At 36.8% G+C, this 69,452-nt stretch overlaps 2 long non-coding RNA genes across 2 annotated transcripts; both read right to left on the bottom strand.

The window, feature by feature from the left end:
* Positions 1-31,958: 31,958 nt before the first annotated feature.
* On the bottom strand, positions 31,959-44,857 carry LOC118701370 (uncharacterized). The gene is made up of 3 exons (XR_004982498.1): positions 44,758-44,857; positions 40,767-40,851; positions 31,959-32,006 (listed from the first exon to the last, which is right to left on the bottom strand). It is a non-coding gene; the product is annotated as an uncharacterized LOC118701370 (long non-coding RNA).
* Positions 44,858-53,967: 9,110 nt separating this feature from the next.
* On the bottom strand, positions 53,968-60,849 carry LOC118701372 (uncharacterized). The gene is made up of 3 exons (XR_004982499.1): positions 60,699-60,849; positions 54,726-54,838; positions 53,968-54,006 (listed from the first exon to the last, which is right to left on the bottom strand). It is a non-coding gene; the product is annotated as an uncharacterized LOC118701372 (long non-coding RNA).
* Positions 60,850-69,452: the final 8,603 nt, after the last annotated feature.

Raw genomic sequence — 69,452 nt, 5'->3', positions numbered from 1 at the left:
GGGCGGAGCCTGTGCTGTAGTGGGCGGGGCCTGTTTTGTCACAGTGGGCGGGGCCTGTCTTGCTGTGGGCGGAGCCTTTGCTGTCACAGTCTATTGGTCCTGTGCTGCTGTGGGCGGAGCTTTGGCTCTGATGGGCAGGGCTTTGTCCCTGTTGGGCGGGGCTTTCTCTCTGGTGGGCGTGGCCTGCACTGCTGTGGGCGGAGCTTGAGCTGCTTCCAGCAGAGTTTTGCCTCTTTTGGGCGGAACTTTGACTTTGGTGGGCGGAGCTTTGTCCCTGGTGGGCGGAGCTTTCTCTCTGGTGGGCGTGGCCTGCGCGGCGGTGGGCGGGGCGTCCCAGGGTGACGGTGGCGGTGACGCCGGTGTCCCCGTACCGGATGTCGGTGGCGCCGTAGCCGCTCTCGAGGCCCTCGTAGAAGCAGAAGGGGACGCGCTCGGCCGAGGTCGTTTCCTGGAACCACGGAACATTCCGGAAAAATGGTCATTTTTTTAATCCAAAAAATGGTCATTTTTTTAGCCCAAAAATGTCATTTTTATCCCAAAAAAGGTCATTTTTTTAATCCCAAAAATGGTCACTTTTTGATCCCAAAAATGTAATTTTTTTATCCCAAAAATGTAATTTTTTTACCCCCAAAATGGTCATTTTTTGATCCCAAAAATGACATTTTTTTATCCCAAAAATGTCATTTTTTATCCCAAAAAAGGTCATTTTTGATCCGAAAAATGGTCATTTTTTGATCCCAAAAATGCCATTTTTTAATCCCAAAAATGTCATTTTTTTATCCCAAAAATGTCATTTTTTATCCCAAAAATGGTCATTTATTTAGCCCAGGCTGCAGGCCTTTTTTTACATTCCCCAGGTATCCAATGCATGCGTTAATTAGCTGCAGGCCGCTAATTAGCTGCAGGCCGTTAATTACGTTCCCCCACCCAGTGACCATTCCCAGGTATCCAATGCACGCATTAATTAGCTGCAGGCCGTTAATTACGTTCCAGCGGCAGCCGCGGCTCTGTTAATTAGCTGCAGGCCCTTAATTGCGTCCCCAGGTATCCAATGCACGCGTTAATTAACTGCGGCTGTGTTAATTAGCTGCAGGCTGTTAATTACATTCCCCCACCCCACCCAGTGACCATTCCCAGGTACCCAATGCACTCATTAATTAGCTTCAGGCCGTTCATTACATCCCCAGGTACCCAATGCACTCATTAATTAGCTGCCGGCCGTTCATTACATTCCCAGGCACCCAGAGCACTCATTAATTAGCTGCAGGGCGTTCATTACATTCCGAGGTACCCAATGCACTCATTAATTAGCTGCAGGCCGTTCATTACATTCCCCCACCCAGTGACCATTCCCAGGTACCCAATCACGCATTAATTAGCTGCAGGCCGTTAATTACGTCCCCAGGTACCCAATGCACTCATTAATTAGCTGCAGGCCGTTCATTAGGTTCCCCAGGCAATCAGCGGCTCTGTTAATTAGCTGCAGGCCGTTCATTCCGTCCCCAGGCACCCAATGCACTCATTAATTAGCTGCAGGCCGTTCATTACGTCCCCAGGCACCCAATGCACTCATTAATTAGCTGCAGGCCGTTCATTACATTCCCAGGCACCCAATCACTCATTAATTAGCTGCAGGCCGTTAATTACATTCCCAGGCACCCAATGCACTCATTAATTAGCTGCAGGCCGTTCATTACGTTCCCCAGGCAATCAGCGGCTCTGTTAATTAGCTGCAGGCCGTTCATTACATTCCCAGGCACCCAATCACTCATTAATTAGCTGCAGGCGGTTCATTACATTCCCAGGCACCCAATCACTCATTAATTAGCTGCAGGCCGTTCGTTACATTCCCAGGTACCCAATGCACTCATTAATTAGCTGCAGGCCGTTCATTACATTCCCAGGTACCCAATCACTCATTAATTAGCGGCAGGCCGTTCATTCCGTTCCCCAGGCAATCAGCGTCTCTGTTAATTAGCTGCAGGCCGTTCATTCCGTCCCCAGGCGCCCAGAGCACGCATTAATTAGCTGCAGGCCGTTCATTATGTTCCCCAGGCAATCAGCGGCTCTGTTAATTACCTGCAGGCCGTTCATTACATTCCCAGGCACCCAATGCACTCATTAATTAGCTGCAGGCCGTTCATTACGTCCCCAGGCAATCAGTGGCTCTGTTAATTAGCTGCAGGCCGTTCATTCCGTCCCCAGGCGCCCAGAGCACTCATTAATTGGCTGCAGGCCGTTCATTCCGTCCCCGGGTGCCCAGAGCACGCGTTCATTAGCGGCGGGCGTTAATTACGTTCCAGTGGCAGCCCCGGGCCCGGCAGCGCTCGGCGCTGGCCCCGTCCCAGGGGTGGCAGTCCAGGCGCTCGCTCTCGCGCGTCCCCAGGCTCCAGCGCACGGCGTGCGACCGGCCCAGCTGCAGCCGCAGCCCCCGCGCCTCCGCCACCTGCGGGGACGCCGCTAATTAGCAACGGTGTTGATTGGAGCCAGCTCGTTAGGCTGATGATTCGATAATCGGTTGTGGTTTTGGTGTTTGTTGTTTTTGTTGTCGTCTGAATTGTATCTATATCGATATCTATAACTATAACTATGTCTATATCTATATCATTATCTATGTCTATATCTATATCATTATCTATATCTATGTCTATATCTATATCTAATCTCTATCATTATCTATATCTCTATATATTTATATCTAGCTCTATCTATAACTATATCTATACCTACATCTATATCTATAGTCTATTATCTATATCTATATCTATATCTATATCTGTATCATTATCTATGTCTATATCTATATCTAATCTCTATCTGTATCATTATCTATATCTCTATATATTTATATCTCTAGCTCTATCTATAACTATATCTATACCTACATCTATATCTATATCTATATCTATATCAATATCATGATCTATATGTCTATATCTATATCTAATCTATATCTCTACCTCTATCTCTATCATTATCTATATCTATATCTCTATATATTTATATCTCTAGCTCTATCTATAACTATATCTATACCTACATCTATATCTATAGTCTATTATCTCTATCTCTATCATTATCTATATCTATATCTATATCTACATCTACATTTATATCTATATCTATATCTATATCTATATCTATATCTATATCTATATCTATATCTATAATCTTCATCTATAACAATATCTATATCTATATCTATACCAATATCTAAACCAATATCTATACCTATAAATCTATATCTATATCCATATCTATAATCTACATTTATATCTATATCTACATCTATATCTGTATCTGTATCTGTATCTCTATCTCTATCTATTTATCTTTATATCTATATCTATATCTATACTTATATCTATAAATATATACCTATATCTATATCTATAACAATATCTATATCTATACCTATATCTATATCTACATCTATATCTATATCTATACTTATATCTATAAATATATATCTATATCTCTCTATCTATAATTATACCTATATCTATACTTATATCTATATATTTACCCATAACTATATCTCTATATCTATATCTATATCTATATCTATATCTATATATCTATATCTATATCTATAGATATATCTATATAACTATACCTATATCTAAAATCTATATCTATACTTATATCTATATCTATAAATATATATCTATATCTATATATCTCTATCTATAATTATACCTATATCTATAATTATACCTATATCTATACCCATAACTATATCCATATCTATAATCTATAATTATATCTATATCTACACCTATATCTGTATCTGTATCTCTATCTCTATTTATATATCTATTATCTGTATCTATATATTTATATCTCTATCTATATCTATATATCTATATATCTATATCTATAATCTATATAACTATATCTATATCTATAATCTATAATCTATATCTATATATCTCTATCTCTATCCATATCTCTATCCATATCTCTAGTCTAAAATTATGTCTTATATCTGTATCTATACCTATATCCATATCTATATCTATAATCTATAATCTTTATCTATAACAATATCTATATCTATAAATATATCTATAAATCTATATCTATATCCATATCTATAATCTATAATCTTTATCTATAACAATATCTATACCTATAAATATATCTATAAATCTATATCTATATCCATATCTATAATCTATAATTAGAACTATATCTACACCTATATCTATAAATATATATCTATATCTATATCTATAGTCTATAATTATATCTATATCTATAGTTATATCTATATCCATATCTATAATCTATAATCTTTATTTATAACAATATCTATATCTATATCTATATATCTATACTGATATCTGTATCTCTATCTATATATCTATATATTGTATCTATATATCTACATATCTATATATCTATATCTATTATCTATAGCTACACCTATATCTATATCAATATCTATATCTATATCAATATCTATATCTCTATATTGATATCTATATCTATATATCTAAATATCTATATCTATATATCTATACTGATATCTGTATCTCTATCTCTATATCTATATATCTATATACCTATATCTATATCTATATATCTACATATCTATATAGCTATATCAATATCTATATCAATATCTATATCTATATCAATATCTATATCTCTATATTGATATCTATATCTCTATATCTCTATATCTCTATATCTCTATATCTATATATCTATATATCCATATCTATATTTGTATTAAAAATTCTAGTTTGATTTTCTTTTTATATTGTTTTCATTATCATGCTAATTTTACTTATTTATAATCTTCAATTTCATTTTTATTTTATTAGTTTTGTCATTATTATCATACCGAATTCCCCAATATCCCAAATTCCCCAAATTCCCCATTCCCAAATACCCCAAATTCCCCAATATCCCAAATTCCCCAAATTCCCCAATATCCCAAATTCTCCAAATTCTGAATTCCCCAATATCCAAAATTCCGAATTCCCAAATATCCCAAATTCCCCAAATTCCCCAATATCCAAAATTTCCCAAATTGCTCAAATTCTGCATTCCCAAATATCCCAATTATCCCAAACTCCGCATTCCCCAATATCCCAAATTCCCAAATATCCCAAACTCCACATTCCCCAAATCCCAAATTCCCCAAATTCCTTATTCCCCAATATCCCAAATTCTCCAAATTCCATATTCCCCAAATCCCAAATTCCCCAAATTCCAATTCCTAAAAACCCTATATATCTCGCATTCCCCAAATACCCCATTCCCCAAATTCCCCAAATTCCGAATTCCCCAATATCCTAAATTCCTAAATTCTGAATTCCCAAATATCCCAAATACCCCAGAATCCCAAATTGCCCAAATTCCCCAATATCCCAAATTCTGCATTCCCCAAATATCCCCAATTCCCCAAATCCCAAATTCCCAAAGTCCGCCTTCCCCAATATCCCAAATTCCCCAAATTCCCCATTCCCAAATATCCCAAATACCCCAAATTCCTCTTCCCCCAATATCCCAAATTCCGCATTCCCCTTATTCCAAATTCCCAGATATCCTAAATTCCCTAAATTCCGAATTCCCTAAAATCCCAAATTCCCCGAATTTCCCAAATTCCCAAATTCCCAAATATCCCAAACGCCGCATTCCCCAAAATCCAAAATTGCCCAAATATCCCGAATTCCCCAAATTCTGAATTCCCCACTATCCCAAATTCCCCGAATTCCCCAAATTCCGAATTCCCCAAATTCTGAATTCCAAAAAATTCTGCATTCCCCAATATCCCAAATTCCCCAAATTGCGAATTCCCAAATATCCCAAATTCCCCAATATCCCAAATTCCCAAATTCTGCATTCCCCAATAACCCAAATTCCCCAAGTTCCCAAATATCCCAAATATCCCAAATTCCCCAAATTCCCCAAACTCCCCATTCGAAAATTGCCCAAATTCCCCAATTTCCCCAAATTGTCCAAATTCCCGAATTCCCAAATATCCCAAACTCCAAAATTGCCCAAATATCCCGAATTCCCCAAATTCCGAATTCCCCACTATCCCAAATTCCCCAAATTCCGCATTTCCCAATATCCCAAATTCCCCAAATTCCCCAAATTCTGAATTCCCCAAATTCTGAATTCCAAAAAATTCTGAATTCCCCAATATCCCAAATTGCCCAAAATCTGCATTCCCCAATATCCCAAATTCCCCAATATCCCAAATTCCCAAATTCTGCATTCCCCAATATCCCAAATTCCCCAAGTTCCCAAATATCCCAAATTCCAAATTCCCCAAATTCCCGAATTCCCAAATTCCGCATTCCCCAACATCTCAAATTGCCCAAATTGCCCAAGTTCCGAATTCCCAAATCCCCCAAAATCCCAAATTCCCTGTTTCCCCCCCCAAACCGCGGCCGTTCCCCACCTGGGCGGCGCCGTCCCAGCTCAGGCTGTGATTGGCCGGGGCGGCCACGCCCTCGGAGGTGACGCTGATGCTGATTGGTGCTCGCGGCAGCCCCAGCACCCGCAGCTCCTCGAAGTGCAGCCCGTGCGGGTCCGAGTAATTGTTGTGGGTCACGGAAAGTTCCAGAACGTTCTGGGAAACAGGGGGGAAATGGGGGAAATTGGTCACGGAAAGTTCCAGAACGTTCTGGGATACAGGGGGGAAATGGAGGAGTTTGGTCACGGAAAGTTCCAGAACGTTCTGGGATGAGAAATGGGGGAAATTGGTCATGGAAAGTTCCAGAACGTTCTGGGATATGGGGGGAAATGGGGGAAATTGGTCACGGAAAGTTCCAGAACGTTCTGGGATGGGGAAATGGAGGAGTTTGGTCACGGAAAGTTCCAGAACGTTCTGGGATACAGGGGGAAATGGAGGAGTTTGGTCACGGAAAGTTCCAGAACGTTCTGGGATGGATGAGGGGGAAATGGAGGAGTTTGGTCACGGAAAGTTCCAGAACGTTTTGGGATTCGGGGTCGGAAATGGAGGAGTTTGGTCACGGAAAGTTCCAGAACGTTCTGGGATTGGGGGGAAATGGAGGAGTTTGGTCACGGAAAGTTCCAGAACGTTCTGGGATGGGGGAGGGGAAATGGAGGAGTTTGGTCATGGAAAGTTCCAGAACGTTCTGGGATGGGATGGAGGAAATTGGTCACGGAAAGTTCCAGAACGTTCTGGGATTGGGCGTGGGAAATGGAGGAGTTTGGTCACGGAAAGTTCCAGAAGGTTCTGGGATATGGATGAGGGGAAATGGAGGAGTTTGGTCACGGAAAGTTCCAGAACGTTCTGGGATGGATGAGGGGGAAATGGAGGAGTTTGGTCCCGGAAAGTTCCAGAACATTCTGGGATGGATGGGAGGGGGGAAATGGAGGAGTTTGGTCACGGAAAGTTCCAGAACGTTCTGGGATGGGATGGAGGAAATTGGTCCCGGAAAGTTCCAGAACGTTCTGGGATACAGGGGGGAAATGGAGGAGTTTGGTCACAGAAAGTTCCAGAACGTTCTGGGATGGGGGGGGGGGGGGGGGAATGGAGGAGTTTGGTCACATAAAGTTCCGGAACATTCTGGGATGGATGGGAGGGGGGAAATGGAGGAGTTTGGTCATGGAAAGTTCCAGAACGTTCTGGGATGGGGGGGGGAAATGGAGGAGTTTGGTCACGGAAAGTTCCAGAACGTTCTGGGATTGGGGGGGAAATGGAGGAGTTTGGTCACGGAAAGTTCCAGAACATTCTGGGATTGGGGGGAAATGGGGGAAATTGGTCACGGAAAGTTCCAGAACGTTCTGGGATCGGGGGGAAATGGAGGAGTTTGGTCACGGAAAGTTCCAGAACATTCTGGGATGGGATGGAGGAAATTGGTCCCGGAAAGTTCCAGAATGTTCTGGGATGGATGAGGGGGAAATGGAGGAGTTTGGTCATGGAAAGTTCCAGAAGGTTCTGGGATATGTGGGGGGAATGGAGGAGTTTGGTCACGGAAAGTTCTGGGATATGGGGGGGGAAATGGGGGAAATTGGTCACGGAAAGTTCCAGAACGTTCTGGGATGGGAGGGGGGAAATGGAGGAGTTTGGTCAGGGAAAGTTCCAGAACGTTCTGGGATTGGGGGCAAAATGGGGGAAATTGGCCATGGAAAGTTCCAGAACGTTCTGGGATACAGGGGGGAAATGGAGGAGTTTGGTCACGGAAAGTTCCAGAACCTTCTGGGATGGGGGAGGGGGGAAATGGAAGAGTTTGGTCACGGAAAGTTCCAGAACGTTCTGGGATGGAATGGGGGAAATGGAGGAGTTTGGTCACGGAAAGTTCCAGAACATTCTGGGATGGGATGGAGGAAATTGGTCCCGGAAAGTTCCAGAATGTTCTGGGATGGATGAGGGGGAAATGGAGGAGTTTGGTCATGGAAAGTTCCAGAAGGTTCTGGGATATGTGGGGGGAATGGAGGAGTTTGGTCACGGAAAGTTCCAGAACGTTCTGGGATCGGGGGGAAATGGAGGAGTTTGATCACGGAAAGTTCCAGAACGTTCTGGGATGGGGGAATGGAGGAGTTTGGTCACGGAAAGTTCCAGAACGTTCTGGGATCAGGGGGCAAAATGGGGGAAATTGGTCACGGAAAGTTCCAGAAGGTTCTGGGATCAGGGGGCAAAATGGGGGAAATTGGTCACGGAAAGTTCCAGAACGTTCTGGGATCAGGGGGGAAATGGAGGAGTTTGGTCATGGAAAGTTCCAGAACGTTCTGGGATCAGGGGGGAAATGGAGGAGTTTGGTCATGGAAAGTTCCAGAACATTCTGGGATCAGGGGGGAAATGGAGGAGTTTGGTCATGGAAAGTTCCAGAACGTTCTGGGATCAGGGGGGAAATGGAGGAGTTTGGTCACGGAAAGTTCCAGAACGTTCTGGGATTGGGATGGGGGACAATGGAGGAAATTGGTCATGGAAAGTATAATATATAATATAATATAATATAATATAATATAATATAATATAATATAATATAATGTAATATAATATAATATAATATAATATAATTCCTCTTATATTATATCCTCTAATATTGTTATAATATATCCTATTATATAATATCCTTTTATATGCTATTATATTTATATCTATATTAATTGATTTATTAATAGTTATAATTAAATTTTTATATTTATGCATATATTTGTATATTTACATATTTACAAATTTACGTATTTATATTTTTACTTATATTTATAGGTATATGATATTATATGATATTATATTACGTTATATTACATTATATTACATTACATTACATTATATTATATTATATTATATTATATTATATTATATTATATTATATTATATTATGAATAATACATATGTTATAATAATATTATTTATATAATAATTAAATTTTATCACATTTTATACTGAAATAATCCTTTAATAATGCAACTTATTAATGGATTTCTTTGAATAGTTCAGCAATTCCAATTTAATTCTGTAATTAATTGAAAATGTTGATGACTAAAACCAGGAATTCCAATTGAAGGAATTGAAAGTTTGTGACTCACGTTGGAAAATCGGAATTCGTAGAAAATGTAGGAATTGCTGTCTGAAATGGGAGAAAAATCAAAATAATTAGGAAAATAATAAAAATAATTAACATGCTGCAATAATAATAATAATAATAATGGTGATAATAATAATAATATTAATACAGCATTAATAATAATAAAGCTTATGATAATTGTCAATAATAATTATTACCAATAGTAACAATTAATAATAATAGTAATCATAATGATAATTATTATGATGATGATAATTATAATGATAATAATAATATTTCATTAATAGTAATAGTAATTATAATGATGGTAATGATAACGACAATAAAATAATAATAATAGCTATAGCAATAATAATGCAATAACAGTAATGATAATGATGATTATAAAATTCATTAATAATAATAGTAATTATATTGATGATTAGGATGATGATAATTATATTAATTCATTAATAGTTATCGTAATTAGAATGATGATAATTATATTATTATCATTATATAATATAATAATATATTATATTATATAATGATAATTATATTATTATAATTAATTATAAAAATAATAATGCTACAATAATTATGATAGTGATTATAATGATAATAATGATAGTAATAATTCATTAATAATAGTAATTATATTGATATTGATAATCATTATTTGGATAATAATAATACTAATATAGCTATAATAATAAAAGTAATATTAATTCTAATAGTTCATTAATCATAATAGTAATTATACTGATAATGATAATGATAATGATAATGATAATGATAATGATAATAATAATAATAATAATAATGCATTACTAATAATAATAATGCTGATAATGATGGTGGTAATGATGATAATAGTGATAATAATTCATTAATATTTATCGTAATTTTAATTATGCTAATCATGATGACAATGATAATAGTGATAATAATAATTCCTTAATAATAATAGTAATTATAATTATAATAATGACAATATTGGTAATAATAATAATTTAGTAATATTACAGTAATTATGATGATAGCAATAAAATATTAATAATAAAGCAATAATAGTAATTATAATGATGATGATTATAACTATGATAATAATAAAGCATCAAGAATAATAGCAATAATAATAGTAATAGTAGTAATAATAATGCAGCAAGAATTAATAAGTAAATAATAATAATAATAATAATAATAATAATAATAATAATAATAATAATAATAATAATAATAATAATAATAAATATTTTAATAATAATTAAGATTTTTCCGCCTCACCCATGGATTCTTAATAATAATAATAATAATAATAATAATAATAATAATAATAATAATAATAATAATAATAATGGATAATAATAATAATAATAAATAATGGATAATAATTAGAAAATAATGGATGATGATAATAATAATAATAATAATAATGAATATTTTAATAATAATTAAGATTTTGCTGCCTCACCCGTGGATTCTTAATAATAATAATAATAATAATAATAATAATAATAATAATAATAATAATAATAATAATAATAAATGGATAATAATTAGAAAATAATGGATGATGATGATGATGATAATAATAATAATGAATATTTTAATAAAAATTAAGATTTTGCTGCCTCACCCGTGGATTCTCAATAATAATAATAATAACAATAATAACAATAATAACAATAACAATAACAATAACAATAACAATAACAATAACAATAATAATAATAATCATAATCATAATCATAATCATAATCATAAATGGATAATAATTAGAAAATAATGGATGATGATGATGATGATGATGATAATAATAATAATGAATATTTTAATAATAATTAAGATTTTGCTGCCTCAACCATGGATTCTTAATAATAATAATAATAATAATAATAATCATAAATGGATAATAATTAGAAAATAATGGATGATGATGATAATAATAATGAATATTTTAATAATAATTAAGATTTTGCCGCCTCACCCGTGGATTCTCAATAATAATAATAATAATAATAATAATAATAATAATAATAATGAATATTTTAATAATAATTAAGATTTTTCCGCCTCACCCATGGAGTCTTAATAATAATAATAATAATAATAATAATAATAATAATAATAATAATAATAAAGAAGATTTTGCCGCCTCACCCGTGGATTCTCCATAATAATAATAATAATAATAATAATAATAATAATAATAATAATGAAGATTTTGCCGCCTCACCCGTGGATTCTCCATAATAATAATAATAATAATAATAATAATAATAATAATAATAATAATAATAATGAAGGTTTTGCCGCCTCACCCGTGGATTCTCAATAATAATAATAATAATAATAATAATAATAATAATAATAATGAAGGTTTTGCCGCCTCACCCGTGGATTCTCCATAATAATAATAATAATAATAATAATAATAATAATAATAATGAAGGTTTTGCCGCCTCACCCGTGGATTCTCCGTCGTCCCAGAACAGCTCCCCCGAGGCCTCCTGGTTCTCGTCCAGCGCCACGATGAGACCCAGGGGGTTCCTGCGGCTGAGAAAACGCAATTACAGCTCGTTAATTACTGATTAATAATCAGGCAATGAAGGAGAAGACAGTGACGATGAAGGAGAAGCCGAGGAAGAAGAAAATGACGATGAAGAAGATGGAACAGGAAGAGGAACAAGAAGAAGATGAAGAAGAAGACGATGAAGATGAAGATGAAGAAGAAGAAGAGGAAGAAGAGGAACTTGAAAATGATCAGGAAGATGAAGAAGATGAAGATGAAGATGACGTGAAGAAGAAGAAGAAGAAGACAATGAAGTTGAAGATGAAGATGACAAGATGAAGAGGAAGACCATGAAGATGAAGATGAAGAAGACAATGAAGAAGAAGAAGACAATGAAGAAGAGGAACTTGAAGGTGATCAGGAAGATGAAGAAGACGACGATGAAGATGAGGAAGACAATGATGAAGATGAAGACGACAAGAAGAAGAAAATGAAGAGGGGCAAGAAGATGAAGAAGAAGAAGATGATGAAGATGAAGAGAAAGACACTGAAGATGAAGGAGAAGAAGAAGAAAAACAAGATGATGAAGAAGAAGACGATGAAGATGAAGGTGAGGAACAGAAAGACAATGAAGATGAAGATGACAATGAAGATGAGGGAGAAGAAGAAGAAGAAGAAGATGATGAAGATGACAAGAAGAAAATGAAGACAGAGAACAAGAAGATGAAGAAGACAAAGAAGATGAAGAACAAGACAACAATAAAGATGAAGAAGGAGAAGCCGATGAAGGAGAAGCCAATGAAGATGAAGAAGCCGATGAAGATGAAGGAGGAGAAGAAGAAGAAGAAGACAACAATGAAGATGAAGATGAAGCCAATGAAGATGAAGATGAAGATGAAGAAGCCGATGAAGATGAAGAAGCTGATGAAGATGAAGCCAATGAAGGAGCCAACGGTGCAGCCACCACCCCACCATCCTCACCCTCACGAGCCTTCCTCCCCTCAGGCGTTACCTGGCGGCCGTGCACTGCACGGGGAAGACGTGGCCACCACCCCACCATCCTCATCCTCCCGAGATGATGATGAAGAAGATGGCAAGAAGCAGACAGAGAACAAGAGGAGGAACAAGAAGATGAAGACAAAGAAGCCGATGAAGAAGAACAAGACAACAATGAAGATGAAGAAGGAGAAGCCGATGAAGATGAAGGAGGAGAAGAAGAAGACAATGATGAAGATGAAGCTAATGAAGATGAAGAAGACGACAATGAAGATGAAGCCAATGAAGATGAAGAAGCCAATGAAGATGAAGCCAATGGCGATGAAGCCAATGAAGATGAAGATGAAGAAGCCAATGAAGATGATGAAGCCAATGAAGATGATGAAGCCAATGACGATGAAGCCAATGAAGGAGCCGACGGCGCAGCCCCCACCCCACCATCCTCACCCTCGCGAGCCTTCCTCCCCTCAGGCGTTACCTGGCGGCCGTGGTGGCGGCCATGCACTGCACGGGGAAGACGTGGCCACCACCCCACCATCCTCATCCTCCCGAGATGATGATGAAGAAGATGGCAAGAAGCAGACAGAGAACAAGAAGAGGAACAAGAAGATGAAGAAGACAAAGAAGCCGATGAAGAAGAAGAAGAAGACAACAATGAAGATGAAGAAGAAGCCAATGAAGGAGAAGCCGATGAAGATGAAGAAGCCAATGAAGATGAAGGAGGAGAAGATGAAGAAGACAACAATGAAGATGAAGATGAAGAAGCCAATGAAGATGAAGCCAATGAAGATGAAGGAGGAGAAGAAGAAGCCAATGAAGATGAAGACAATGAAGATGAAGAAGAAGCCGATGAAGATGAAGAAGCCAATGACGATGAAGCCGATGAAGGAGCCGACGGCGCAGCCACCACCCCACCATCCTCATCCTCCCGAGATGATGATGAAGATGACAAGATGAAGACAGAGAACAAGAAGAGGAACAAGAAGATGAAGAAGACAAAGAAGATGAAGAAGAAGAAGACAACAATAAAGATGAAGAAGGAGAAGCCGATGAAGATGAAGAAGAAGCCAATGAAGATGAAGAAGCCAATGAAGATGAAGAAGAAGCCAATGAAGATGAAGAAGCCAATGACGATGAAGCCAATGAAGGAGCCGACGGCGCAGCCCCCACCCCACCATCCTCATCCTCGCGAGCCTTCCTCCCCTTAAGGCGTTACCTGGCGGCCGTGGTGGTGGCCGGGCGCTGCACAGGGAAGATGTGGCCCCCACCCCACCATCCTCACCCTCCCGAGCCTTCCTCCCCTCAGGCGTTACCTGGCGGCCGTGGTGGTGGCCGGGCGCTGCACAGGGAAGATGTGGCCCCCACCCCACCATCCTCACCCTCGCGAGCCTTCCTCCCCTTAAGGCGTTACCTGGCGGCCGTGGTGGTGGCCGGGCGCTGCACAGGGAAGATGTGGCCCCCGCGCAGGTGCAGCCCCAGGCGGTCCCCGGGCAGGTACAGGTGAGTCCACTGGCCACGGCGCCACAGGCGGGAACCCTGCGCGATGGGAGGAGGAGGAGGAGGAGGAGGAAGAGGAGGAAGATGAAGAGGAGGAACAGGAGGAACAGGAGGAGGAAGAGGGAAAAGAGAAAAAGAAGGAAGAGGAGGAGAAAAATGAGAAAAAGGAGGGACAAGAGGAAGACAAGGAGCAGGAAGGGGATGAGGAGGAAGAGGAGGAGGAGGAAGAGCAAAACGAGAAAAATAAGGAACAGGAGGAACAGGAGGAGGAGGAAGAAGATGAAGAAGAGGAAGAGGAGGGAAAGGAGGAAGAGGGGGAGGAAAAGGAGGAAGAAAAAGAGGAGGAAGAGGAGGAGGAGAAGCAGGAACAGGAGGAAGAGGGGGAGGAGGAGGAGGAAGGAACAGGAGGAAGAGGGGGAGGAGGAGACAAAGAAGGAACAAGAGGAAGAAGAAAAAGAGGAGGAAAAGAAGGAGGAGGAGGAAGAAGATGAAGAGGAGGAAGAGCAAAATGAGAAAAAATGAGGAAAAGAAGGAACAAGAGGAGGAAGAGGAGGAAGAGGAGGAGGAAGAATAGGAAGAAGAGGAAGAGGAGAATAAGAGAAAGAAGGAAGAGGAGGATGAAGTGGAGGAAAAGGAGGATGAAGAGGGAAATGAGAAAAAGAAGAAACAGGAGGAGGAGGAAGATGAAGATGAAGAGGAGGAGGAGGAAGAAGAACAGGAGGAGGAAGAGGGAAAAGAGAAAAAGAAGGAAGAGGAGGAGGAAGAGGAGGAAAAAAAATGAGAAAAAGGAGGGACAAGAGGAAGAAGAGGAGGAAGAGGAGGAACAAGAGGAAGAGGAGGAGCAGGAAGAGGACGAGGAAGAACAGGAGGAAGAGGAGGAAGAACAGGAGGAAGAGGAGGAAGAACAGGAGGAAGAGGAGGAAGACCGAAATGAGAAAAATAAGGAACAGGAGGAGGAAGAGGAGGGAAAGCAGGAAGAGGAGGAAGAAGAAAAAGAGGAAAAGAAGGAGGAGGAGGAAGAAGATGAAGAGGAGGAAGAGCAAAATGAGAAAAAATGAGAAAAAGGAGGAAGAGGAGGAGGAAGAGGAGGAGGAAAACAAGGAGGGGGAGGAAGAGGAGAATAAGAGAAAGAAGGAAGAGGAGGAGGAAGAGGATGAAGAGGAGGAGGAAGAAGATGAAGAGGATGAAGAGGAGGAGGAAGAGGGAAATGAGAAGAAGAAGGAACAGGAGGAGGAAGAAGAGAAGGATGAGGAGGAGGAGGAAGAGGAAAATGAAGAGGAACACGAGGAAGAAGAGGAGGAGGAGGATGAAGAAGATGAAGAGGAGGAGGAAGAGGAAGAGAAGGGCGGAACGAGGAGGAAGCAGAGGAGGAAGAGGAAGAGGATGGGGAGGAGGAGGAAGAGGAAGACGGGGAGGAGGAAGAGGAGGAAGAGGAAATGCAACAGGTAAAGAAGATGGTGAAGAAAGAGGAAGAGGAAGAGGAAGAGGAAGAGGAGGAGGAAGAGGAAGAGGAGGACGAAGAGGAAGAGAAAGAGGAAGAGGAAGAGGAAGAGGAAGAGGAAGAGGAAGAGGAGGAAGAAGAGCAACGTTACTCATTATGCACTGGACAACAACGCCCATGAACGAGCCGCTGATTAATTAAGCCCCGACGAATTAACGAAGGAATGAATTCCTAATGAGCCCCTCACCGAGTGCCACTCGTACCAGACGGCGTCGGGGATGTAGGCCCGGACCAGCTCCACGCCCTGCGGGCGACACGGAACGTTCCGGAATGAACCGGCCCCGCCCGGAGGAAGAGGAGGGAGGGGAGGAAGGGGAGGAAGAGGAGGAAGGGGAGGAAGGGGAGGAAGGGGAGGAAGGGGAGGAAGGGGAGGGGAGACAACGAAAGAAAAAGAAAAGAAGAGGAAGAAAAAGAAGAAGAGGAAGAGGAAGACAAAAATGATGAAGATGAGGAAGAAGATGAAGACAAAAATGATGAAGATGAAGAAGACGAAGACAAAAATGATGAGGATGAGGAAGAGGAAGACGATGAAGATGAAAAGAAGAAGAAGAGGAGGAGGAAGACAAAGAGGATGATGATGATGAAGAAGAAGATGAAGAAGACCAAGAAGAGAAAGACGATGAAGATGAAGAAGACAAGAAGACAACGAGGAAGAGGAAGATGAGGACAAAGATAAAAAAAGATGAAGAAGATGAAGAAGATGAAGATGAAGAACAAGAGGAAGGGGAGGAAGGTGAGGAAGGTGAAGGAGACAATGAAAGGAAAAGAAAAGAAGAGGAAGAAAAAGAAGAAGAGGAAGAGGAAGACAAAAATGATGAAGATGAAGAAGACGAAGACAAAAATGATGAAGATGAAGAAGATGAAAAGAAGAAGAAGAGGAGGAAGACAAAGAGGATGATGATGATGAAGAAGAAGAAGACCAAGAAGAGAAAGACGATGAAGATGAAGATGACAAGAAGACAAAGAGGAAGAGGAAGATGAGGACAAAGATTAAAAAAGATGAAGAAGATGAAGAAGATGAAGATGAAGAACAAGAGGAAGGTGAGGAAGGTGAGGAAGGTGAAGGAGACAATGAAAGGAAAAGAAGAGGAAGAAAAAGAAGAAGAGGAAGACGAAGACAAAAATGATGAAGATGAAGGAGAGGAAGATGAAGACAAAAACGATGAAGATGAAGAAGACGAAGACAAAAATGATGAAGATGAAGAAGAGGAAGACGATGAAGATGAAAAGAAGAAGAAGAGGAGGAGGAAGACAAAGAGGATGATGAAGAAGAAGAAGAAGACCAAGAAGAGAAGGACGATGAAGATGAAGATGACAAGAAGACAAAGAGGAAGAGGAAGATGAGGACAAAGATAAAAAAAGATGAAGAAGATGAAGATGAAGAACAAGAGGAAGGGGAGGAAGGTGAAGGAGACAATGAAAGAAAAAGAAAATAAGAGGAAGAAAAAGAAGAAGAGGAAGAGGAAGACAAAAATGATGAAGATGAAGAAGAGGAAGAGGAAGACAAAAATGATGAAGATGAAGGAGAGGAAGAGGAAGACAAAAATGATGAAGATGAAGGAGAGGAAGAGGAAGACAAAAATGATGAAGATGAAGGAGAGGAAGAGGAAGACAAAAACGAGGAAGATGATGAAGATGAAAAGAAGAAGAAGAGGAGGAAGACAAAGAGGATGATGATGATGAAGAAGAAGATGAAGAAGACCAAGAAGAGAAAGACGATGAAGATGACAAGAAGAAGAAGATGAGGAAGAAGAAGATGAGGAAGATGAAGATGAGGAAGATGAAGATGAGGAAGATGAAGGAGACCATGAAAAAGAGCAAGAGGAAGATGAAGACAAAGATGAAGAAGATGAAGAACAAGAGGGAGGTGAGGAAGGAGAGGAAGATGAAGAAGACAATGAAAGGAAAAGAAAAAGAGGAAGATGAAGACAAAAATGATGAAGATGAAGAAGAGGAAGACGATGAAGATGAAGAAGATGACAAGAAGAAGAGGAGGAAGACAAAGAGGATGATGAAGAAGAAGAAGAAGATGAAGAAGACCAAGAAGAGAAAGATGATGAAGATGACAAGAAGAAGATGAAGAAGATGAGGAAGGTGAGGATGAAGATGAGGATAAGGAAGATGAGGAAGATGAAGATAAGGATGAAGATGAGGATGAGGATGAAGATGAGGATGAAGATGATGAAGATAAGGATGAAGATGAGGAAGATGATGAAGATGATGAGGATGAGGAAGGCTTTTTGGAGGAAGGTGAGGATGAGGATGAGGAAGATGACGAAGGCTTTTTGGAGGCAGGTAAGGATGAAGATGACGAGGATGAGGAAGGTGAGGATGATGAAGATGAGGATGAAGATGAGGATGAAGATGAGGATGATGAAGGCTTTTTGGGGAAAGGTGAGGATGATGAAGGTGAGGATGATGAGGAAGTTGAGGATGAAGGTGAGGATGATGAGGATGAGGAAGGTGAGGATGATGAGGGTGATGAGGATGGTGATGAAGGCTCTCTGGGGCGGGTGAGGATGAGGAAGGTGAGGATGAAGGTGAGGATGATGAGGATGATGAAGGTGAGGATGAAGGTGAGGATGATGAGGGTGATGAGGATGGTGATGAAGGCTCTCTGGGGGGGTCACGCACGGGTTCCAGCACGGGGGTGATGAGCAGCCCCGCCCCCCACAGGAACTGCTGCTCCACGTCCCACGCGGCCTCCTCGGCGAAGAACCTGCGGGGCGGCATTAATTACCCCTAATTACCCCTAATTACCCCTAATTACCCTTAATAATTACCCCTAATTACCCTTAATTGGGGCCATTAATGGGGGGCATTAATTACCCTTAATTGGGGCCATGGGGGGGCCGGTAATTACACTTAATTACCCTTAATTGGGGCCATTAATGGGGGGCAGTAATTACCCTTAATTACCCCTAATTACCCTTAATCACCCTTAACTGGGGCCATTAATGGGGGCCGTTAATTACCCTTAATTACCCTTAATTAACCTTAATTGGGGTCATTAATGGGGGCCGTTAATTACCCTTAATTGGGGTCATTAATGGGGGGCCGTTAATTACCCTTAATTGGGGTCATTAATGGGGGCAGTGCAATTACCCTTAATTGGGGCCATTAATGGGGGGCAGTAATTACCCTTAATTACCCCTAATTACCCTTAATTACCCCTAATTACCCTTAATTACCCATAATTACCCTTAATCACCCTTAACTGGGGCCATTAATGGGGGGCCGTTAATTACCCTTAATTACCCTTGATTAACCTTAACTGGGGCCATTAATGGGGGGCCGTTAATTACCCTTAATTGGGGTCATTAATGGGGGGCAGGGCCTCGGGACTGAGAGCCAAGCCCAGCGTAAGGCCCAGGTCAGGCCTAAGTCAAGGCCCAAGCCGAGATCAAGGTCAAGGTCAAGACCAAGCCAAGGCCCAGGTCAAGACCAAGATCAAGAGCCAAGCCCAGCTTAAGGCCCAAGTCAAGGCCTAAGTCAAGGGCCAAGCCGAGATCAAGGTCAAAGTCAAGACCAAGTCAAGATCAAGACCAAGCCAAGGTCAAGACCAAGTCAAGGTCAAAATCCAAGCCAAGGCCCAAGTCAAGACCAAGATCAAGATTCAAGCCCAGCCTAAGGCCCAAGTCAAGGCCTATGTCAAGGGCCAAGCCGAGATCAAGGTCAAAGTCAAGACCAAGGCAAGGTCAAGACCAAGCCAAGGTCAAAGTCAAGACTAAGTCAAGGTCAAGACCAAGCCAAGGCCCAGGTCAAGACCAAGATCAAGAGCCAAGCCCAGCTTAAGGCCCAGGTCAAGGTCAAAGTCAAGACCAAGCCGAGATCAAGACCAAGCCAAGGTCAAAATCCAAGCCAAGACCAAGACCAAGATTCAAGCCCAGCTTAAGGCCCAAGTCAAGGCCTAAGTCAAGGCCCAAGCCGAGATCAAGACCAAGCCAAGGTCAAAGTCAAGACCAAGTCAAGGTCAAAATCCAAGTCAAGGTCAAAGTCAAGATTCTAAGCCAAGCCTAAGGCCCAAGTCAAGGCCTCAGTCAAGACCAAGCCAAGGTCAAAATCCAAGCCAAGGCCCAGGTCAAGACCAAGATCAAGATTCAAGCCCAGCTTAAGGCCCAAATCACGGCCTAAGTCAAGACTCAAGCCAAGATCAAGGTCAAAGTCAAGGTCAAGACCAAGCCAAGGTCAAAACCCAAGTCAAGACCAAGATCAAGATCCAGGCCAAGCTTAAGGCCCAGGTCCAGATCGTGATCAGATCCAGGTCAGGGTCAAGATCCAAGGCAGGGCTCAAATCAAGGCCAAGGTCCAGAGCCAAGACCAAATCAGGCTCAGGATCCACATCAAGGCCCAGGTCAAGGCCGAGATCGAGGCCCAAGTCAAGGTCAGGACCCAAATCAAGGCCAAGACCAAGACCCAAGCCAAGATCAAGGTCTAAGCTGAGATCAAGATCAAGAGCAAGATCAAGATCAAGTCAAGACCAAGTCAAGGTCTATGTACGGGTCAAGGTCCAGGTCAAGCTTAAGGCCCAAGTCAAGGCCAAGATCGAGGCCCAAGCCAAGATCTGAACTCAAATCAAGGCCAAGGTCAAGACCCAAGCCAAGCTCAAGATCCAAGTCAAGCTCAAGGTCCAGATCAAGCTCAAGACCAAGACCCAGTCAAGATCGAGGTCCAAGCCAAGGTCCAGGTCAAGCTTAAGGTCCAAGGCTCAAGGCCGAGATCAAAATTCAGGTCAAGATCAGGACCCAAATCAAGGCCAAGATCAAGGTCTAAGCCAAGACCAAGATCAAGACCAAGTCAAGACCGAGGTCCAAGCCAAGCTCAAGATCCAAGTCAAGGTCTAAGGGCCAAGGTCCAAGTCAAGACTTAAGTCAAGCCCAAGATCAAGATCAAGACCAAGCCAAGCTCAAGATCCAAGTCAAGGTCTAAGTAAGGGTCAAGGTCCAAGTCAAGATTTAAGTCAAGCCCAAGATCAGGATCCAAGTCAAGATCAGGCCCCAATCAAGGCCAAGGTCAAGACCAAGCCAAGCTCAAGATCCAAGTCAAGCTCAAGGTCCAGATCAAGCTCAAGACCAAGACCCAGTCAAGATCGAGGTCCAAGCCAAGGTCCAGGTCAAGCTTAAGGTCCAAGGCTCAAGGCCGAGATCAAAATTCAGGTCAAGATCAGGACCCAAATCAAGGCCAAGATCAAGGTCTAAGCCAAGACCAAGATCAAGACCAAGTCAAGACCGAGGTCCAAGCCAAGCTCAAGATCCAAGTCAAGGTCTAAGGGCCAAGGTCCAAGTCAAGACTTAAGTCAAGCCCAAGATCAAGATCAAGACCAAGTCCAAGTCAAGCTCTATGTACGGGTCAAGGTCCAAGTCAAGATTTAAGTCAAGCCCAAGATCGAGGCCCGGTCAAGATCAGGCCCCAATCAAGGCCAAGACCAAGACCAAGGCAAGGTCAAGGCCCAAATCCAGGTCAAGGTGAACATTCCCAGCTGTGCCCAGGTGTGCCCAGCTGTGCCCAGGTATGCCCAGGTGTGCCCAGCTGTGCCCCAGGTGTCTCCAGGAGTGCCCAGGTGTCCCCCAGGTGCCCCAGGTGTCCCCAGGTGTGCCCAGGAGTGCCCAGGTGTCCCCAGCTGTGCCCCAGGAGTGCCCAGGTGTCCCCCAGGTATCCCCAGGTGCCCCCAGTTGTGCCCAGGTTAATTCCCACCATTCCCAGCTGTGCCCAGGTGCATTCCCAGTATTCCCAGTTGCCCCCAGGTGTCCCCAGTACCCACTCTATGGGCAGTGCCCGTGCCACGCTGTGCCTGTGCCTGTCCCCAGGTGTCCCCAGGTGTCCCCAAGCTCTCACTCTATGGGCAGTGCCCGTGCCACGCTGTGCCCGTGTCTGTGCCCAGGTGTCCCCAGGTGTCCCCAGGTGCCCCAAGCTCTCACTCTATGGGCAGTGCCTGTGCCACGCTGTGCCCAGGTACATTCCCACCATTCCCAGGTGTGCCCAGGTGTCCCCAGGTGTGCCCATTGTCCCCATTGTCCCCAGGTACCCACTCAAAGGGCAGTGCCTGTGCCACGCTGTGCCCAGGTACATTCCCAGGTGTGCCCAGGTGTCCCCAGGTGTGCCCAGGTGTCCCCATTGCCCCCAGGTGTGCCCAGGTGTGCCCAGGTACCCACTCAAAGGGCAGTGCCCGTGCCACGCCGTGCCCGTGGCTGTGCCCAGGTGTCCCCATTGTCCCCAGGTGTGCCCATTGTCCCCATTGTCCCCAGGTGTCCCCAGGTGTCCCCAGGTACCCACTCAAAGGGCAGTGCCCGTGCCACGCCGTGCCCGTCCCGGTGTGCCCGCTGTGCCAGGCTGTACAGGTGGGGCAGCAGGCGGTACCGGGTGCCCAGGTGTGCCCAGGTGTGCCCATTGTCCCCAGGTGTGCCCAGGTGTGCCCATTGTCCCCAGGTGTCCCCAGGTGTCCCCAGGTACCCCGGTACCCACTCAAAGGGCAGTGCCCGTGCCACGCTGTGCCCGTCCCGGTGTGCCCGCTGGGCCAGGCTGTACAGGTGGGGCAGCAGGCGGTACCGGGTGCCCAGGTGTGCCCATTGTCCCCAGGTGTCCCCACTGTCCCCAGGTGTGCCCATTGTCCCCATTGTCCCCAGGTACCCCAGTACCCACTCAAAGGGCAGTGCCCGCGCCACGCTGTGCCCGTCCCGGTGTGCCCTCTGTGCCAGGCTGTACAGGTGGGGCAGCAGGCGGTACCGGGTGCCCAGGTGCGCCCGCGTCGAGTTCAGCAGCAGCGAACGGGCACCGAACGCAGCCGGGTCCTGAGCCTGGCACCAAGAGCAAATAGTGATTAATGCTAATGAATCGACGTTTAATTTAATTTAATTTAATTTATTTTAATTTAATTTAATTTTATTTTATTTTATTTTATTTTATTTTATTTTATTTTATTTTATTTAATATAATTTAACTTAAATTTTATTTTATTTTATTTCATTTCATTTTATTTTATTATTTTATTTTAATTTTATTTTTTAATTTTATTTTATTGTATTTTATTTTATTATTTTATTTTATTTTATTTTATTTTATTTTATTTTATTTTATTTTATTTTATTTTATTGTATTGTATTGTATTGTATTTTATTTTATTTTATTCAGAATTCAGAATTTTGGAATTTTTTCAATTTTTCGATTTAGAATTTCAGCATTTGATCATTTTAGAATTTTTTTAAATTAAAATTTCAGCATTTTATAATTTCAGAATTTTATAATTTCAGAATTTTAAATTTTTTTTAATTAGAATTTTAGCATTTGATAATTTTATCATTTCAGAATTTTTTCGATTTGGAATTTCAGCATTTGATCATTTTAGAATTACGGAATTTTTTAAATTTAGGATTTCAGAATTTTTTTATTTAGGATTTCAGCATTTTATAATTTTTGAATTTCAGAATTTTCTTATTTAGGATTTCAGCATTTTATAATTTTATAATTTCAGAATTTTTTCAATTTAGGATTTCATCATTTTAGAATTTTAGAATTTCAGAATTTTTTTAAATTAGAATTTTAGCATTTCATAATTTTATCATTTCAGAATTTTTTTTGATGCAGAATTTCAGCATTTGCTCATTTTAGAATTCTTTTAAATTAAAATTTCAGCATTTGATCATTTCAGAATTTCGGAATTTTTTCAATTTAGATTTTCAGCGTTTATCCATTTTAGAATTTCGGAATTTTTTAATTTAGAATTTTAGCATTTCAGAATTTTAGAATTTCAGAATTTTAGCATTTGATCATTTTAGAATTTCAGAATTTTTTAATTTAGAATTTTAGCATTTCATAATTTTAGAATTTCAGATTTTTTTTTGATGCAGAATTTTATCATTTGATCATTTTAGAATTTTTTTTATGCAGAATTTCAGCATTTGCTCATCTTAGAATTCTTTTAAATTAAAATTTCACCATTTTAGAATTTCAGAATTTCGGAATTTTTTTCAATTTAGATTTTCAGCGTTTATCCATTTCAGAATTTCAGATTTTTTTCGATTTAGAATTTTAGCATTTCATAATTTTTGAATTTCAGATTTTTTTATGCAGAATTTCAGCATTTGCTCATTTTAGAATTTTTTTTTTATGTAGAATTTCAGCATTCGATTATTTTAGAATTCTTTCAAATTAAAATTTCAGCATTTTAGAATTTCAGAATTTCGGAATTTTTTCGATTTAGATTTTCAGCGTTTATCCATTTCAGAATTTTGGAATTTTTTCATTTAGAATTTCAGAATTTGATCATTTTAGAATTTCAGCATTTTTTAAAATTAGAATTTCACCATTCGATCATTTTTAAATTTTGGATTTTTTTTGATGCAGAATTTCAGCATTTGATCCTTTTAGAATTTTAGAATTTTTTAATTTAGATTTTTAGCATTTTATAATTTACAATTTTTTATTTAGAATTTCAACATTTGATCATTTTAGAAATTCAGAATTTTAGATTTTAAAATTTCAGAATGTCAAATTTTAGAAATTTTAGAAATTTAAAAATTCCGAATTTTAGAACCATTTTCGATTTGGAATTTCAGCATTCGATCATTTTAGAATTTTTTTTATGTAGAATTTCAGCATTTGCTCATTTTAGAATTGTTTTAAATTAAAATTTCAGCATTTTAGAATTTCAGAATTTCGGAATTTTTTCAATTTGGAATTTCAGCATTTGATCACTTTAGAATTTCAGAATTTTTTAATTTAGAATTTTAGCATTTTAGAATTTTAGAATTTCGGAAATTTTCGATTTAGAATTTTAGCATAATTTTAGAATTTCAGAATTTTGGAATTTTTTCAATTTAGATTTTCAGCATTTTAGAATTTTAGAATTTCGGATTTTTTTCGATTTAGAATTTTAGAATTTCATAATTTTAGAATTTCAGAATTTTAGAATTTCAGAATTTCAGCATTTGATCCTTTTAGAATTTCAGAATTTTTTTAAATTAGAATTTTAGCATTTCATAATTTTATCATTTCAGATTTTTTTTTATGCAGAATTTCAGCATTTGCTCCTTTTAGAATTCTTTTAAATTAAAATTTCTGCATTTTAGAATTTCAGAATTTCGGAATTTTTTCAATTTGGAATTTCAGCATTTGATAATTTTAGAATTTCAGAATTTTTTAATTTAGAATTTCAGCATTTGATCATTTTAGAATTTTTTTTAAATTAAAATTTCAGCATTTGATCATTTCAGAATTTCGGAATTTTTTCAATTTAGATTTTCAGCATTTTAGAATTTCAGAATTTCGGAATTTTTTTCCATTTAGATTTTCAGCGTTTATCCATTTTAGAATTTCGGAATTTTTTCGATTTAGGATTTTATAATTTTATCATTTCAGATTTTTTTTTTTGATGCAGAATTTCAGCATTCGATCATTTTAGAATTCTTTCAAATTAAAATTTCAGCATTTTAGAATTTCAGAATTTCGGAATTTTTTCAATTTAGATTTTCAGCGTTTATCCATTTCAGAATTTCAGAATTTTTTAATTCAGATTTTCAGCATTTATCCATTTCAGAATTTCGGAATTTTTTCCATTCAGATTTTCAGCATTTATCCATTTCAGAATTTTGGAATTTTTTCAATTTAGATTTTCAGCATTTATCCATTTTAGAATTTCGGAATTTTTAAATTTAGATTTTCAGCGTTTATCCATTTCAGAATTTCGGAATTTTTTCCATTCAGATTTTCAGCATTTTAGAATTTCAGAATTTCGGAATTTTTTCAATTTAGATTTTCAGCATTTATCCATTTTAGAATTTCGAAATTTTTTAATTTAGAATTTTAGCATTTTATAATTTCAGAATTTTGGAAATTTTCAATTTAGAATTTCAGCATTTGATCACTTTAGAATTTCAGAATTTTTTAAAATTAGAATTTCACCATTCGATCATTTTTAAATTTTGGAATTTTTTCAATTTGGAATTTCAGCATTTGCTCATTTTAGAATTTTTTTTAATTAAAATTTCAGCATTTTAGAATTTCAGAATTTCGGAATTTTTTCATTTTGGAATTTCAGCATTTGATCACTTTAGAATTTCAGAATTTTTTAATTTAGAATTTTAGCATTTTAGAATTTTAGAATTTCGGAAATTTTCGATTTAGAATTTTAGCATAATTTTAGAATTTCAGAATTTTGGAATTTTTTCAATTTAGATTTTCATCATTTTAGAATTTTAGAATTTCGGATTTTTTTCGATTTAGAATTTTAGAATTTTATAATTTTAGAATTTCAGAATTTTAGAATTTCAGAATTTCAGCATTTGATCCTTTTAGAATTTCAGAATTTTTTTAAATTAGAATTTTAGCATTTCATAATTTTATCATTTCAGATTTTTTTTTATGCAGAATTTCAGCATTTGCTCCTTTTAGAATTCTTTTAAATTAAAATTTCTGCATTTTAGAATTTCAGAATTTCGGAATTTTTTCAATTTGGAATTTCAGCATTTGATAATTTTAGAATTTTGGAATTTTTTAAAATTAGAATTTTAGCATTTCATAATTTTAGAATTTCAGAATTTTTTTAATTTAGAATTTTAGCATTTCATAATTTTATCATCTCAGATTTTTTTTTTCGATGCAGAATTTCAGCATTTGATCATTTTAGAATTCTTTTAAATTAAAATTTCAGCATTTTAGAATTTCAGAATTTCGGAATTTTTTCGATTTAGATTTTCAGCATTTATCCATTTTAGATTTTCAGCATTTTTTAATTTAGATTTTCAGCGTTTATCCATTTTAGAATTTCGGAATTTTTTAATTTAGAATTTTACCATTTATCCATTTCAGAATTTCGGAATTTTTTTCAATTCAGATTTTCATCATTTTAGAATTTCAGAATTTCGGATTTTTTGCTATTTATAATTTTATAACTTTATAATTTGGGGGTTTTCCTGACCGTCCCCGGCTCCTGGTTGTGGTTGCGGGCCAGGGGCAGAAAGGCCCCGAGTTGGTGCCAGCGCCGGCAAAGCTCCTCAGGACCGCGCCCGACGCCGCCGCAGATGGAGCCGCCCGACTGCGAGCAGGAAATCAATGAGAGCCGTTCAATAAATTCCGTTAAAATTGAAATTCAGGTGGGAAAAATTATAATTAATAAAAAAAAAAAAAATTGAAATTGAAATTTAAAAATATCGTTAGAAATGGAGGTGAAATTTGAAATTGAAAATTAAAATTAAATTCAAATTTGTGCCGAGGAGTAATTTGAAATTGAAATTCAAAAGGAAAAATTATATTTAAAAAAAGAAATTAAAAATGGAGTTGAAACGTGAAATTGAAAATTAAAATGAAATTCAAATGGAGAGTTAAAATTCAAATTTGTGCTGAGGAATAATTAGAAATTGAAATTCAAATGAAAAACATTATAATTTAAAAAAAATTAAAATTGAAATTTTAAAATATCGTTAGAAATGGAGGTGAAATTTGAAATTGAAAATTTAAATTCAAATGGAAATTGAGAATTCAAATTTGTGCTGAGGAATAATTTGAGATTGAAATTCAAAAGGAAAAATTATATTTAAAAAAAGATTAAAAATGTCATTAAAAATAGAGGTGAAACTTGAAAATTAAAATGAAATTCAAATGGAGATTGAGAATTCAAATTTGTGCTAGGAATAATTTGAGATTGAATTTCAAAAGGAAAAAATGGAAATAAAAAAATTTAAATTAAAAATATGGTTAGAAATGGAGTTGGAATTTGAAATTGAAAATTTAAATTCAAATGGAAATTGAAAATTCAAATTTGTGCTGAGGAATAATTTGAGACTGAAATTCAAAAGGAAAAATTATATTTAAAAAAAGAAATTTAAAATGTCATTAAAAATAGAGTTGAAATTTGAAATTGAAAATTAAAATGAAATTCAAATGGAGATTAAAAATTCAAATTTGTGCTGAGGAATAATTTGAGATTGAAATTCAAAAGGAAAAAATGGAAATAAAAAAAATTAAATTAAAAATATGGTTAGAAATGGAGGTGAAATTTGAAATTGAAAATTTAAATTCAAATGGAGATTGAAAATTCAAATTTGTGCTGAGGAATAATTAGAAATTGAAATTCAAATGAAAAACATAATAAAAATAAAAAAAATTAAAATTGAAATTTTAAAACATCATTAGAAATGGAGTTGGAATTTGAAATCGAAAATTAAAATGAAATTCAAATGGAGATTGAAAATTCAAATTTGTGCTGAGGAATAATTTGAGATTGAAATTCAAAAGGAAAAAATTATAATAAAAAAAATTAAAATTGAAATTTTAAAATATCGTTAGAAATGGAGGTGAAATTTGAAATTGAGAATTAAAATGAAATTCAAATGGAGATTGAAAATTCAAATTTGTGCTGAGGAATAATTAGAGATTCAAATTCAAAAGGAAAAATTATATTTAAAAAAAAGAAATTTAAAATGTCATTAAAAATAGAGGTGAAACTTGAGAATTAAAATGAAATTCAAATGGAGATTGAAAATTCAAATTTGTGCTGAGGAATAATTAGAAATTGAAATTCAAAAGGAAAAATTATAATTAAAAAAAAATTAAAATTGAAATTTTAAAATATGGTTAGAAATGGAGTTGAAATTTGAAACTGAAATTAACATTAAAAATTCAAATTGATGTCGAGGAATAATTTGAAATTGAAATGTAAAAAAAAAAATTAAATTAAAAAATAAAAATGTAACATTTAAATTTAACATTTCAACTTTTAAAATCCAAATTTAAAAATAAGGATTTGATATTAAAATCGAATTGCAAATAAGAATGAAACGCGAGATGGGAACTTGAAAGGGAGCTGAAACTGGGGCTGAATTCCCACTGAAATTCCCAAAAAGTGGAGCTGAGTTCCCACTGAAATTCCCATTGAAATTCCCAAAAACTGGCCCTGCATTCCCATTGAATTCCCATTGAAATTCCCATTGAAATTCCCAAAAAGTGGAGCTGAGTTCCCACTGAAATTCCCATTGAAATTCCCAAAACGTGGAGCTGAGTTCCCATTGAAATTCCCACTGAAATTCCCATTGAAATTCCCACTGAAATTCCCAAAAAGTGGAGCTGAGTTCCCATTGAAATTCCCATTGAAATTCCCATTGAAATTCCCCAAACCGGCCCCTGCATTCCCATTGGAATTCCCACTGAAATTCCCATTGAAATTCCCACTGAAATTCCCATTGAAATTCCCATTGAAATTCCCATTGAAATTCCCAATCTGGCCCTGCATTCCCATTGAAATTCCCACTGAAATTCCCAATCTGGCCCTGCATTCCCATTAAAATTCCCATTGAAATTCCCAAAAACTGGTGCTGAATTCCCATTGAAATTCCCACTGAAATTCCCACTGAAATTCCCATTGAAATTCCCATTGAAATTCCCACTGAAATTCCCATTCTGGCCCTGCATTCCCATTGAAATTCCCACTGAAATTCCCATTGAAATTCCCAATCTGGCCCTGCATTCCCATTGAAATTCCCATTGAAATTCCCAAAAACTGGCGCTGAATTCCCATTGAAATTCCCATTGAAATTCCCACTGAAATTCCCGTTGAAATTCCCACTGAAATTCCCATTGAAATTCCCACAAACTGGCGCTGAATTCCCATTGAAATTCCCATTGAAATTCCCCAAACTGGTCCCTGCATTCCCACTGAAATTCCCATTGAAATTCCCAATCTGGCCCTGCATTCCCATTGAATTCCCATTGAAATTCCCCGACTGGCGCAGAATTCCCATTGCAATTCCCATTGAAATTCCCAAAAACTGGTGCTGAATTCCCATTGAAATTCCCATTGAAATTCCCACTGAAATTCCCACTGAAATTCCCAGACTGCCCCTGCATTCCCATTGAAATTCCCATAGAAATTCCCAAAAACTGGTGCTGAATTCCCATTGAAATTCCCACTGAAATTCCCATTGAAATTCCCAAAAACTGGCCCTGCATTCCCATTGAATTCCCATTGCAATTCCCATTGCAATTCCCATTGCAATTCCCATTGAAATTCCCCAAACCGGCCCCTGCATTCCCACTGAAATTCCCTGACTGGCGCAGAATTCCCATTGAAATTCCCACTGAAATTCCCAAAAACTGATGCTGAATTCCCATTGAAATTCCCATTGAAACTGGAGCTGAATTCCCATTGCAATTCCCAAACCGCCCCTGCATTCCCATTGAATTCCCATTGAAATTCCTCAAACTGGTGCTGAATTCCCAAAGAAATTCCCATTGAAATTCCCAAAACCCGGAGCTGAATTCCCGTTGAAATTCCCATTGCAATTCCCGTTGAAATTCCCAAACCGCCCCTGCATTCCCATTGAAATTCCCCAGCAGGAGCTGAATTCCCATGGAAATTCCCAGACTGCCCCTGCATTCCCATTGAATTCCCATTGAAATTCCCAAAACCTGGCGCTGAATTCCCATTGAAATTCCCAGTGAAATTCCCATTGAAATTCCCAGTGAAATTCCCTAAACCGCCCCTGCATTCCCGTTGCAATTCCCATTGAAAATCCCAAAAACTGGAGTTGAATTCCCATTGAAATTCCCATTGAAATCCCCAAACCGCCCCTGCATTCCCGTTGAAATTCCCGTTGAAATTCCCGTTGAAATTCCCAATCTGGCCCTGAATTCCCATGGAATTCCATTGGGGTTTCCCCTGGCCGCACTCACGTAGGGCAGCCCGGCCATGGCCGCCCCCAGCGCCTCGGGCACCCCATTCCCATTGACATTCCCAACCTTTACCCCCATTCCCGTTGGGAATTCCCAACCTTTGGCCCCATTCCCATTGGGAATTCCCAAAGTTCACCCCCGTTCCCATTGGAATTCCCAAAGTTCATCCCCATTGGAATTCTCTCACTCACACAGGGCAGCCCGGCCATGGCCGCCCCCAGCGCCGCGGGCACCACATTCCCATTGGGAATTCCCAAACTTTGGCCCCATTCCCATTGGGAATTCCCAAACTTTGGCCCCATTCCCATTGGGAATTCCCAAACTTTGGCCCCATTCCCATTGGGAATTCCCAACCTTTGGCCCCATTCCCATTGGACATTCCCAACCTTTACCCCCATTCCCATGGGAATTCCCAAACTTTATCCCCATTCCCATTGGGAATTCCCAACCTTTACCCCCGTTCCCACTGACATTCCCAACCTTTACCCCCATTCCCATTGGGAATTCCCAACCTTTATCCCCATTCCCATTGAGAATTCCCAACCTTTATCCCCATTCCCATTGGGAATTCCCAACCTTTGGCCCCATTCCCATTGGACATTCCCAACCTTTTCCCCCATTCCCATTGGGAATTCCCAACCTTTACCCCCATTCCCGTTGGAATTCCCAAAGTTCATTCCCATTGGGAATTCCCAACCTTTATCCCCATTCCCATTGGGAATTCCCAAAGTTCACCCCCATTCCCATTGGAATCCCCTCACTCATGTAGGGCAGCCCGGCCATGGCCGCCCCCAGCGCCGCGGGCACCCCATTCCCATTGGGAATTCCCAAAGTTCATCCCCATTCCCATTGGAATTCCCAAAGTTCATTCCCATTGGGAATTCTCTCACTCACGTAGGGCAGCCCGGCCATGGCCGCCCCCAGCGCCGCGGGCACCCCATTCCCATTGGGATTCCCAACCTTTATACCCATTCCCATTGGGAATTCCCAACCTTTACCCCCATTCCCATTGGGAATTCCCAACCTTTACCCCCATTCCCGTTGGGAATTCCCTCACTCACGTAGGGCAGCCCGGCCATGGCCGCCCCCAGCGCCGCGGGCACCCCATTCCCATTGGGAATTCCCAAAGTTTATCCCCATTCCCATTGGAATTCTGTCACTCACGTAGGGCAGCCCGGCCATGGCCGCCCCCAGCGCCGCGGGCACGGCCTCGCGCAGGCGCTGCCAGGAGGCGGCGCCGGCCCCGCCCCATTGGCCCCCGAAGCGGCCGGAGCCCGGGAAGGTGGAGCTGGAGACCAGCAGGGGGCGCTGGCCCGGGAACAGGCGCTGCAGGGCCCTGCGGGGAAACGGGAATGCAAAGGTGTCAAAATAGCAAAATATCAAAATATAAATGTAAATATAAATATATAAATGTATAAATGTATAAATGTATAAATGTATAAATGTATAAATGTAAATGTAAATATAAATATAAATATAAATATAAATGTATAAATGTATAAATGTATAAATGTAAATATAAATATAAATATAAATGTATAAATGTAAATGTAAATGTAAATGTAAATATAAATATAAATATAAATATAAATATAAATTAAATGGAAATAGAAATACATAAATAGAAAAGTATATAAATATAAATATAAATATAAATATAAATATAAATATAAATATAAATATAAATATGGTCACTCTATGGTCACCCAGTGGTCACTCAGTGGTCACTCTATGGTCACTCAGTGGTCACTCTATGGTCACTGTGGTCACTCTATGGTCACTCTATGGTCACCCAGTGGTCACTCAGTGGTCACCCAGTGGTCACTCTGTGGTCAGTGATCAGTTGGTCAGTTGGTCACTCACCCATGTGTGGCTGCAGCCATCACATGCCCGTACAGGTTGTGCACGTCGTAGTGGTCACTGTGGTCCCTCAATGGTCACTGTGGTCAGTTGGTCACTCTATGGTCACTCACCCGTGTGTGGCCATGGCCATGGCGTACCCATACAGGTTGTGGACGTCGTAGTGGTCACTCTATGGTCACTCTATGGTCACTCTATGGTCACTCTATGGTCAGTGGTCACTCAGTGGTCACTCAGTGGTCACTCACCCATGGGTGGCCATGGCCATGGAGTACCCGTACAGGTTGTGCACGTCGTAGTGGTCACTCTATGGTCACTCTATGGTCACTCCCAGCAGTCAATGGTCACTCTATGGTCACTCTATGGTCACTCTATGGTCACTCCCAGCAGTCAATGGTCACTGTGGTCACTGTGGTCAGTTGGTCAGTGGTCACTCAGTGGTCACTCACCCGTGTGTGGCCATGGCCATGGCGTACCCATAGAGGTTGTGCATGTCGTAGTGGTCACTCTATGGTCACTCTATGGTCACTCTATGGTCACTCTATGGTCACTCCCAGCAGTCAATGGTCACTCTATGGTCACTCTATGGTCAGTGGTCAGTTGGTCAGTTGGTCAGTTGGTCACTCACCCGTGTGTGGCCGCGGCCATGGCATACCCGTACAGGTTGTGGACGTCGTAGTGGTCACTCTATGGTCACTCTATGGTCACTCTATGGTCACTCCCAGCAGTCAATGGTCACTGTGGTCACTGTGGTCAGTTGGTCAGTGGTCAGTGGTCACTCAGTGGTCAGTGGTCACTCACCCGTGTGTGGCCATGGCCATGGCGTACCCGTACAGGTTGTGCACGTCGTAGTGGTCACTCTATGGTCACTCTATGGTCACTCTATGGTCAGTGGTCACTCAGTGGTCACTCAGTGGTCACTCACCCGTGTGTGGCCATGGCCATCGTGTACCCATAGAGGTTGTGGACGTCGTAGTGGTCACTCTATGGTCACTCTATGGTCACTGTGGTCACTCTATGGTCACTCCCAGCAGTCAATGGTCACTCTATGGTCAGTGGTCACTCATTGGTCACTCAGTGGTCACTCACCCGTGTGTGGCCATTGCCATCGTGTACCCATAGAGGTTGTGGACGTCGTAGTGGTCACTCTATGGTCACTCTATGGTCACTCTATGGTCACTCCCAGCAGTCAATGGTCACTCAGTGGTCACTCTATGGTCAGTTGGTCACTCACCCGTGTGTGGCCATGGCCATTGCATGCCCATAGAGGTTGTGCACGTCGTAGTGGTCACTCTATGGTCACTCTATGGTCACTCTATGGTCAGTGGTCAGTTGGTCAGTGGTCACTCACCCGTGTGTGGCCATTGCCATGGCATGCCCATAGAGGTTGTGCACGTCGTAGTGGTCACTCTATGGTCACTGTGGTCACTCTATGGTCACTCTATGGTCACTCTATGGTCACTCTATGGTCACTCCCAGCAGTCAATGGTCACTCTATGGTCACTCTATGGTCAGTGGTCACTCAGTGGTCACTCACCCGTGTGTGGCCGCAGCCATTGCATGCCCATAGAGGTTGTGCACGTCGTAGTGGTCACTCTATGGTCACTGTGGTCACTCTATGGTCACTCTATGGTCACTCTATGGTCACTCTATGGTCACTCCCAGCAGTCAATGGTCACTCTATGGTCACTCTATGGTCAGTGGTCACTCAGTGGTCACTCACCCGTGTGTGGCCGCAGCCATTGCATGCCCATAGAGGTTGTGCACGTCGTAGTGGTCACTCTATGGTCACTGTGGTCACTCTATGGTCACTCTATGGTCACTCTATGGTCACTCTATGGTCACTCCCAGCAGTCAATGGTCACTCTATGGTCACTCTATGGTCACTCTATGGTCAGTTGGTCACTCAGTGGTCACTCAGTGGTCACTCAGTGGTCACTCACCCGTGTGTGGCCATTGCCATGGCGTGCCCGTACAGGTTGTGGACGTCGTAGTGGTCACTCTATGGTCACTCTATGGTCACTCCCAGCAGTCAATGGTCACTCTATGGTCACTGTGGTCAGTCAGTGGTCACTCAGTGGTCACTCTATGGTCAGTGGTCACTCAGTGGTCACTCACCCGTGTGTGGCCATGGCCATTGCGTGCCCATAGAGGTTGTGGACGTCGTAGTGGTCACTCTATGGTCTCTCTATGGTCACTGTGGTCACTCTATGGTTACTCCCAGCAGTCAATGGTCACTCTATGGTCACTCTATGGTCACTCTATGGTCACTCCCAGCAGTCAATGGTCACTGTGGTCACTGTGGTCAGTTGGTCAGTTGGTCACTCACCCGTGTGTGGCCATTGCCATGGCATGCCCGTACAGGTTGTGCACGTCGTAGTGGTCACTCTATGGTCACTCTATGGTCACTCTATGGTCACTCCCAGCAGTCAGTGGTCACTCTATGGTCAGTGGTCACTCAGTGGTCACTCAGTGGTCACTCACCCGTGTGTGGCCATTGCCATGGTGTACCCCTACAGGTTGTGGACGTCGTAGTGGTCACTCTATGGTCACTCTATGGTCACTCTATGGTCAGTGGTCACTCAGTGGTCACTCAGTGGTCACTCAGTGGTCACTCACCCGTGTGTGGCCGCGGCCATCGTGTCCCCATAGATGTTGTGCACGTCGTAGTGGTCACTCTATGGTCACTGTGGTCACTCTATGGTCACTGTGGTCGCTCTATGGTCACTCCCAGCAGTCAATGGTCACTCTATGGTCACTCTATGGTCAGTGGTCACTCAGTGGTCACTCTATGGTCAGTTGGTCACTCACCCATAGGTGGCCATTGCCATGGCATGCCCATAGAGGTTGTGCACGTCGTAGTGGTCACTCTATGGTCACTCTATGGTCACTCTATGGTCACTCCCAGCAGTCAATGGTCACTCTATGGTCACTCTATGGTCAGTGGTCACTCAGTGGTCAGTTGGTCACTCACCCGTGTGTGGCCATGGCCATCGTGTACCCATAGAGGTTGTGGACGTCGTAGTGGTCACTCTATGGTCACTCTATGGTCACTCTATGGTCACTTCCAGCAGTCAATGGTCACTCTATGGTCAGTGGTCACTCATTGGTCACTCAGTGGTCACTCACCCGTGTGTGGCCATTGCCATTGCATGCCCGTACAGGTTGTGGACGTCGTAGTGGTCACTCTATGGTCACTCTATGGTCACTCTATGGTCAGTGGTCACTCAGTGGTCACTCAGTGGTCACTCAGTGGTCACTCACCCGTGTGTGGCCATGGCCATCGTGTACCCATAGAGGTTGTGCACGTCGTAGTGGTCACTCTATGGTCACTCTATGGTCACTCTATGGTCACTGTGGTCACTCTATGGTCACTCCCAGCAGTCAATGGTCACTCTATGGTCAGTGGTCACTCAGTGGTCACTCAGTGGTCACTCACCCGTGTGTGGCCATGGCCATGACGTACCCGTACAGGTTGTGGACGTCGTAGTGGTCACTCTATGGTCACTCTATGGTCACTCTATGGTCACTCCCAGCAGTCAATGGTCACTCTATGGTCAGTGGTCACTCATTGGTCACTCAGTGGTCACTCAGTGGTCAGTTGGTCACTCACCCGTGTGTGGCCGCGGCCATCGCGTGCCCATAGAGGTTGTGGACGTCGTAGTGGTCACTCTATGGTCACTCTATGGTCACTCTATGGTCAGTGGTCAGTGGTCACTCAGTGGTCACTCAGTGGTCACTCAGTGGTCACTCACCCGTGTGTGGCCATTGCCATCGTGTACCCATAGAGGTTGTGGACGTCGTAGTGGTCACTCTATGGTCACTCTATGGTCACTCTATGGTCACTCTATGGTCACTCCCAGCAGTCAATGGTCACTCTATGGTCATTGGTCACTCAGTGGTCACTCAGTGGTCACTCAGTGGTCACTCAGTGGTCACTCAGTGGTCACTCACCCGTGTGTGGCCATTGCCATCGCGTGCCCGTACAGGTTGTGGACGTCGTAGTGGCGCCCCCAGGCGTGGGCGGCGTCCGGGCACAGCGAGCGCAGGAACAGCGGCCGCCCCACCCCCGCTGGGCATCGACCGCACAAGGAGAGCCCGTTAATTGATTGATTATTAATTAATGAACAGGCGCTGATTGAAATGATTACCTGCTGGTTAATGAGCTATGCGGCGATTGCATCAATTAATTGGATTGATTGAATGGAGTGATTCCATCCATTAATTGAACTGATTGAATGGAGTGATTTCATCAATTAATTGAACTGATTGAATGGGCTGATTTCATCAATTAATTGAATTGATTGAATTAATTTCCACAATTAATTGGATTGATTGAATGGAGTGATTCCATCCATTAATTGAATTGATTGAATTGACTGATTTCATCAATTAATTGAATTGATTGAATGGATTCCATCCATTAATTGAATTGACTGAATTAATTTCCTCAATTAATTGAATTGATTGAATGGAGTGATTCCATCCATTGATTGAATTGACTGATTTCATCAATTAATTGAATTGATTGAATTGATTCCATCCATTAATTGAACTGATTGAATTGATTGATTTCATCAATTAATTGAATTGATTGAATGGAGTGATTCCATCCATTAATTGAATTGATTGAATTGATTGATTCCATCAATTAATTAAATTGATTGAATTGATTGATTCCTTTAATTAAGTGAATTGATTGAATGGATTGATTCCATCAATTAATTGAACTGATTGAATTGATTTATTTCATCATTTAATTAAATTGATTGAATTGATTGATTTCATCAATCAATTGAATTGATTGAATGGAGTGATTCCATCCATTAATTGAATTGATTGAATTGATTTCATCAATTAATTGAATTGATTTAATTGAGTGATTCCATCAATTAATTGAATTGATTGAATTGATTGATTTCATCAATTAATTGAATTGATTGAATGGAGTGATTCCATCCATTAATTGAATTGATTGAATTGATTGATTTCATCAATTAATTGAATTGATTGAATGGAGTGATTCCATCCATTAATTGAATTGATTGCATTGAGTGATTTCATCCATTAATTGTATTGACTGAATTGAGTGATTCCATCAATTAATTGAATTGATTGAATTGATTCCATCCATTAATTGAATTGACTGAATTAATTTCCTCAATTAATTGAATTGATTGAATGGAGTGATTCCATCCATTGATTGAATTGACTGATTTCATCAATTAATTGAATTGATTGAATTGATTCCATCCATTAATTGAACTGATTGAATTGATTGATTTCATCAATTAATTGAATTGATTGAATGGAGTGATTCCATCCATTAATTGAATTGATTGAATTGATTTCATCAATTAATTGAATTGATTGAGTGATTCCATCAATTAATTGAATTGATTGCATTGATTAATTTCATCCATTAATTGAATTGATTGAATTAATTTCCTCAATTAATTGTATTGATTGAATGGAGTGATTCCATCAATTAATTGAACTGATTGAATTGATTTCATCCATTAATTGAATTGATTGAATTGATTGATTCCATAATTAATTTAATTGATCGCATTGATTCATTTCATCGATTAATTAATAATTAAGGAATGATCCTGATATTGAATTATTAATTTCCCCAGTTAATTAATTATTTTTTATCTAGGTTTTTAAATTAATTAACTATGCAATTATTTAATTAATGATTATCTAGTTTTTTAATTAATTAAAAATCCAAGTATTTAATTAATTATTACCTGTTTTTTTAAATTAATCAAAAATCCAATTATTTAATTAATTATTTGGAGAATACATAATTAAATATTATGGATTGTGTAATGGCCATTCAGCTAATTAGGGAATTAATTATTATTAATTATTATTAATATTATATTTATTAATAATATTATTCATTATAATATTATTGTTTATTATTAATATTATTATTAATTGTTAATAATTATTATTACAAAGGACTGAATTAGTCATACAATTATTCAATTAATTAATCCTCCAATAATTTATTGATTAATTCTCCAATTATTGAATTAATTCCCCGATTATTGAATTAATTATCCAATTATTTAACTAATCAATTTTTAATTTACATAATTAATTCATTACCCAAACAGTTGATTATTTATTCATCCATTTATTTAGAAAATTAGTCCTTCAATTGTTTTATTAATTCGTTATCCAATTATGTAATTAATTAATGGAAATTCAGGGAAAATAAAAATTAAAATGAAAATTAAAACTAAAATAAAAATAAAATTTAATTTAAAGTTATGTTGAAATAAAAAAGGAAATAAAAGTAAAAATTTAAATGAAAAAAAAGTTAAATAAATAAAAACAGAAATAAAATTAAAAAATTAAAATAAAAAAATAAAATAAAAATCGAAAAATTAAAATTAAAAAAATAAAAATAAAAATGGAAATAATTAAAATAAAAGAAAAAGGGAAATTAAAGAAAAAGAAGAATTTTAAATAAACAGAAGCAGAATCAGGAAGTAAAAATAAAATGAAAATATAAATAAAAGAAGTATAAATATAAAGATGAACAGAATTATAAAAAGAAAATTAAAATTAAAAATAAAAATAAATATAAAATAAAAACCGATATAATAATAAAAATTAGATAAAAATGAAGATTCAATAATAATGAAAATAGAAAGTCAAAATAAAAATACAAATAAATTTAAAATTAAACAAAAATAAAAACATTGATATTTAATGATCATTAATAATAAATATATATTAAAAACTAATTTAATTATAATTATTATTTTAGTATTGAAATATATAATACAATAAAATATAATATATATTTTGTAAAAATATAATATATATTTATTATATAAAATATAATGAATATGTAATAAAATATAATGAAATGAAAGTAAAAAATAAAAATGAAAAATAAAAATGAAAATACAAAATAAAAGTTAAGTAAAAATAAAAGCAATAAATTAAAACAAATTAAAAAATAAAAAGAAAAAGAAAAAAGAAAATAAAAAATAAAGAATAAAATATAAAAAATGAAAAAAATTCATTAGAATGAAAATAAAAAATAAAAATGAAAATTAAGTAAAAATAAAAGAATAAAAATTAAAATAAAAATAAAAATAAGAAAGAAACATCAAAATGAAAATGGAAACTAAAAAAAACTAAGATTAAAATGAAAATAAAATAAAACCTCAAAATAATTCTGAAAATTAAAATAAAGACGAAAATAAAGCCCGAAAATTAAATAAAAATTACCAATAAAAATAAAAATGAGAATAAGAATAAATAAAATAAATAATAAATAAATAAAATAAAAGAATAAATAGATAAAAATTAAAAAATATAAAAATAGATATAGATAAAAATAGGGGAAAATAAATAAAAATAGATAAGAATAGATAAAAATAGATAAAAATAAATAAAAATAAATTAAAAAATAAAAATAGATATAGATAAGAATAGATAAAAATAGATAAAAATAAATATAAATAAATGAAATAAATGGAAATAGATATAAATAAAAATAAATAAAAAGAAATAAAAAGAGATAAAAAGAAATAAAAAGAAAAGAAAAATAAATAAATAAAAATAGATAATAATAGATAAAAATAAATGAAAATAGCTAAAAATAAAGAGAAATGAAAATAGATAAAAATAAATAAAAATAGTTCAAAAGAAATAAAAAGAAATAAAAAGAAATGAAAATAAATGAAAATAAATGAAAATAAATGAAAATAAAAATAAATAAATAAAAATAGGTAAAAATAAATAAAAAGAAAAATAAGAATAAATAAATCCAAATAAATCAAAATCAAAATCAATCAAAAATAATAAATAAATCCAAATAAATCAAAATCAAAATCAAAAGAAATACAAAGAAATAAAAAGAAATGGAAATAAAAAAAAATAAAAATAAAAATAAAAATAAAAATAAAAATAAAAATAAAAATAAAAATAAAAATAAAAATAAAAATAAAAATAGAAATAGAAATAAAAATAAAAATAAAATAAAAATAGAAATAAAAAAATAAAAATAAAAATAAAAATAAAAATAAAAATAAAAATAAAAATAAAAATAAAAATAGAAATAGAAATAAAAATAAAAATAAAATAAAAATAGAAATAAAAAAATAAAAATAAAAATAAAAATAAAAATAAAAATAAAAATAAAAATAAAAATAAAAATAGAAATAAAAATGAAAATTAGAGCGAAAGGGGAGCAGGGGCGGCGCACCGGGGCTGTACGGGGGGAAGTTCCAGCGGTTGGCGGCGCAGCCGCGCTCTGAGCCGGGCACCCAACTCGTGGGGACGTTCAGCTCCTGCAGCACAGAACGTGCCGTGAACAGAGGCATTTGCATCTCATTTGAATAGCATTTGCATAACAACTGAATATTTGAACATTCGAATATTTGAACATTTCAGTATTTAATGGACAATCGGTGTGGGGACGTTCAGCTCCTGCAGCACAGAACACGCCGTGAACAGGGGCATTTGCATCTCATTTGAATAGCATTTGCATCTCATTTGAATGCCATGTGCACGACACTTGAATATTTGAACATTTGAATATTTGAACATTTCAATATTTAATGGACAATCGGTGTGGGGACGTTCAGCTCCTGCAGCACAGAACGTGCCGTGAACAGGGGCATTTGCATCTCATTTGAATAGCATTTGCATCTCATTTGAATGTCATGTGCATGACACTTGAATATTTGAACATCTGAATATTCAAACATTTCAATATTTAATGGACAATCGGTGTGGGGACGTTCAGCTCCTGCAGCACAGAACGCACCGGAAACAGGGACATTTGCATCTCATTTGAATACCATTTGCATCTCATTTGAATAGCATTTGCATAACAACTGAATATTTGAACATTCGAATATTCAAACATTTCAATATTTAATGGACAATCGGTGTGGGGACGTTCAGCTCCTGCAGCATAGAACGCGCCGTGAACAGGGGCATTTGCATCTCATTTGAATAGCATTTGCATCTCATTTGAATGCCATGTGCACGACACTTGAATATTTGAACATTCGAATATTTGAACATTTGAATATTCAAATATTTCAATATTTAATGGACAATCCACGTGGGGCTGTGTTCAGCTCCTGCAGGCACAGAATGCTCTGTAAACCGGGACATTTGCATCTCATTTGAATACAATTTGCTTGAACATTTGAACATTTGAACATTTCAATATTTAATGGCCAATCCACGTGGGGCCGTTCAGGTCTGGAAATAACAGAATTCACCTTAACCTGGGACATTTGCATCTCATTTGAATGCCATTTGCATGACACTTGAATGTTTGACCATTTGAATTTTGAACATTTGAATATTTGAACATTTCAATATTTAGTGGACAATCTGCATGGGGCTGTGTTCAGGTCCTGCACTCACAGAATACACCCGAAACCAGCGCTGGACATTTGCATCTCATTTGCATCTCATTCAAATATTTCAATATTTAATGGTCAATCCCTGTGGGGCCGTTCAGGTCCTGAACTCACAGAATTCACCTGAAATCAGCACTGAACATTTACATCTCATTTGCATCTCATTTCCATATCATTTAAATGTTTGAACATTTAGTGGCCAATCCCTGTGGGGCTGTTCAGATTCTGAGCTCACAGAATTCACCTGAAATCAGCGCTGGATATTTGCATCTCATTTGCATATCATATGAATATCAAATATTTCAACTCACAGAATTTACCTGAAATCAGCACTTGACATTCACATCTCATTTGCATCTCATTCAAATATTTGACTATTTAATGGACAATCCCTGTGGGGCCATTCAGATTCTGAGCTCACAGAATTTACCTGAAATCAGCGCTGGATATTTGCATCTCATTTGCATATCATATGAATATCAAATAATTCAACTCCCAGAATTCACCTGAAAGCAGCACTGGCCATTTAAATCTCATTTGCATCTCATTTGCATCTCATTCAAATATTTGACTATTTAATGGACAATCCCTGTGGGGCCATTCAGATTCTGAGCTCACAGAATTCACCTGAAATCAGCACTGGATATTTGCATCTCATTTGCATATCATATGAATATCAAATATTTCAACTCACAGAATTCACCTGAAATCAGCACTTGACATTCACATCTCATTTGCATCTCATTTGAATATCATTTAAATGTTTGAACATTTAATGGCCAATCCCTGTGGGGCTGTTCAGATTCCGAGCTCACAGAATTCACCTGAAACCAGCACTGGCCATTTACATCTCATTTGCATCTCATTTGCATCTCATTCAAATACTTCAATATTTAATGGCCAATCTTTGACTTTGGGGTAAAAAAGGCGGATTTTGGGGTAAAAAGAATGAGGATTTTGGGTGGACAAAGGCGGATTTTGGTGTAAAAAAGGCCGATTTTGAGTCAATAAAGACCGATTTTGGTGTGCAAAAGGCGGATTTTGGGTCAATAAAGGCCGATTTTGGGTGGATAAAGGCCGATTTTGGGTGGATAAAGGCGGATTTTGGGTCGATAAAGGCCGATTTTGGGTCAATAAAGGCGGATTTTGGTGTAGAAAAGTGCGGATTTTGGGTCAATAAAGGCCGATTTTGGGTAGATAAAGGCGGATTTTGGGTTGATAAAGGCGGATTTTGGTGTAGAAAAGGCGGATTTTGGGTCAATAAAGGCAGATTTTGGGTGGACAAAGGCGGATTTTGGGTCAGTAAAGGCGGATTTTGGGTTGATAAACGCGGATTTTGGGTCAATAAAGGCCGATTTTGGTGTAGAAAAGGCCGATTTTGGGTGGACAAAGGCAGATTTTGGGTCGATAAACACGGATTTTGGGTCAATAAAGGCCGATTTTGGGTGGATAAAGGCAGATTTTGGTGTAGAAAAGGCGGATTTTGGGTCAATAAAGGCGGATTTTGGGTCGGAAAAGGCCGATTTTGGGTGGATAAAGGCGGATTTTGGGTCAATGAAGGCGGATTTTGGGGTAGAAAAGTGTGGATTTTGGGTGGATAAAGGCGGATTTTGGTGTAAATAAGGCGGATTTTGGGTCAATAAATGCTGATTTTGGGTCGATAAAGGCGGATTTTGGGGTAGAAAAGGCCGATTTTGGGTGGATAAAGGCCGATTTTGGTGTAGAAAAGGCCGATTTTGGGTCAATAAATGCTGATGTTGGATCGATAAAGGCGGATTTTGGGTGGATAAAGGCGGATTTTGGTGTAGAAAAGTTGGATTTTGGTGTAGAAAAGTTGGATTTTGGGTGGATAAAGGCGGATTTTGGGTGGATAAAGGCCGATTTTGGGTGGACAAAGGTGGATTTTGGGTCAATAAATGCTGATTTTGGTGTGCAAAATGCGGATTTTGGGCCAATAAAGGCGGATTTTGGGTGGATAAAGGCGGATTTTGGGTCAATAAATGCTGATTTTGGGTCGATAAAGGCAGATTTTGGGGTAGAAAAGTGTGGATTTTGGGGTAGAAAAGGACGATTTTGGTGTAGAAAAGGCCAATTTTGGGTCAATAAAGGCGGATTTTGGGTCGATAAAGGCGGATTTTGGTGAAAAAAAGGCGGATTTTGGGTGGATAAAGGCCGATTTTGGTGTAGAAAAGGAGGATTTTGGGTGGATAAAGGCTGATTTTGGGTGGATAAAGGCGGATTTTGGGTCAATAAAGGCGGATTTTGGGTCGATAAAGGCGGATTTTGGGTCAATAAAGGCCGATTTTGGGTGGATAAAGGCCGATTTTGGTGTAGAAAAGGCCGATTTTGGGTGGATAAAGGCTGATTTTGGGTGGATAAAGGCGGATTTTGGTGTAGAAAAGGCCGATTTTGGGGCAGAAAAGGCTGATTTTGGGTGGATAAAGGCCGATTTTGGGTCAATAAAGGCGGATTTTGGGTGGACAAAGGCCGATTTTGGTGTAAAAAAGGCCGATTTTGGGTCAATAAAGGCGGATTTTGGTGTAGAAAAGTTGGATTTTGGGTGGATAAAGGCCGATTTTGGGTCAATAAAGGCGGATTTTGGTGTAAAAAAGGCCGATTTTGGGTGGACAAAGGCGGATTTTGGTGTAAAAAAGGCGGATTTTGGTGTAAAAAAGGCAGATTTTGGGTGGATAAAAGCTGATTTTGGGTGGATAAAGGCGGATTTTGGGTCAATAAAGGCCGATTTTGGGTGGATAAAGGCCGATTTTGGGTGGACAAAGGCCGATTTTGGTGTGAAATCGCCGTTTTGGCCCTCACCAGGCTGAGGCCGTCGAAGCGCAGGCGCTCCCCGAAGCGCCGCAGTTCCAGTTCCCACCAGCGCCTGCAGGGGGCGCTGCTGAAATCCGGGAACTGCGCCCGGCCCGGGCCCGCCTGCAACGGGGAATCCATTCATTAATTAATTAATGAGTAATTAACCGCTAATTGCCTAATGAACCGCCGGACCGCAGCCAGAGCCAACGGCCGCTCCTTAATTCCCTCCCCCACCACGTCTAATTAGCAAACCCCCACCCCAATTAACACCAGGGGCTGTTAATTACTGAGTGACCTCTCCAGTTCGAGCTCCTGCTTATTCGTTAATTCATTCATTAATTCCCTCTCTAATTAGCACAGGGAGCTATGAATTAATCCCCTCTCTAATTAGTGCAGGGAGCTATTAATTAATCCCCTCTCTAATTAGCATAGGGAGCTATCAATTAATCCCCTCTCTAATTAGCATAGGGAGCTATTAATTAATTAATCCCCTCTCTAATTAGCATAGGGAGCTATTAATTAATCCCCTCTCTAATTAGCATAGGGAGCTATTCATTAATTAATCCCCTCTCTAATTAGCATAGGGAGCTATTCATTAATCGCCTCTCTAATTAGCATAGGGAGCTATTCATTAATTTCCGCTCCAATTCCCATGTGGGGCTATTAATTAATTCTCTCTCCAATTAACACCAGGGGCTCATTAACTCAGTAATTACCCGTTAATTACCTGCCCAATGAGCGGCGTGACCCCGTCACTCTCATAAACCCACATACCCGAGTTCATTAATTAGTTAATTCATTAATTAACTGCCCAACGAGCGGCGTGACGCCGTCGCTCTCGTTCACCCACACACCCGAGTTCATTAATTAATTAGTTAATTCATTAATTACCTGCCCAGCGAGCGGCGTGACCCCGTCACTCTCGTTCACCCACACACCCGAGTTCATTAATTCATTAATTACCCCGTTAATTACCTGCCCAGCAAGCGGCGTGATGCCGTCGCTCTCGTTGACCCACACCCTGAGCTCATTAATTCATTAATTACCCCGTTAATTACCTGCCCAACAAGCGGGGTTACCCCGTCACTCTCATAAACCCACACACCCGAGTTCATTAATTAATTAGTTAATTCATTAATTACCTGCCCAACGAGCGGGGTGACCCCGTCGCTCTCGTTGACCCACACCCATTAATTAATTAACTCATTAATCCATTAATTACCTGCCCAATGAGCGGGGTGACCCCGTCGCTCTCGTTCACCCACACCCATTAATTAATTAACTCACTAATTACCCGTTAATTACCTGCCCAATTAGCGGCGTGACCCCGTCACTCTCATTAACCCACACCCTGAGCTCATTAATTCATTAATTAACCCGTTAATTACCTGCCTAATGAGCGGGGTGACCCCGTCACTCTTGTAAACCCACACACCCGAGTTCATTAATTAATTAGTTAATTCATTAATTACCTGCCCAATTAGCGGCGTGACCCCATCGCTCTCGTTCACCCACACCCATTAATTAATTAACTCACTAATTACCCGGTAATTACCTGCCCAACGAGCGGCGTGAAGCCGTCACTCTCATTAACCCACACACCCATTAATTAACTAATTAATTAACCCGTTAATTACCTGCCCAATGAGCGGGGTGACCCCGTCACTCTCGTTCACCCACACACCCGAGTTCATTAATTGATTAGTTAATTCATTAATCACCTGCCCAGCGAGCGGGGTGACCCCGTCGCTCTCGTTGACCCACACCCTGAGCTCATTAATTCATTAATTAACCCGTTAATTACCTGCCCAACGAGCGGCGTGACCCATCACTCTCGTTGACCCAGACGCGTTCCCGGCTCCCTCTTTGGAATGTCCCATACGGGCTCCCGTCCCCGAGCGGCCCCGCCCCAATGGCGGCGTCCTGGCAGCACCAAAATGGGGGAAAATCGGCGAATTTCAGCTTTTTCCCCCAAACACGGGGAATTCCAACTGGGCAGGGGTTTATACAAAATAAAATGGGAAAAAAAAAGGGAAATTTTGGCGGTTTTAGCCACGAAAATGGAGGGAAAAACCCAATTTTGATGGGTTTGGCCTCAAAAATAAAGGGGAAAAAATCCCGAATTTCTCCGTTTTTACAGCAAAAAAAAAAAAGTGGAAAAAATCCCAAATTTTCTGTTTTCCCTGAACAAAACAGGTGGAAAAATCCCAAATTTTCTGCGTTTTGCCTCAAAAAAAGTGAAAAAATCCCAAATTTCCCCATTTTTACACACAAAAAAGTGAAAAAATTGGGAAATTTCTGTGTTTTCCCTCAAAAAAAAAAAAAGTGAAAAAATCCCAAATTTCTCCATTTTTACACAAACAAAAAAAGGCAAAAAAATCCCTAAATTTCAATTTTTTCCACCCAAAAATGGTGGGAAAAAATCCCAAGTATTCCGATTTTTTTTCCCCCAAAAAATGGTGGAAAAAATCCCAAAATTTTCACTTTTTTTTTTCCCCCGCATAAATGTTGAAAAATCCCCAAATTTTCCCATTTTCTGACAAAAAATGGTGGAAAAAATCCCGAAATTTCACAATTTTCTCTAAAAAATTCACAAAATTTCAAATTTTTTTGTCCCCCAAAAATTGATGGAAAAATCCCAAATATTTTCCCAAAAATGGTGGAAAAAAATCCCAAAATTTCACTTTCCCCCCCCCCAAAATAGTGGAAAAAAATCCCAAATATTCCGAATTTTGTCCCCAAAAAAGGTGAAAAAAAATCCCAAAATTTCAATTTTTTCCCCAAAAATCAGTGAAAAAAAAAATCCCAAAATTTTGTGTTTCCCCTCCTAAAAAGGGCAAAAATAATCCCCAATTTTTCCCATTTTCTGACAAAAAATGGTAGAAAAAAATCCAAAAAATTCACTTTTTTGCCCCCAAAAATGGTAGAAAAAAATGCCAAAATTCCAATTTTTCCCCCCTAAAATGGTGGGAAAAAAAAAAATCAAAAAATTTCCATTTTTTTCCAAAAAATGGTGGCAAAAAAATCCCAAAATTTCAACTTTTTCTCAAAAAAAATCCCAAAATTTCAAAGTTTCTTGCCCAAAAAAATGGTGGAAAAATCCCAAATATTTTCCCTGAAAAATGGTGGGAAAAAAAATCCCAAAATTTCACTTTTTTCCCTGAAAAATGGTGGGGAAAAAAATCCCAAAATTTCACTTTTTCTTCTAAAAATGGTGGAAAAAATCCCAAATTTTCCAAATTTTTTCCCCAAAAATGGTGGAAAAAAATCCCAAATATTCCGAATTTTCCCCCCAAAAATGGTGGAAAAATCCCATTTTTTTTTTTCCCAAAGAAAACGGTGGAAAAAATCCCAAATATTCTGAATTTTTTCCCCCCAACAAAAATGGTGGGAAAAAATCCCAAAATTTCGAATTTTCCCCCCAAAAACGGTGGAAAAAATCCCATTTTTTTTTTCCCAAAGAAACGGTGGAAAAAATCCCAAATATTCTGAATTTTTTTCATATTCTGATTTTTTTTTCCCCAACAAAAATGGTGGAAAAAAATCCCAAAATTTCGAATTTTCCCCCCAAAAATGGTGGAAAAATCCCAATTTTTTTTCCCAAAGAAACGGTGGAAAAAAATCCCAAATATTCTGAAATTTTTTTCCCCCCAACAAAAATGGTGGGAAAAAATCCCAAAATTTCGAATTTTCTCCCCAAAAATGGTGGAAAAATCCCAATTTTTTTTCCCAAAGAAACGGTGGAAAAAAATCCCAAATATTCTGAAATTTTTTTCCCCCCAACAAAAATGGTGGGAAAAAATCCCAAAATTTCGAATTTTCTCCCCAAAAATGGTGGAAAAATCCCAATTTTTTTCCCAAAGAAACGGTGGAAAAAAAATCCCAAATATTCTGAATTTTTTTTCATATTCTGAATTTTTTCCCCCCAACAAAAATGGTGGAAAAAATCCCAAAATTTCCAAAAATCCCAAAAATGGTGGAAAAATCCCAATTTTTTTTCCCAAAGAAACGGTGGAAAAAATCCCAAATATTCTGAATTTTTTTCATATTCTGATTTTTTTTCCCCCCAACAAAAATGGTGGAAAAAATCCCAAAATTTCCAAAAATCCCAAAATTTCCAAAAATCCCAAAAATGGTGGAAAAATCCCAATTTTTTTTTTTTTCCCAAAGAAACAGTGGAAAAAATCCCAAATATTCTGAATTTTTTTTCATATTCTGAATTTTTTTTCCCCCAACAAAAATGGCGGAAAAAAATCCTAAAATTTCGAATTTTCTCCCCAAAAATGGTGGAAAAAAATCCCAATTTTTTTCCCAAAAATTGAGGAAAAAAAACCCCAAAATTTCCATTTTTTCCCCCAAAACGTTAAAAATTCCCCAAATTTCCCCTTTTTTGCCCCAAACCGTTGGAATTCCCAACCAGAACCAGGAGCAGTTTCTGTCCCGCGGCCGCGAGGGATTCCCGGAATTCCGGAAGCTTCCGGAAGCTCCCGGCGTCGATGGTGAAGTCGCGGCGCCCGTCCATGGCCTCAGTGCCCAGCACCAGCGCGTCCTGAGCACGGAAATGGGGTGAGAAACGCGGATTTTGGGCAAAACGGGGGATTTGGGGGGGAAATGGGGATTTGGGGTAAAAAATGCAGATTTTTGAGGGGAAAATTGGGGATTTTTGAGGGGAAAGCGGGGATTTTGGGGTGAAAAATGGGGGTTTTGGGGAAAAAAAATGGGGATTTTTGAGGGGAAAATGGGGATTTTGGGGGGAAAAATGGGGGTTTGGGGGGGAAAAAATGGGGGTTTTGGGTAAAAATGGGGTTTTTTTGAGGGGAAAATTGGGATTTTTGAGGGGAAAAGGGGATTTTTGAGGGGGGAAAACGGGGATTTTGGGGTGAAAAATGGGGGTTTTGGGGGAAAAAAATCGGGGTTTGGGGGAAAAAATGGGGATTTTTGAGGGAAAATGGGGATTTTTGAGGGAAAAACGCAGATTTTTGAGGGAAAATGGGGATTTTTGAGGGAAAATTGGGGATTTTTGAGGGAAAAATGGGGATTTTTGAGGGGAAAATTGGGGATTTTTGAGGGGAAAACGGGGATTTTTGAGGGGAAAATTGGGGATTTTTGAGGGGAAAATTGGGGATTTTTGAGGGAAAAAACGCAGATTTTTGAGGGGAAATTGGGATTTTTGAGGGAAAAACACAGATTTTTGAGGGGAAATGGGGATTTTTGAGGGGAAAATTGGGGATTTTTGAGGGAAAAATGCAGATTTTTGAGGGGGAAATGGGGATTTTTGAGGGGAAAATGGGGATTTTTGAGGGGAAAATTGGGGATTTTTGAGGGGAAAATTGGGGATTTTTGAGGGGAAATGGGGATTTTTGAGGGAAAAAACGCAGATTTTTGAGGGGAAAATGGGGATTTTTGAGGGAAAAATGCAGATTTTTGAGGGAAAACGCAGATTTTTGAGGGAAAAACGCAGATTTTTGACGGGAAACGGGGATTTTTGAGGGGAAAACGCAGATTTTTGAGGGGAAAATTGGGATTTTTGAGGGGAAAAGTGGGGATTTTTGAGGGGAAAACGGGGATTTTTGAGGGAAAATGGGGATTTTTGAGGGGAAAATTGGGGATTTTTGAGGGGAAAACGCAGATTTTTGAGGGGAAAATTGGGGATTTTTGGGGGGAAAAATGGGGATTTTGGGGTAAAAAAGGGGGAGTTTTGAGGGAAAATTGAGAACTTTGGGGTGAAATTGCGGATTTTTGAGGGGAAAACGCAGATTTTTGAGGGGAAAAAGCAGATTTTTGAGGGAAAATTGGGGATTTTTGAGGGGAAAACGCGGATTTTTGAGGGGAAAATTGGGGATTTTTGAGGGAAAAACGCAGATTTTTGAGGGGAAAATGGGGATTTTTGAGGGGGGATTTTTGAGGGAAAAACACAGATTTTTGAGGGGAAATGGGGATTTTTGAGGGAAAATTGGGGATTTTTGAGGGAAAAATGGGGATTTTTGGGGTGAAATGGGGATTTTTGAGGGGAAAATTGGGGATTTTTGAGGGAAAAACGCAGATTTTTGAGGGGAAAATTGGGAATTTTTGAGGGAAAAACGGGGATTTTTGAGGGGAAATGGGGATTTTTGAGGGGAAAAATGGGGATTTTGAGGTAAAAAAGGGGGAGTTTTGAGGGAAAATTGAGAACTTTGGGGTGAAAATGGGGATTTTTGAGGGGAAAATTGGGGATTTTTGAGGGAAAAACGCAGATTTTTGAGGGAAAAACGCAGATTTTTGAGGGAAAAAACGCAGATTTTTGAGGGGAAATGGGGATTTTTGAGGGGAAAATGGGGATTTTGGGGTAAAAAAGGGGGAGTTTTGAGAGAAAATTGAGAACTTTGGGGTGAAAATGCGGATTTTTGAGGGGAAAATTGGGGATTTTTGAGGGGAAAACGCAGATTTTTGAGGGGAAATGGGGATTTTTGAGGGGAAATGGGGATTTTTGAGGGGAAATGGGGATTTTTGAGGGGAAATGGGGATTTTTGAGGGAAAAACCGCGGATTTTTGAGGGGAAAATTGGGGATTTTTGAGGGGAAAATTGGGGATTTTTGAGGGGAAAATGGGGATTTTTGAGGGAAAACTGCGGATTTTTGAGGGGAAATGGGGATTTTTGAGGGGAAAACGCAGATTTTTGAGGGGGGAAAATGGGGATTTTGAGGGAAAAATGGGGGTTTGGGGGGAAAAAATGGGGATTTTTGAGGGAAAAGTGGGGGGTTTTGGGTAAAAATGGGGTTTTTTTGAGGGGAAATGGGGATTTATGAGGGGAAAACGGGGATTTTGGGGTGAAAAATGGGGGTTTGGGGGAAAAAAAATTGGGATTTTTGAGGGGAAAAAATTGGGATTTTTGAAGGAAAAGTGGGAGATAATGGGGTAAAAAGGGGATTTTTGAGGGGAAAATGGGGATTTTGGGGTAAAACCCGCTGATTTTTGAGGGGAAATTTGGGGATTTTTGAGGGGGAAATGGGGATTTTTGGGTAAAAATGGGGATTTTTGAGGGGAAAATTGGGGATTTTTGAGGGAAAAGTGGGAATTTTTGGGTAAAAATGGGGATTTTTGACGGGAAAATGGGGAATTTTGAGGGAAAATGGGGATTTTTGAGGGGGAAAATGGGAATTTTTGAGGGAAAAGTGGGGATATTGAGGAGGAAAATGGGGATTTTTGGGCAAAAAAGGGGATTTTGGGGGGAAAATTGGGGATTTTTGAGGGGAAAATGGGAGTTCTTGAGGGGAAAAGTGGGGATTTTTGAGGGAAAATTGAGGATATTTGGGGGAAAAATGGGGAAAATTGGGGGAAATTTGGATTTTGGGGTGAAAAATGGGGATTTTTGAGGGAAAAAAAAAAACGGGGATTTTGGGGTGAAAAATGGGGGGTTGGGGGGAAAAAAATGTGGATTTTTGAGGGGGAAAATGGGGATTTTGGGGTGGAAAATGGGGATTTGGGGCAAAGGGGGATTTTGGGGTGAAACCCGGGGATTTTGGGCAAATTGCTGGGGTTTTTTAATGTTTTGTTTGTGGGGAGTTGGGGTTGAGGGAAGGGGTTTGGGATTAAGGGGGGTGAATTCGGAGTGATTAATTAATGATTAATTAATGATTAATTAGCAACTTTTAAATGAGGTATTAATAAACGTGTTTGGTCGATATAATTTATATTATAAAATACACGTTTATATAAAAAATATATTTAATTTATATAAAAATATAAATATTTTATTATGTAACAATATAATCTGTAAGTGTTGTAATTTTATTTATATGTTAATATTTAGTAATTATCTTGACTATAAAAATATATTAATAAAATTGAAAATAGAAATAAGATTTAAAAATATAGAAATAGAAATAAAAATCTAAAAAATAGAAATAGAGATAGAACAAAAATAGAAATAAAAATTTTTTAAGGTAGAAATAAAATAGAAAGAAAAGGAGAAAGAAAAATAAAATGGAAATTTAAAAATTAGAAATAGACACAGACATAGAAATAGAATAAAAATAGAAATCGTTTTTTTCAAAGATAGAAAATAAAATAAAAACAGAAATAAAATAGAAATATGAATAAAATAAAAACAGAAATTAATAAAAAAGAAATAAAAAAATAGACACAGGAATAGAAATAAAAATGGAAGCAAAAATAGACAGAAATTAAAATAAAAATAAAAAATAATAAATAAAATTTTTTTTAAAATTTTAAAAAATATAAAAATAAAAAAATAAAAATAATAAATAAAAAATTAAATAAAAATAAAAATAAAATAAAAGTGAAAATAAGAATAAAAATTAAAATTAAAATACCAAAAAATAAAAAAATTAAAATGAAAAAATTAAAATAGAATATAAAACAAAAATAAAAATAAAAATAAAAATAAATATAGAATAAAGATAAAAATGAAATAAAAATCAAAATCAAAAGAAAAAGAAAATGAAAATAAGAAATAAAATAAAAATAAAAATAAAATAAAAGTAAAAATAAAAAATAAAATAAAATATAGAATAAAAATAAAAATAAAACAATAAAAATAAAATAAAAATAATAAAATTAAAATAAAAATAAAATAAAATGAAAATAAAAAGAAAATAAAAAGAAAATAAAAATAAAAATTAAATAAAAAATTAAAATGAAATTTTAAAAAATTTAAAAATATAAAAGTAAAAGTAAAAAAAAAAATTAGAATAAAATAAAAATAAATAAAATAAAAGTGAAAATAAAAATAAAATAAAATAAAAGTAAAAATAAAAATTAAAATAAAAATAAAAAATAATTAAAATGAAATTTAAAAAAAATTAAAAATATAAAAGTAAAAATAAAAATAAAATAAAATAAAATTAAAAAATAAAAAAAATCAAAATGAAATTTAAAAAAATTTTAAAAATATAAAAGTAAAAATAAAAATAAAAATAAAATAAAATAAAAATAAAAATAGACTAAAAATAAATAAAATAAAAGTAAAAATAAAAATAAATAAAATAAAATAAAAGTAAAAATAAAATAAAAAAAATTTAAAAAATAAAAATAACAATAACATAAAAGCTGAACCCAAAAGCACAAGGCAGAAGGGAACTGGAATTCAAGGATTTGAACGCCATTGACGCGCGCCGGGCGGCGCCTCACCAGCGGCACTCCGGCTGCGCGGTTTCGCTCCAGGACGCTTTTTGCCTCCTCCAGGGAGCCGTAGCTGCTGTGGCTCAGCTGGAAGCCCAGGGCCCAATATGGCGGCAGCGCCGGCAGCCCCACCAGCTGTGGGTGAACCGCGACATCAGCGCCACAAAACCCCCAAATTCAGCCCAAATTCACCCCAAATCCCACAGGCGGGACCCTAAAAATTGGGGATTCAACCCAAACCCCAAAATCCCGGGATTTCAGCCCAAAATTCCCAGATTTCAGCCCAAAATTCCCAAATTTCACCCCATATTTGGGAGGCAGCAGCCCCACCAGCTGTGGGTGAACCCCTACATCAGCGGCACAAAACCCCCAAATTCACCCCAAATTCACCTCAAATTCACCCCAAATCCCACAGGCGGGACCCCAAACACTGGGAATTCTACCCAAACCCCCAAATCCCTGGATTTCAGCCCAAAATTCCCAAATTTCACCCCATATTTGGGAGGTGGGACCCCTAAAACTGAGGATTCAACCCAAACCCCAAATTCCCAGATTTTGGCCCCAAAATCCCCCAAATTCACCCCAAAATCTGGGAGGTGGCAGCCCAAAAATTGGGGAATTCAACACAAATCCCAAAATTCCAGGATTTCAGCCTAAAATTCCCAAATTTCACCCCAAAAGCTCCCGAATTTCACCCCAAAAATCGGCATTTCGACTCCAATTCCAAATTGCCCAAAATCCTGAGAATTTCACCCCAAAAATTCCTGAAAACTTTTAAATTCCACCCCAAAAATCAGGATTTCAACCCCAATCCCAAAATTGCCCAAAATCTCCGGAATTTTCCCCGTTCTGACCTGGTTGTACTCGCTGAGCACCTGCTGGGGGCTGTTCCCGAGGAGCAGGAACAGATCCAAGGTGCCCCCGGTGGTGCTGAGGGTGACGAGCGGGGCCGGGCTCACCGAGATCTCTGCGGAAACACCCGGAATTCACCCAAAGTGACCCAAAATCGGCAAAAATTGACCCGAAATTCACCCAAAGTGAACCAAAATCCCCAAAAATTTGACCCGAAATTCACCCAAAGTGAACCAAAATCGGCAAAAATTTGACCCGAAATTCACCCAAAGTGACCCAAAATCGGCAAAAATTGACCCGAAATTCACCCAAAGTGACCCAAAATCGGCAAAAAATGACCCGGAATTCACCCAAAGTGAACCAAAATCCCCAAAAATTGACCCAAAATTCACCCAAAATGAACCAAAATCGGCAAAAATTGACCCGAAATTCACCCAAAATGAACCAAAATCGGCAAAACTTTGACCCGAAATTCACCCAAAGTGACCCAAAATCGGCAAAAATTTGATCCGGAATTCACCCCAAAGTGAACCAAAATCGGCAAAACTTTGACCCAAAATTCACCCAAAGTGACCCAAAATCTGCAAAAATTGACCCGAAATTGACCCAAAATGAACCAAAATCGGCAAAACTTTGACCCAAAATTCACCCAAAGTGACCCAAAATCTGCAAAAATTGACCCGAAATTCACCCAAAGTGACCCAAAATCGGCAAAAATTGACCCAGAATTCACCCAAAGTGAACCAAAATCGGCAAAAATTTGACCCGAAATTCACCCAAAATGACCCAAAATCGGCAAAAATTGACCCGAAATTGACCCAAAATGAACCAAAATCCCCAAAAATTTGACCCGGAATTCACCCAAAGTGACCCAAAATCGGCCAAAATTGACCCGAAATTCACCCAAAATGAACCAAAATCCCCAAAAATTGACCCGAAATTCACCCAAAATGAACCAAAATCGGCAAAAATTTGACCCGAAATTCACCCAAAGTGAACCAAAATCGGCAAAATTTGACCCGAAATTCACCTAAAGTGACCCAAAATCAGCAAAAATTGACCCGAAATTCACCCAAAGTGAACCAAAATCGGCAAAAATTGACCCAAATTTAAGGAAATTGAACCAAAATCGGCAAAAATTTGACCCGAAATTCACCCAAAGTGACCCAAAATTGGCAAAAATTGACCCGAAATTCACCTAAAGTGACCCAAAATCAGCAAAAATTGACCCGAAATTCACCCAAAGTGACCCAAAATCGGCAAAAATTGACCCGAAATTCACCCAAAGTGACCCAAAATCCCCAAAAATTTGACCCGAAATTCACCCAAAATGAACCAAAATCGGCAAAACTTTGACCCGAAATTCACCCAAAATGACCCAAAATCGGCCAAAATTTGACCCGAAATTCACCCAAAGTGACCCAAAATCCCCAAAAATTTGACCCGAAATTCACCCAAAATGAACCAAAATCGGCAAAACTTTGACCCGAAATTCACCCAAAATGACCCAAAATCGGCAAAAATTGACCCGAAATTCACCCAAAATGAACCAAAATCGGCAAAAATTGACCCAAAATTCACCCAAAATGACCCAAAATCGGCAAAAATTGACACGAAATTCACCCAAAATGAACCAAAATCCCCAAAAATTGACCCGGAATTCACCCAAAATGAACCAAAATCGGCAAAAATTGACCCGGAATTCACCCAAAATGAACCAAAATCCCCAAAAATTGACCCGGAATTCACCCAAAGTGACCCAAAATCGGCAAAAATGGACACGAAATTCACCCAAAATGAACCAAAATCGGCAAAAATTTGACCCGAAATTCACCCAAAGTGACCCAAAATCGGCAAAAATTGACACGAAATTCACCCAAAATGAACCAAAATCCCCAAAAATTGACCCGGAATTCACCCAAAATGAACCAAAATCGGCAAAAATGGAAATGAGGGCTGGGGAATTGAAGTGAAATTGAACCAAAATCCACAAAAATTGACCCAAATTTAACAAAATTGACCCAAAATTGAACCAAAATCCACAAAAAATTGACCCAAATTTATTGAAATTGACCCAAAATTGAACCAAATTTGATGAAATTGACCCAAAATTGAACCAAAATCTGGAAAAAATTGACCCAAATTGAGCGAAATTGACCCAAAATCCACAAAAATTTCCCCAAATTGTTCCAAAATCCACCCAAATTTACCCCAAATCCACCCAAATTTAAGGAAATTGACCCAAAATGGACCCAAAATCCTCAAAATTGACCCAAATTTAACAAAATTGACTCAAAAGTTGACCTAAAATCCACAAAATTGACCCAAAATCCTCAAAAAATTGACCCAAATTTCATGAAATTGACCCAAAATTGAAGCAAAATCCACAAAAATTGACCCAAATTGACCCAAAATCCTCAAAATTGACCCAAATTTAATGAAATGGAACCAAAATGGACCCAAAATCCACAAAAAAATTGACGCAAATTTAACAAAATTGACCCAAAATTGACCCAAAATCTGCAAAATTGACCCAAATTTAATGGAATTGGCCCAAAATTGACCCAAATTTAACGAAATTGATCCAAAATTGACCTAAAATGATCAAAATTGACTCAAATTTTACGAAATTGACCCAAAATCCACAAAAATTTCCCCAAATTGTTCCAAAATCCACCCAAATTTACCCCAAATCCACCCAAATTTAAGGAAAGTGACCCAAAATGGACCCAAAATCCACAAAAATTGACCCAAATTTAACAAAATTGACTCAAAATTTGTCCCAAAATCCACAAAATTGACCCAAAATCCTCAAAAAATTGACCCAAATTTAATGGAATTGACCCAAAATTGAACCAAAATCCTCAAAAATTGACCCAAAATTGAAGGAAAATTTGAAAAATTGACCCAAATTTATTGAAATTAACCCAAAATTGAACCAAATTTAATGAATTTGACCCAAAATGGACCCAAAATCCTCAAAATTGACCCAAATTTAAGGAAATTTGGTTCAATTTTGGGTCAATTTTGTTAAATTTGGGTCAATTTTGTGGATTTTGGGTCCATTTTGGGGCAATTTTGTGAAATTTGGGTCAATTTTGGGTCAATTTCATCAAATTTGGGTCAATTTTGAGGATTTTGGGTCAATGACCCAAATTGACCCAAAATCCACAAAAATTGACCCAAAATCGACCCAATTTTACCCCAAATCCACCCAAATTTAACGAAATTGACCCAAAATTGAACCAAAATCCTCAAAATTGACCCAAATTTAAAGAAAATGACCCAAATTTGACCCAAAATCCACAAAAATTTCCCCAAATTGACCCAAAATCCACAAAAAAATTCCACAAATCGACCCAAAATCCACCCAAATTTAAGGAAATTCACCCAAAATTTGACCCAAAATTGAACCAAAATCCACAAAAAATTGACCCAAATTTCTTGAAATTGACCCAAAATTGACCCAAATTTAATGAAATTGACCCAAAATTGAACCAAAATCCTCAAAAATTGACCCAAATTTCACAAAATTGACCCAAAATTGAAGGAAAATTTGAAAAATTGAGCCAAATTTAATGAAATTGACCCAAAATTGACCCAAATTCCGCAAAAATTTGACCCAAATTGAGCGAAATTGACCCAAAATCCGCAAAAAAATTCCACAAATAGACCCAAAATCCACCCAAATTTAAGGAAATTCACCCAAAATTTGACCCAAAATTGAACCAAAATCCACAAAAAATTGACCCAAATTGACCCAAAATCCTCAAAATTGACCCAAAATTGACCCAAAATCCTCAAATTTGACCCAAAATTGACCCAAAATCCTCAAATTTGACCCAAATTTAATGAAACGGAACAAAAATTGAACCAAAATCCGCAAAAATTTGACGCGAAATTCACCCAAAATCTGCAAAAATCTCACCTGAATTTAAGGAAATTGAAGCAAAATCCACCCAAAAATTGACCCAAATTGACCCAAAATCCCCCCAATTTTTACCCCAAATCCACCCAAATTTAAGGAAATTGACCCAAAATTGACCCCAAATCCACAAAAATTTCCCCAAATTGACCCAAAATCCTCAAAATTGACCCAAATTTAATGAAATGGACCCAAAATTGACCCAAATTTAACAAAATTGACCCAAAATTGAACCAAAATCCACAAAAAATTGACCCAAATTTATTGAAATTGACCCAAAATTGAACCAAATTTAAGGAAATTGCCCCAAAATTGAAGGAAAATTTGAAAAATTGACCCAAATTTATTGAAATTGCCCCAAAATGGACCCAAAATCCGCAAAATTGACTCAAATTTAAGGAAATTGACCCAAAATTGAACCAAAATCCGGAAAAATTGACCCGAAATTCACCCAAAATGCACAAAAATTGACCCAAATTCTATGAAATGGAACCAAAATTGAACCAAAATCCTCAAAAATTTGACCCAAATGGAGCGAAATTGACCCAAAATCCGCAAAAAAATTCCACAAATTGACCCAAAATCCACCCAAATTTAACGAATTCACCCAAAATTTGTCCCAAAATTGAACCAAAATCCACAAAAAATTGACCCAAATTTGATGAAATGGACCCAAAATTGAAGCAAAATCCACAAAAATTTCCCCAAATTGACCCAAAATCCTCAAAATTGACCCAAAATTGACAGAATTGACCCAAAATTGCCCCAAATTGACCCCAAATCCCCCCAAATTTAACAAAATTCGCCCAAATTTACCCAAATCCCCCCAAATTTATTGAAATTTAATGAAATCGCCCCAAATTTAAAAATTAAAAAATTTTTTTTAAATTTCTTTTTTTTCCTAATTATATTTTTTCCTAATTATGTTTTTGCCTAATTTCATATTTTTATTAATTATATTTTTTTCCTAATTAATTTTTTCCTAATTAATTTTTTTCCTAATTATATTTTTTCCTTATTCAATTATTTCCTAATTAATTTTTTCCTAATTATTTCTTTTTCCTAATTCCATATATTTTTTCCTAATTCAATTTTTTCCTAATTTCATATTTTTCCTAATTAAATTTTTTCCTAATTATATTTTTTCCTAATTATATATTTTTTCCTAATTATGTTTTTTCCTAATTTCATATTTTTATTAATTATAAATTTTTCCTAATTAATTTTTCCTAATTCCATATATTTTTCCTAATTAATTTTTTCCTAATTAAATTTTTTTCCTAATTTATTTTTTTCGTAATTCAATTTTTCCCGAATTAAATTTTTTTCTAATTAAGTTTTTTCCCAATTTCATATTTTTACTAATTATATTTCTTTTTTCCTAATTAAACTTTTTTCTAATTATATATTTTTCCTAATTCCATATATTTTTCCTAATTAAATTTTTTTCCTAATTAAATTTTTCCCTAATTATATATTTTTCCTAATTCCATATATTTTTCCTAATTATATTTTTCCATAATATTTTTTCCAATTTTTCCTTATCTCCTTTTTAATTAGAAAAAAATTAAATTTTTTCCTAATTAATTTTTCCCTAATTATATATTTCTCCTAATTCCATGTATTTTTTCCTAATTATATTTTTCCCTTCAATTTTTTCCTAATTTTTCCTTATCTCCTTTTTAATTAGAAAAAAATTAAATTTTTTCCTAATTAATTTTTCCCTAATTAATTTTTTTTTCCTAATTAAATTTTTCCCTAATTATATATTTCTCCTAATTCCATGTATTTTTTCCTAATTATATTTTTCCCTTCAATTTTTCCCTAATTTTTCCTTATCTCCTTTTTAATTAAAAAAAAATTCAATTTTTTCCTAATTAAATTTTCCCTAATTAAATATTTTTCCTAATTCCATATCTTTTTTCCTCATTAATTTTTTCCCCTCATTTCAACTGCTCAAAATCCATCCCAGTTTTTAAGAAAACTGACATTTTGTGGGAATCTTTGTCAATAAATGGAATTTTGGGGCATTTTTTTGCCCTTTGCTCACCCATGGCGTTGCTGTTGAGCAGGAAAATGCCCAGCGAGGCTCCGGACGTGTCCTCCAAGCACAACAGGAATGGGTGAACTCCGGCCAAATTCCGCCCTTCCTGCAGGAAAAATTACAAATAATTCAATATTTATCAAATAATTCAAAGTGAACAGCGTGAAAATGAACCACAAAGCGGTGAAATGGTCAAAAGCAGCAATTTGAGCAGAAATATTTGCATTTTTTTCCCGATTTTTTCAAGGGTTAAAATCAGGTGGAAGTGGAAAATTGGGGATTTTACCCCAGAATTTTGGAGGAAAATTGTGAAAAATCGCCCCTGAATTTTGGGGGGAAATTGTAAAAGTTTTGCCCCAAATTTGTGACTTTTGGAGAAGAAAATCCAAATTTTCCTCAGTTTTGCCTCATTTTTACCTGAAATAACAAGTAAAAGTAGAATTTACTTGAGGTTTTCATTTTTAAATTCGCAATTTCAATTTAATAAAAAATTCTCGATTTTAGAATGTAAAATTTTATGTTTAGTTTTGAAATTTAAATGAAATTTTTTAACTTTAAGTTATAAACTGTAATTTAATAATAGGTATATTTTATAATTATTTCTTAATAATTATTATATGATTATAACTTATTTATTGTTATTTAATATTGATCATATATTATTTTAATTATATTGGACTACAATATATATTATATAATGCAATATAGCATAATATACTAAAACATACTATAACATACTATACTAATATATATTATATTATATTATATTATATTATATTATATTATATTATATTATATTATATTATATTATATTATATTATATTATATTATATTATATTATATTACATTACATTACATTGTATTGTATTGTATTATATTATGTTATGTTATGTTATGTTATGTTATGTTATGTTATATTATATTATATTATATTATATTATATTATATTATATTATATTATATTATATTATATTATATTATATTATATTACATAATATAGCATAACATGATATAACATAACATAATATAGCATAATATAGCATAATATAACATGATATGATATGATATGCTATGATATGATATAATATATGATATGATATAATATGCTATGATATGCTATGATATAATATAATATAATACAATATAATTATATACATACAATATAATAATATACAATATAATTATATTGTATTGTATTGTATTGTATTACATAATATAGCATAACATGATATAATATAACATAATATAGCATAATATAGCATAATATAACATGATATGATATGCTATGCTATGATATGATATAATATAATATATGATATATGCTATGCTATAATATAATATAATATAATATAATATAATATAATATAATATAATATAATATAATATAATATAATATAATATAATATAGTATAGTATAGTATAGTATAATATAATATAATATAGTATAGTATAGTATAGTATAGTATAGTATAATACATACATGTAGGTAATAATATAATAAAATGCAATATAATGGAATGTAACGGAATATAATGCAATATACAACAATGCCACATAATATAATACTATGTAATATAGTAAAATATAACATAGCACAATATAATACACTACAACATAACATAATGTAATTTATATGATGTAATGTAACGTAATATAATACAATATAATGAAATGTAAGGTAATATAATGTCATATAATGTAATGTAATATAAATGAATATATCTAGAATGTAATGTAATATAATGTAATATAATGTCCTATATATATGTGAATGTAAATATAATGTAATATAATTCAATATAATGTAATACACAACAATGTAATGGGATGTAATGTAATATAATACATGATAAATATAACACAACACAACACGATATCATACAATATATGATGCAATGCAATATAATGTCATATAACGTAATGTAACGTAATGTAACGTAATATAATGACATATATAACATATGTGAATGTAATGTAACATAATATAATGTCATATACATGTAATATATGTGAAAATAAACATAATGTAATGTAACACAATACAATACAGCGTAATGTAATATAATGCATTATAATGCAATATACAACAATGTAATGTAATGTAGTATAATATAATATAATGTAATATAATTTAATATAATATAACGTATTAAATATAATGAAATGAAATGAAATGAAATGAAATGAAATGAAATATAATATAATATAATATAATATAATATAATATAATATAATATAATATAATATAATATAATATAATATAATATAATATAATATAATATAATTGAATATAATTGAATATAATTGAATATAATTGAATATAATATAATTGAATATAATTGAATATATCTATAAGGTAATGTAATATAATGTAATGTAATATAATGTCCTATATATAATATATGTGAATGTAAATATAATATAAAGCAATATAATGTAATATACAACAATGTAATGTGATGTAATGCAATACATGATAAACATAACACAACACGACACAACATATCATACAATATGATATGATGTAATGTAATATAATATAATGTCATATAACAATGTAACGTAATGTAACATAATATAATGCATTATAATGCAATATACAACAATGTAATGTAATGTAGTATAATATAAAATAACATAATATAATATAATGAAATGTAATGTAGGATAATATAATATAACATAATGTAATATATATAATATAACATAATGTAATATAATATAATATAATATAATATAATATAATATAATATAATATAATATAATATAATATAATATAATATAATATAATATATAATTAATGTAATATAATGTCATATAATACAACGTAATATAATGTAATATAATATAAAAATAATATAATGCAATGTAATGTATGGTAATGTACTATGACAAGATATAACGTGATACAATGTGATATGATATGAGGGAATGGCATGTAATGTTATATAATGTAATGTAATATAATCTCATATAACATAATATAATGTAATGTAATGTCATATATACAATATATGTTAATATAAGTGTAATGTAATGGAATACAGTACAATGTAATGTAATGTAATGCAATGCACTATAATGCAGTAAAATATAATATAATAATGTAATGTAATGTAATGTAATGTAATATAATGTGATATAATATAATAATGCAATGTAATATATAATATTACATGCCATGCTATATGATATGATACACACAACATAACGGGACATAATGGAACACAACACAATCCAAGACAACACAATACAGTTCTATTGCTCTGTTACTCTATTATTGCATTCTTATATAATATTATAATACAATAATAGTATTATATGATAGTGTTATAATATTGTTGCAAGTCTATATGACGTATTCATGACATCCAGCCCCACATTAAAACACTCCAGATTTGCCCAAAACTGAGGGAATTTGCCCCAGTCTCACCCATTAAAACACTCCAAGATTTACCCAAAACTGAAGGAATTTCCTCGAATCTCACCCATTAAAACTCTACCAGTTTTGCCCAAAACTGAAGGAATTTACCCAAACCTGAAGGAATTTGCCCAAAATTTACCTCAGCCCCGTCCCCATGCTGGCCCTGGCTGCTGTAGAGCCCCAGCGGTGCCAGCCGGGCTGGAGGCGGAGTTTGCCCCAATCTCACCCATTAAAACTCTCCCAGATTTACCCAAACTGCAGGAATTTGCCCAAAACTGCAGGAATTTGCCCCAAACTGAAAGAATATGCCCAAAACTGCAGGAATTTGCCCAAATCTGAGGGAATTTGCCCCAAAGTTACCTCAGCATGGTCCCCGTGCTGGCCCTGGCTGCTGTAGAGGCCCAGGCGGTGCCAGCCGGGCCAGAGGCGGAGTTTGCCCCAATCTCGCCCACTAAATCATCCCCAAATTTGCCCCAAACACCCAAAACTGCAGGAATTTGCCCAAAACTGCAGGAATTTGCCCAAACTGAAGGAATTTGCCCCAAACTGCAGGAATTTGCCCCAGTCTCACCTCAGCCCCGTCTCCGTGCTGGCCCTGGCTGCTGTAGAGCCCCAGCGGTGCCAGCCGGGCTGGAGGCGGAGTTTGCCCCAATCTCACCCATTCAATAAAACACTGCCAGATTTACCCAAAACTGAAGGAATTTACCCATAACTGGTTGAATTTGCCCAAAACTGCAGGAATTTGCCCAAATCTGAGGGAATTTCCCCCAAAGTTACCTCAGCACTGTCACCATGCTGTCCCTGGCTGCTGTAGAGGCCCAGGCGGTGCCAGCCGGGCCGGAGGCGGAGTTTGCCCCAATCTCACCCATTCAATAAAACACTCCCAGATTTGCCCCAAACTGGTTGAATTTTCCCAAACTGAAGGAATTTACTCAAAACTGAAGGAATTTGCCCCAAATCTGAGGGAATTTACCAAAAACTGAAGGAATTTGCCCCAAAGTTACCTCAGCCCTGTCCCCATGCTGCCCCTGGCTGCTGTAGAGGCCCAGCGGTGCCAGCCGGGCTGGAGGCGGAGTTTACCCAATCTCACCCATTAAAACTCTCCCAGATTTGCCCCAAACTGCAGGAATTTGCCCCAACTGCAGGAATTTGCCCCAAACTGCAGGAATTTGCCCCAAACTGCAGGAATTTGCCCAAAACTGAGGGAATTTCCCCCAAAGTTACCTCAGCCCCGTCCCCATTCTGTCCCAGGCCGCTGTAGAGGCCCCAGCGGTGCCAGCCCGGCCGGAGGCGGAGTTTGCCCCAATCTGACCACATTCAATAAAACACTGCCAGATTTGCCCCAAACTGCAGGAATTTGCCCAAAACTGAAGGAATTTGCCCATAACTCGTTGAATTGTGAATTTGCCCAAAACTGAAGGAATTTGCCAAAACTGAAGGAATTTGCCCATAACTCGTTGAATTTGCCCCAAACTGAAGGAATTTGCCCAAATCTGAGGAATTTGCCCCAATCTCACCTCAGCCCCGTCCCCGTGCTGTCCCTGGCTGCTGTAGAGGCCCCAGCGGTGCCAGCCGGGCTGGAGGCAGAGTTTGCCCCAATCTCACCCATTAAATAAAACACTGCCAGATTTACCCAAAACTGAAGGAATTTACCCAAAACTGAAGGAATTTACCCCAAAACTGAAGGAATTTTTCCAATCTTGAGGGAATTTGCCCAAATTTACCTCAGCATTGCCCGTGTGCTGTCCCTGGCTGCTGTAGAGGCCCCAGCGGTGCCCGCCGGGCTGGAGGCGGAGTTTGCCCAATTCACCCATTAAAACTGTCCAGATTTGCCCCAATCTCACCACATTAAATAAAACTCTCCCAGATTTACCCAAAACTGAAGGAATTTGCCCAAATCAGAGGGAATTTGCCCCAAAGTTACCTCAGCCCCGTCCCGTGCTGGCCCTGGCCGCTGTAGAGGCCCCAGCGGTGCCAGCGGGCCGGAGGCGGAGTTTGCCCCAATCTGACCACATTAAATAAAACACTGCCAGATTTACCCAAAACTGAAGGAATTTGCCCAAATCTGAGGGAATTTGCCCCAATCGCACCTCAGCCCTGTCCCCGTGCTGTCCCTGGCTGCTGTAGAGGCCCAGCGGTGCCAGCCGGGCTGGAGGCAGAGTTTGCCCCAATCTCACCCATTAAATAAAACACTGCCAGATTTACCCAAAACTGAAGGAATTTACCCAAAACTGAAGGAATTTACCCCAAAACTGAAGGAATTTTTCCAATCTTGAGGGAATTTGCCCCAAATTTACCTCAGCATTGCCCGTGTGCTGTCCCTGGCTGCTGTAGAGGCCCCAGCGGTGCCCGCCGGGCTGGAGGCGGAGTTTGCCCCAATCTCACCCATTCAATAAAACACTGCCAGATTTACCAAAACTGAAGGAATTTACCAAACCTGAAGGAATTTACCCAAAAACTGAAGGAATTTTTCCAATCCTGAGGGAATTTACCCCAAATTTACCTCAGCATTGTCCCATGCTGGCCCTGGCTGCTGTAGAGGCAGGGCGGTGCCAGCTGGGCCGGAGGCAGAGTTTGCCCCAATGTCGCCCACTAAAAAACACTCCCAGATTTACCCAAAACTGCAGGAATTTGCCCCAAACTGCAGGAATTTGCCCAAAACTGAGGGAATTTGCCCCAAATTTACCTCAGCATTTTCCCGTTCAGTCCCAGGTCGCTGTAGAGGCCCCAGCGGTGCCAGCCCGGCCGCAGGCGCAGCCGGCCCTGCCGGGGCTGTAGAGGCGGGGCAGGAGAGGCGCGCGGACACAGACAGGAACTGCTCCGAGAGCAGCAGCGGCCCCGCGGCAGAGTCAAAGCTGAGGGGAAGGAATGGAAATCAATAAATAAAATAAAATTAAAATTGAAATAAAATAAAATAAAATAAAATAAAATAAAATAAAATCAAATCAAAATCAAATCAATCAAATCAAATCAAATCAAATCAAATCAAATAAAATAAAAATGTGAAAAAAATTAGAAAATTAATATATAAATAAAGAAAAATTACAATTAAAAATAAAATAAAGTTAAAGGTAAAAATTGAAATAAAAATTAAAAATAAAAATAAATTTATAAAAGAATAAAGATCAAAAATAATAAAAAATTTAAATTAAAATTAAATCAGTATACAAAATAAAAGTTAAAAAGGAATAAAAATATAAAGAAAAATGAATATAAAAATAAAAATTAAAATATTAAAGTAAAATAAAATTAAGATAAAATTAAAATAAAAATTCAAGTTAAAAGTAAAATTAATATAAAATTTAAAATATAAAAATTATTAATAAAAATTAAAATAAAATTAATATAAAATTAAAATAAAATTCACATTAAAAGTAAAATTAATATAAAATTTAAAATAAATATTAAAATTAAAATTAAAAATAAAAATTCAAATAAAAGTTAAAAATTAAAAAATACATTAATAAAGAATACAAATAAAAATAATAAAAATTAAAATGAAATCAATAAAAATAAAAGTAATATAAAATTTAAATAAAATCTAAAGTTAAAAGTAAAATTAATAAAATTTAAAATATAAAAATTAAAAAAAATAAAATAAAAATAAAAATTAAAATAAAAATTCAAGTTAAATTAAAAATAATATAAAATTTAAAATAAATATTAAATTAAAAAATAAAAATAAAATAAAAATTAAAAATAAAAAATACATTAATAAAAGAATACAAATAAAAATAATAAAAAATTAAAATTAAAATTAAAATCAATATAAAAATAAAAATTAAAAAAGGAATAAAAATTAAATATAAAAATTCAAATAAAAATTAATATTAATATAAAATTTTAAATAAAATTAAAGTTAAAGTAAAATTAATAAAAGTAGTAAAATTAAAACGAAAATTAAATTAATAATGAGATTTAAATTTAAAATTAAAAATTAAAATTTAAAATAATGTAGAAATTATATAAAATTAAATTAAACATAAAAATTAAAATGAAAATTAAAATTAAAATTTAAAATAAAAGTTAAAAACAAAAATTAATAATAAAATAAAAATTAAACGTTTAAAAATTAAAATTAGAATTAAAATTAAAAATTAAAATAAAATTAATATAAAAATAAAAATAAAAATAAAAATTATAAAAATAAAGATACAAATAAAATAAATTAAATTAAAAATTTTTTTAAATTGATATAAAAATAAAAATAAAATTAAAATAAAAATAAAATAAAAATAAATAAAAATTAAAAAATAAAACTAAAAAATTAAAAATAACATTAAAAATAAAAATAAAAATTAAAAGAAAAACTAATATACAAAAAATTTTAAAATTAATATATAAATAAAAATCATAAAAATTGAAAATTAAATTAAAAATTGAAATAAAAATAAAAATAAATATAAAAATAACAATAACAATAACAAGAGGCTGCAGGACTCTGCCAACATTGGGGAATTTTTGGGGTAAAAAAAGGGAATTTTGGTGGTAAAAAAGAAAGGAATTTTGGGTTAAAAAAAGGAAATTTTGGGGGTTAAAAGGGGAATTTTTGGTGGTAAAAAAGGGGAATTTTGGGGTTAAAAGGGGGAATTTTGGGTGTTAAAAAGAAAGGAATTTTTGGGTTAAAAAAGGGAATTTTGGGGTTAAAAAGGGGGATTTTTGAGTTAAAGAAAAAAAAGGATTTTTTGGTTTAAAAAAGGGAATTTTTGGTGTTAAGAAAGGGAATTTTTGCGGGTAAAAAGAAAGGAATTTGTGGGGTTAAAAAAAGGGAATTTTGGGGGTAAAAAAGGGAAATTTTGGGTTAAAAAGGGGAATTTTGGGGGTAAAAGAAAGGAATTTTTGGGGTAAAAATAAGGAATTTTGGTATGTAAAAGGGAATTTTGGTAGGTAAAAAGGGGGATTCTTGGGGGTGATAAAAAGAAGGAATTTTTGGGGGTAAAAAGTGGATTTTTGGGTTAAAAAGGGAATTTTTTTTGGTTAAAAAAGGGAATTTTTGCAGGTTAAAAGAAAGGAATTTTGGGGTCAAAAAAGGGGAATTTTGGGGGTAAAAAGGGAATTTTTGGGTTTAAAAAAGGGGAATTTTGGCTCACATGACTCTGCCAAAATTGGGAATTTTGGGTTAAAAAAAGCGGATTTTTTGGGGTTAAAAAAGGGATTTATTTGGGTAAAAAATGGGATTTTTGGGTTAAAAAAGGGGATTTTTGTGGGTAAAAAAGGGGATTTTTGGGTTAAAAAAGGCAATTTTGGCTCACATGATTCTACCAAATTGGGAATTTTGAGGGTAATAAGCGAATTTTTGAGGGGTAAAAAAGGGAATTTTTGGGGTTAAAAAAGGG

Source organism: Molothrus ater, unplaced genomic scaffold (assembly GCF_012460135.2).
Source record: "Molothrus ater isolate BHLD 08-10-18 breed brown headed cowbird unplaced genomic scaffold, BPBGC_Mater_1.1 matUn_MA612, whole genome shotgun sequence".
In the NCBI taxonomy this organism is placed as follows: Eukaryota; Metazoa; Chordata; class Aves; order Passeriformes; family Icteridae; genus Molothrus; species Molothrus ater.
The sequence above is the reverse complement of the archived record's forward strand: the minus strand, read 5'-3'. Positions and strand labels throughout refer to the sequence as shown.